Raw genomic sequence first — 72,089 nt, forward strand, 5'->3', positions numbered from 1 at the left:
GGCCGTGTACTCCAGGCTGTCGACAACTGGTCACCTCTTTCTAGGACATGGTCGAGTGCATGAGCAGGAATACTTAGTCACGGAGGCGACCGGCTGCCGTGATTCGAATACTTGAACGCGGCTTCTCCGGCCTGATAAAGTCGTATAAGACTACATAGTGATCGACAGATTGAAGAAAATATTCATTGCATTTATCGCAAACGCAAACGTAATCGCAAACGCATTTATTGCAATACGCAAACGTAATCGTAGACAGTATAGCTTGGCAGAAACCAACCAGGTGGCGCAACTGCCTACAAATTTCGCAAGGCTAGATCCGCCAGCAACTTACAACATCTTAAACCTTAACTGGCAAAAAAAAAACAAAAAACTACTTAAAGGCATTCAAAGGCCACTAAGCAGCACGTACTTATAATCTCCTGATTAATAATTATCAATATTCTAATACTTCTCCTGCAAAAAAAATAAACTTCACTGAATAAGTACGACTCGCTGTTTCGCGGCCCCAGGGTGCTTATTGTTCTCGAGCCCTTGTATTTGTTTTCTACAAAAAACGCATAAAAAACAATACCTTAACAGAGTAAATAAATATGCATGCATTACGCGTCATATACGTTGAAACAGACTTCCATTATACGGCAAGTTTTTTTGTTTTTTTTTTCGCAGTGTTTAATTGCACCCGCACATACCCCTCCAGTCGCATTGTGCTCTTTTTGGCATATTGATGTTCTTTCATGTTTACCGGCAGGGCGAAGCAAGACCAAAGCATGCAAAGCCGACTGCCGAGTTCGAAAGCCAGTGCCAGCAGAAACAAAATGAAGGACGTAACATGTACTTGAATGAAGTTCGTGGACCATAACCAATCGACCAAGAGTTAGCAATGAACCATATTCGAATGCTCCGGACGCTCTCTAACCAGGACACCCAAGCAAACAGATTCCTGAGAAATAACGTCTACACCCGCACGTAACGATGTTTTAGCTGAACCTCTTCTACGGACAAATGGCAACTTGCCGAGCGCGTCCGCACAATAAACTCAAGACCAAGCCGAAGGAGCACCGAGTTGAGTAGTGAAATGAACGAGCGTAGAATATGCAACAAACGCCTGCAAACACGTGCACGCCGAGCAGGGAGCCTCCATGTTACACAGATCGATAGATGAATTCAGCCAAATCGCCCAGCTTTCCATGCCGTTTAAGGGGAAAAAAACACATCAATACGCCCCTACAGTGCACAATGTGTATGGATGCTTCTATCATGGCTAAGAGAAGCATGCGGATGGGTGTCTTCCTAACGTACTGCAGTCGTATATGGTGGTGAAATACAAGTGTGTCGAAACATTGCACCAAACGTTACGCTCGTGCAATTTAATCAAATATATATATATATATATATATATATATATATATATATATATATATATATATATATATATATATATATATATATATATATATATATATATATATATATATATATATATATATATATATATATATATATGGGTCGAAGATATTTGACACTCGCTAAAAACAGTAGATCTACTACATGACAGCCTAACAGGGTCCAATTTAGAGGTATGATATATTCTGTAAGCCTTGACATTATCCTTTAAACATGCAGCTATGTAGGATAACACCAACGTGAGGATGTTGCACATCATTCAATGGGCAGCTCATGGCCAGGGGTGGATCCAGAGATCACTGCCATGTCTCGCAGGGGCAAGGCGAGATGCAGTCCGTTCCGCTACCCACTCTTCATCCGCCATCGGTTACTGTGCAGTGATGGGCAGCAACGCGGAAGGGGCTCTCTTGAAATGAAGGCAGAAGGGCAGACCACATTAACTGGCTTTGCTGCACGACGCTTTCCCCAGAAGGCAAGCAAGAAGCAGGAATCCGAAGATGACCCGTTGTGGACGAAGGGATCGTATAGCCACAGGTTTCCAAATGACATCCACCGGATGAAATGGAGGGTAAAAAAAAAAATGGCAGCATATCCACGGAGTGAATGATGGAAAGTGGGGCGAAGAATTCGTCCGTCCATTCGTTCTTGCTTCCGTCCGTCCATGCGCCCGTCGGTGTGACCGTCCATGCGTCCATCAGCCCGTCCGTGCGTCCGTCCCTGCGTTCGTCCATGCAGCCACCCCTGCGTCCGTTCATGCGTCCATCCATGCATCTGTCTATGTGTCCATTCGTCCTTCTATTCACACTCCAAGTACCACCATCTCGCATCTTTTCATCATATATTCCCCATATAGAAGCACCGCCATCCAGCGGACATTCCAAAGACTAAACGAGAGGTGGCACACGCACACTTTCTTACGGCTTGCGCTTCGGGTCCACTTCCCACCTTTAACCACCTCGAGTTCATGGTATATACAAGTTCATTGTATTCATGGCACTGCGGCTCAACGCTCGCTAAACCTTTCTAAAGCTAAGGAGGTTACACCCAGCGAGTATGACGTAGCAAACTTTTTCAGTCAGATAGTGCTCAATGTACATGCCAATGGCTGCTAATGGGAAATGAGAGGCGGAGAATTCGGCTTTTACTTTCTTACGGCTTGCGCTTCGTATCTACTTCCCATTTTTAACCACCTCGAGTTCATTCATGGTATATACAAGTTCATTGTATTCATGGCACTGCGGCTCAACGCTCGCTAAACCTTTCTAAAGCTAAGGAGGTTACACCCAGCGAGTATGACGTAGCAAACTTTTTCAGTCAGATAGTGCTCAATGTACAAGCCAATGGCTGCTAATGGGAAATAAGAGGCGGAGAATTCGGCTTTTACTTTCTTACGGCTTGCGCTTCGTATCTACTTCCTATTTTTAACCACCTCGAGTTCATTCATGGTATATACAAGTTCATTGTATTCATGGCACTGCGACTCAACGCTCGCTAAACATTTCTAAAGCTAAGGAGGTTACACCCAGCGAGTATAACGTAGCAACCCTTTCTTGTCAGATAGTGCTCAATGTACATGCCAATGGCTGCTAATGGTGATCGCAGCCTGCGCGTTAACTAAAAGCCGAATGCTCCTGTCTCTCATTCCCCATCAGCAGCCATTAACATGTACATTGAGCACTATTTTTTATTGTTCAACAACGCACAGAAGAAGTTTCTCACCGGCACCATCTTGGAGGTCAAAATGTGATACTTGTTACATACTACGGGGGACGAACGGGTGCCGCTATAAGACGCTTCGCCCCTAAAAGCTGTAAGCATACCAACTAATGCTTATGTGTTGTGCAAATACAAAAGGTACGCACATGGAGCGACGCATGATCACGGGTAATTACGCAATATTTCAGAGATAGCCGAATTTCTGCTTAGCTTAGGAACGGACGAAAAGGGGATTTTTTTTTTTTTCTGCAATCGATACAGCATCAGACATGATAGCTGTGGGTTGGAATTCTACGGACAGAAAGGGAGATTTTTCGTCCACCTTATTTCGGTTCAATTAAAGTCATGATTGCTAAGCACAACCGTTCAAGACAAACGACCCATGTGCTTTTCTTCGCTTGACTGATATATTTGGTTGCGTCTAACAAAGAAAGGGGCCACTATAAAAACAATTCCTTTTTTCATTCATAGAGGAAACCTCGCCCTGGTAGAGTTCACACCTTATGTTTTAACATAAGTCATCAGCCATCTCAAGCAATGGCCACGTGGCCCCCTCTCAAAAAGCTTCTCACCTGAATTCCGCCTGTTGTTGACCAGATAAAGTTATTTCACTCGCTCACTGGCCAACTTGCCTGCGTGTGGCGTTGGCTAACACTTCTATAGATACCAAACTAAGTCGACGAGGACACTCCCATCAAAGTTCGATTGGTATAGCATTGGGCGTGCACTTCGAAGGCAGTGGGGTCGGATCCCACAGATGAAATGGATGTTTTTTGTCCCTTTTAATTTATGTTACATGTCTACGCTACAGGTGGGCAAATAATGTCGGCTATGCTTTCTTTGGTCTAATTGTCTGTTCATTCATTTGGGAAGGTACACCTAACACGTTTGCGGGGTATACAGTAACTACTTTCAGCCTTTGGAAGCTTTCGCAATCTACACAATTATTTAATAGCATAAATTCACTTCCGCATCGGAGTCCGGGTCTCAACATGTGTCTCTCGGTGCACCAGTGTGCTCAGTTTCGACAACGTAGTGCAGTGGCTAAATTGCCAGTTAAATCTATTTTATTTGAGAAGTTTCATCCATGAAACACTACGTGCGATTATAGTGGCGAGCACAGTCTTGAAAATCTAATCTACTGACCAAAAATCACGGCATATCCGCGGCGTGAATAATGATTATTTAAGCGAAGCATCCATCCGTCCGTCTGGAAGCACGGATGGACGCACAGAAGCACGGATGGACAAACAGACGGATGCACGGACATACACAGATAGAGCACGGACGGACGCATGGTAGCTTCGCCCTACTCATCATCACTCACTCCGTGGATATGCTGTAAAAACCACTAATGTAATCTAGTTATATTAGAGAGTTTCAGTACTGCGTACGCAGCGTACGTGGCCGCGTTGCGTACGTAAGGACGCCACGTTCTGCGTAGTGCGCACACCGCAACGCGCACGTATCGCGTTACGTACGCAGCCGCTACGTACGCACGCATGAGATGCGTGCGTGCGTACGTAGCGCCGCTTTCGAACAAGTTCGCGACAGCTCGAGACTTCGTTTTGCAAAATGGCGGCATCGAAGGCAAGCACCGACCGGCTCTGTGGCTTAAAATATGGCCATAATCTGGCTATAACACTTGGATTGGCTCACATTGGCTGTCAACAACACGTGCTTCTATTTTGATATACTAGATGGCGCAACACGCTCGTTACGTACGCGGGTACTACGGCGTACTAAAAGCCGATTAGTGGCAAACGACGCCACGTAACGCAAGGCGCTTGCGTGATGCGTACGTAGTACCATTCCGCAGTACTAAAACTCTCTATTATTCCCAAGGACATATACGCATACCGCCATGAATGAGCAACTGATAAACGAGAGGTGGCTACATACTACTACTACAGTGAAGGGAACGACCCACGGCCCAAGGAGCTTCGCCCCTAAAATATGCATCAGCACGTGACGATCACATGTATGCTGCAGTGTAGTCGCTGGAAGTGGAAGCAGCGTGAAGTACTGAAATACTGCAGGAGTAAAATGAGGGTTTTCCGTGTGGGGAGACTGCATCCGTTAATGAATTGATGTACTTCAAAGCAAACTTCGGCGACGGCGTTGACGCTGTCCACGTGCGAAACCACATTGGCGCGTAGTGTGCGCACAGGTACCGCAGAGTGATGCAGATGACGCCGGTCAAGCCAATGACGTGGTCCACTGCATGACACGTGCCGTGGCTGGCTAATGACTGCACGCATTGGCACTTCCCTTTTTGAAGCAGGATACCTTCACAGTTAATGCACTCACGGACCTGGAAACTACGCGAAAATGAGGACGAGAGGCTGCTCTTTCACACGATAAATAATCCACTGTGGTCGGACAAACATGTCGGCCGTAAAGCATCAAGGAAGAATCGCTTTATTTACTGAACGCCTGGCTCGTATTAAGTTGGAACTGGTGCTGAAACTCGATATTACGGCTAAAATCATTTTAAACTGCACAAAACTTCGCGAAATGGTAGAATATTGGATGAAAATTTCAAGTGCCGCTTCTTAAATATCAATCTTTTGAAGATTTCTCAGCTTCTATAACAAACTTCACTGTCCAAAGTTTTTTATGCCAACTTGAAATGTGTAACTAGATTTTTGATAGATGTATACTTCGAAAAATATTGAAATCCAAAAAAAAAAAAATAGTGCCTACTCCTTCCGGGCCTTTTTTCACAATTTTGACGTAACTAATATTTTAGTGCGTAGCCCCCCTGCCCAGGCTATACTGCAGGCGGTGATGCTACTTCTATTCATTTGTGAAGGAAAGAAAACTGATGAACACTCACTGTAAATTGTTTTATCTAATCCACTCTCATCAGTATCTTCAAATATAATTTGCAGAATCACTAGAGAAACACAAACAGCATCCCCCCCGGATGGTTTAATTAAAAGCAAAATTACACTAAATTTTGACATTTTTCCTGATTGTTAATAGATTGATACAAGGGCTTTAACGTCCCAAAACCACCATGATTATGAAACGCCGTAGTGGAGGGCCCCGTAATTTTGACCGCCTGGGGTTCTTTAATGTGTACCCAAACCTGACCACACGGGCCAATATAATTTTTACTCAACAACATAGAAAAACCCCCATAAAGCTGAGTGCGGTGAGCAAAAACATTACACTGAAAAATTCACTTGGAAGTTTCAAGCAACTGCAACATCTGTGCAAGAACAATCGCAGCACTACAATTTATATCATTCAATAGATTTGTTCTTCACGAGAATGGCCATACCAAATATTTGACCATTGCTACCAATGTATTTGCAAAATCCATAGTGCACCAGAGTGATCAACACTGCCTTTACCATTTTCATAAGCCTGTACCAATTCCCTTCAAGCTAACAAAGTACAAAACTTGTCTAAAATGCGGCCTTCCCTAATAGTCAAAATAGACACAGAGGTCAAGTGTAAGAGGCACATGGCTTACTTAATAAACAAAAAATTGGTAGTTGTCCAGCAACAACACTCGGTTCACAAGCAGCCAAGGGTTGTACAACAGGTTCCAAGCTAATTTGTGTCAATTTGAGCGTTATTTGTGTCTAATTGTTTAAGTGGGCACCCTTTGCAACTTTTCATGTCAGATTTTAGGTTTCTGAAGGCTGTGGCACACAAATCAATTCCCCAACAAAGTGTCTTGGCAATTCGGGTGTTGTCAGGCAGTGGTTGAAGAGACTGGTGCTTCGCCCTTGTCGACAATACTGCTTGCCTTATATGAATGCATTACACTTTATAAGAGATAATTTTAGCACCACTATATCACCAGCTATCTTCAGTCAGAAACACTTCTCAAGAGACACTGGCTTGAAAAGGGTCACTTTAGCCGAACTCGGAATAAAGCAGAAGCCCAAAGAACGCGTTTATGATGTTCAGATCCATGAGGACAAATTCTGCGCCATTTTCTTAGGCTCCATTCACCAACATCCCAACAGTTCGAGCTTCCGCTGCTTCTACATAACGCGCTGCGATGCCAAGCACTCATGCCCACGACCGCATTTGCACTGTCCGACAATCTGGTAGCTGCAGTTTGGCCAAGGGGAACCAGGAGATTCTTTAGAATGCGCCGCACCAAGTGCAGCTGGTATTTTCGGCATCGCACCTGGGACCACATTCAGCCAGCGCACTATCAAAGTATTTGTTAATTTCACACACTTGCCGAGTGATTTGAACAACAGAATATCCGTACATGTGAGCGCAAAACTATGCGCGGCCGCATACGAGCGAAGTCGAAGATTACGCTTGTAACAACACCAGACATTGGCAAACAGCAACCGCAAGCGGGGAAAAAGAAAAAACAATGGCTACCTCCGAGGTTGCATTAACCAATGGGAGGTTCATGAAAAGGGGCTTGCCTTGCGCGCGCTCTGGTTAATGAACGCTGAGAAACTACCCCATGGAAAAGATGATAGCAGACTTTTTGTTGAAGCGACGCAGTTTTGAAACTTCACAAAATGGGCACAAAGAAAACAGCTGCAAAACAAGCTGAAGATCGGTTAGGGGATGCGTGCACGCTTCACGTGACAAGTTTAAACAAATTTTGTCTCGTTTGATGCGATTTGTGGCTCCCGTGGCGTCTAGAAACGATGTTTCCACCTAATTTCTCGGGCCAAACTGCCGATATTACGAGGGCACCTGCCTGGAGGTACGTATAAACAAACCTAAAATGCATTTTTATCAAAACTTTTTTTATCCCTATTGTACAATTACAGTCGAATCTCGTGAATTCAAACTTCCTGTCGATCTGAACTCGCGCTGTGATCCCATCAAAGCTATATGTATTCCAATTGGCGAAAACGCCCTGTAATTCTCACGTGCAAGCACTTGCGACAGTTGACTCGAACAAACTGCGCTCCGAAAATGCTCTCAGTACCACGCCCAATCCCAGGACGGCAACTCCAACACATTAACGCTGCGCGCAAAGAAGGAAAAAGAGAAAAGGCTGCCACAGACCGTTTGCTTTCCCTCAAAATGACAATCTTTGCACCTGTGTCACGCTTCTCCCTTTTCTGGCCCTGTCACGTAGAGACCCTTCTTTCAACACAGTGCGCGAAGAAAAAAAAAAAAAAAAAAAACTGCCCCGCAGTGTTGGTTCTCTCTCAAATGCTGATCTGCACCCCCCCCCCCCCCCCCCCCCCCGTGGAGACGCTCCTTTCTCATGTGCTGGCCACGCTCTGGCTGCGAGGCAGAGGGTAGCAGCAGAGACAGTCGTTGCCGCCGTCTTTAGAGAGTGTTGGCACTGGACTTCTCCTGCCAGGAGAACGCTGAAGTCGAAGTTAAATGCTTAGCAAACTGCATGCGAAATTGATTGATTCGCTGAAGACAAACGTGTGCAGACGTGCATCGCCAATTACGTCAATTAATGACGGATGTCCTGTGATTTGTGAATAAATTGAAGTCTTCTGAAGCTCCCCTCTTGTGTGTTAGCTCAAGGCACATGCGCCACTACAAGATGAGCCCTCCGTTCATTTAGCTTTCATTAATTCAAACTTCTTTGGATTCGAACAAATTTTCAGGCCTGTTCAAGTTCGAATTATCAAGATTTCACTGTATAAGAACCGCGTCCGCCTTGAACGAAAGATTTGAAATGCTTAGATCTCTTGACAAATTATGAAGTGTCAGTGAGCGTTTGCCAGACTTGTGAAAACAAGAAAGACATGAGATGCACTCAGAAAACACACATCGCTCGACTGTACAAAAGAGGCTGGGGAAGCATCAAGTCGGTTTATTGGCTCAGTGCTGGGCCTTGAGTTGAAGGCGCCGGTCACGTTCCTCGGCAACAGTCAGCTTGATGCCCTTGCCACGAGGCAGCGAGATGTAGGGCTTTGTGCTCTTTCCAATCACAAAGATGTAGTTCAACCTGCACGAACACAGTGCACCAGCTTTAATCACACTCACAAAAGCACAAAAGCTGACACTGCCCAGCCATCACTGTGACACCATGCTCAGTAAGACCAATCACAAGATCAGTGTATCACAAAAGTAATCATGTTCTCCTCATAGCATGGTATCCACACAGCTCCCCAAGCACAAAACCATAACTGACTAAAAAAATGAATCAGACGTTCCTACATACAAATCACATTTCAAAATAGAGTACTGAAGAAATGATGGTTTGTAAAACGTCTACTTTGTATTTGACAGACAAGTTTACCGAAATCAGAATGACTGTACAAGTTGAAATGAAAGATTTAACAGCAAAAACATCGCCACGTATTTCAAAAGTGAAACATGGCTCTGCACCAAGTTCAGTGCTGTAGAACGCATGTGCAGTTGCCAAACGTAACCTCTAAATGCAGTACCCTTGATAAAACTAAGCAAATGCAAAGAAATGGAGGCACTCCACAAACGTACCTGGTGGCAAACGAGTGGCCTTGGGAATCCTTGACGTGGACAATGTCGAACGAACCAGGGTGCCGCTCCCGAGAAGTGATGATACCCACACGACCCAAGTTGTGGCCACCAGTCACCATGCACATGTTGCCTGTAACACAAACCTCAGATTAACAATTTTTTCGAAAATCTCCCTCTAAGTGTTCATTGGTTTAATGTATAAATATTTCACGACTACATATTTCATTTCATTTATATCTCGGTAGCACTTCAAAATAACGAATAGCGACCTTAAAAGTTGCTTGTGGCTGTGCAAATGAGGCCCAGCTCCGTACCTGCAACTATCACCATCAAAACACTCCCGCATTTAGTCACATTGGCTCGAAATTGATGGGCAAGGGAGCAACTTTGGTTCGCGACATTTACAAATAACTCATTCTGGACAAGCCAGAAAACATCGCCGTGTTATTAAATATATCGTGGACGACACATGCACATTTGTCGCATGTCGGCGTCAGTACAGTTACCGAACTGATAAACGGCCTCGCGGCAGACGAGCACACGGCAACAACTTGCTACAGGACTAGAAGAAATTACACGTTCGTGCAAACAATCAGTCCTATTACATTCCTGGTGCTTATTAACTGACGGAAAGTATGTGTGCCATGATATTTTTTATCTCGGAACGGCGAAATATGGCTTTAACAGCATTATTCTTGAAGCACAGATTTTGACCACTTTCTTTTGCTTGGTCTGTAAAAGTGGACCTAGAACAGCTAGAGCTGCAATTGTTTTTGTACAATGTAGCTAAATGTGCACAAAAAACAATGCTGGAAGCCTGTTTTTATTGGACAGCTTCATTTTTTTTATTTTAATATAAAAATTTCTGTATTTAGTTACATGCAATGAACTGTGCTGTATCGCAATGCAATGAACTGTGCTTAATTGGAGAAGTACTCGTTCAATTTTTGATCAGCTTGCCGCGTTGCACTCCTTAGGCTTTCTAGCATTCATTTACATGTCAATGGCCATGTAATTCTATGTTTTCTTCATTTTCTCAAAATGGCAATTTTGCACACCCTGCATGAAAATTACTGCAATATATCGGAAACTATTCCAGATAGCAGAATATTTTTTTTGCAGCATGAAGCTATATGTTTGGAGCACACAACATAGGAAGCAGATTTTCATTTATCTTGATGCAAGTTTTTTAAACTAGCCTTTGTGTGACCACACAATGGCCACATTAAGAGCTGTGAAGTTTAGTGTACTGTAATGTAAAAAATAATGCCCCAATCAAAAAAGTGCTTCCTTATGTCTTACGCTTTCTACTGTCAATCCCTATGTCATTCATAAATTTTTGACGGGTGGTTGTTTTTCCATTGTGGTAAGAACAATATAAATTATCTTGATTATTTAATTAAGTAATGAAGCTACAGAAAAAATCACTACATTTTTAGAACCAGGCAAACAAACTAAGTAAGCATGCCAACTTTTGTCACATTTGGTTCATAAAATTAATGAGAGCCCTAACACCCATGTCCCCCCTTAAAAGCCGTGCAGAAAAGTTAGCTTTGTGAAAATATGCGGGGATTATTCAGAAAGACTTTACAACCTAAACTAGTTTTCGATTTTGAGTCGACATCTAATATTTTGATTTCAAATAAGTCTACCTAAAATCGTGTAAATGCGCAAAAACTACAAGATAACCTGTGTGCTTAAGGCACTCTGCACGAAAGCACCATTTATATCCTACATAAATATAATAGCAGCAGAACGCTATGTGCGCTCTGTACGAAAACAATTCTCCGATCTAAAAGTTATTAAGGTTCACCAATGAGATTAATGATACACTACGAATCTATAAATAACAAAGGCTACACACAAACGTACCGTATAAACCGGAATATAAGTCGAGCTTTTTTCAATAAAATAATAAGCTGAAGTCGCCCCTCGTCTTATATAGCGGTGTCTACCAAAAGTGTGATGCTGTCTGGCAACATATGGCTTGCATGTGCTTGTGAAGCCAGACGCGGCCATATCCGCATCCAAATCCAATTGCAGTCTGTTTTCTTTGTGTTCGCGATTTGCTTCTGATCTGTTCCGAGTTTTCGCTCCGCTTGACATTGCGCTGCATTTTTAGTGGTCTTTTTTTTTTTTTCGCTCACTGAAGATGTCTAGCGGTGCAAGGAGGCAGCACTCAGCTGCGTTTAAGCTAGATGTTAAGTTCGCAGAAGCAAACGGGAATATGGCGGCTCAGCGCCGCCATGGTCCTTCAATATTTTTCTGGTCATGAAACTCCCGCGTCACTCAATGGGAGAGCTTCATATACCGCCCGCACTTTCCGCGCCGCGGCGCTGGCGTAGCTAGACGGGGGACGAGGAAGCCGGCCCGGCCGGCTGCTCTGTTGGCCGCCATTAGCGGACTGTTGGCGCGGAGTTGTGGTGGTCGTGCTGATCGCCCCCCTTTTTAGCTTTTCGCGGTCGCATCGTGTTGACAGCGATGCCCAACACCTGCTGCGTGCCGGGCTGTCATTCTGGATACAAGGGCACCGTCGAAAAAGTTTCCCTGTTCTGTTTACCAGCCAACGCAGAACAACGCGTCAGGTGGAAACGTGCGATCCCGCGACAGGAGACTGCCGGATTTTCGTTCGAATCAAAGTACGCTCGCGTGTGTGAAAAACATTTCGACGCCAGTGACATTGTACGTGCGGACGTGTGCACTGTGAACGGAGACATCGTTTCGCTGCCCCGAGAACGACCGAGACTGGTGGAAGACGCCGTACCAAGGATTTTTGAAGGTTTGCCTTCCTACCTCTCGAAACCAAAGCAGCGTTCGCGTGCAACGAAGGGCCCACCTCTAAAAAGGCCGCGAGAGCTTTCTCCGGATTGTGATGCGACAGTCGCGAATGCAGACGTCTCCAGTGCAGCCGACAAAGAAATCGAAGGTAAGTCTGGCACAAAGTTTGCAAGTATCCTACCCGCTCACCACGCTAACAAAATTCGCTCACTACGCTAACCAAATTGGTTCCTTCCCTTATAAATATTGCCCTTTCTCACTCTTTGCAGATGTTGTGAGAACTGAGAATCGCAATGGCTACGCTGATGCAGAGTGTCAAACAGAGGTCACCGTTTGTTCAGCGTCGGAGCTACAGAGAGTGAAGGCCCAACTTCGCAGCGTGAAGCAACAGCTTCAGTCATGTCAGCGGAAACTCACAAAAGCGGAGGCGCACGCGAATAGAAAGAATGGAGTGTATGCAGATATTCACAAGCTTTCAGACCGCGAGAAGCTCATTATAGACCAGTGCATCATGAAAGCAAATATGAAGTCTGCGAAAGCAGCACGGTAAGATCCGGTTTGTAAAGTTTGTGTGTGTGTGCAATTTTATGTGAAGTGCGATGTTCGGTGCGCATTCGTTTGCTTTCTGGATATTGACAGAAACTACTAAGTGAAGCCGTGGGACAAAACGCAATATTTTGTTTTACTTTGATGGTGCTGTTTGCTTGAGCTGTAGCAGAATCGTGACCACAAAAATTGCATTTTATTTATTGCAGGTATAAAAAGGAATGGCTTTACGATTGTTTACTGCTGAAAATCAAATCCACAGCAGTTTATACATTTCTTCACGAGAATAATTTTCTGCCTCTACCACACCCTCGCACACTCTACTCCTATCTGAAAAATCTGAAGGCCGGCTTCGGATTTGATGAAAATTTATTTGACATCCTCAAAGACAAAGTGGAAAAGATTCCAAAGAGAGAACGGCGAGGTTTTTATCTTTTTTTTTCTTTTGCATTTGATTTTTCTGGACTCTAGGTAAAGAGCTGAAATATTTTTTTTTCTTTAGGTGTCCTCATGTTTGATGAGATGAGCGTGAGAAAGAGCCTTCACGTCAGGGAATCGGATATGGCACTGCTTGGAAAGGTGGACTTAGCAGAGCACACGAAGCCGACTGACCAAGTGAAAGATGGGGACCACGTGTTGGTGTTCCTTTTCCGACCATTCCTTGGTGGCTGGTCGCAGACTGTCGGAGCGTTTTGCACGTCCGGGGCTGCACCAGGATCCACTGTTGCCAAACTGATCCTGCAGTGCATTGTACTCCTATCGAATGCCGGCGTCATTGTGGAGGCAGTCACTTGCGATAACTCAACTTCGAACCGATCAGCACTGAACTCCTTGGGTAAATATTTGCAGTCATTATTTATTTTCAAGGTATTTAGTAAGTGATTTTAATAATAGAAATGCCTTTCTTTTAGGTGTCAGTGGTGATGTCACAAGAGTATCAACATCGTTTGAGCATCCATGTGACTCCTCCAAAGTCATTCAGGCTATAATTGACCCGCCGCACATCTTCAAGTGCATCAGGAATAACCTTTTGAAGGCCGGAAAGTTCCTGGTGCGTAAAACAGTTTAAGATAAGTCATCACAGTGCTCTGGCTAACTTTGTCTCACAGCCTTTTTATAAATGTAACAGTTGCCTGGTGACAAAGAAGTACAGCATTCCCACTTTGAAGCTCTGCTGGACTACGAGGAGCAGCAAGCTGGACTTCGGGCTGTGCCAAAGCTTACGAAAGCTCACATCAGCCCCAACGCTTTCCAAAAACTGAGTGTGAGACTTGCTGTCCAGGTAAGACATAACAGCTGCTCTAGCATGAGTCATTAATCAGTATGTGTAACAAAAAGTGGTGTTGCTTCATCAGAATACAACACTCTGCCATATAACTTCTCTAAAACATTTCAGCTCTTCAGTGAAAGCACTGCTTCAGCAATGGACTTCTATCGCAGTAGAGAAGAATGTGTGAAACTTCGTGGCTCCAAAGCAACTTCGGATTTTGCGAGGCGAATGAATAGTCTATTCGACTGCTTCAATTCTAAAAGGCCACAAGATGTGCAGTACAATGAAGCGGAACACATTTCTGTAAGCCCTAATATTTCAAACCTACTGTCACATCCTTTGAAGTTCCACTTAAATCAGATTGTTTTTCAGACGCTGAAGGAGAACATCGAATGGCTTGACAGGTGGCACACTTACAACCAGAGTTTACCAAAGCAAAAGCAACTCTTCTTTCTCAGCAAGCCAACATGCAATGCTTTGAGAATGACTTTGCACAGCACAGTGACGCTTGTTGAAAAGCTGCTGAATTGTGGCTTTCGCTATGTTTTAGTTGGCAACTTTGGACAAGACCACCTCGAGGTACATTTAAACGTTTTTGCTCGTTGAAGACGTTTTCTTCACACTTTTATATTTTTCAGAGATTTTTTGGCATCGCAAGACATGTCGCTGGAGCAGGGGGACAGCCAACTGTTCAGCAATTTTTGTTCATTTACCGGTTGCTCTCGGTGAACAACTTGATCCGTCCTCCACAGAGAGCCTCGGTTGAAGGGGATGGTCCGCGTCTCCTCTTGAAAATGCAGGATCTCTTTCAACATAAAGAGCCTACTGTTAATCAGGTAAACATTTGAATAGCACCCACCAATGCTGCTTGTAGGGTGTTTGTGCATCGTAAACGTGCTGAATGTCGTCTAGCTTTTTGATGCTAATGACATGCACGTCTGGTCGTATGATATAGAACAGACTTTTATTCTGCTTAAGTAAAGTGTGGGATTGGGCTAGTTGGTAATCCATATAAAACTTCTAGGCGCGTAAAACTTCAGACAACTAACATAAGAGACGAGGACGAGCGCAGACTTTCAACTGATTTATTACTACTACGACACACATATATATATTAGAAAGAAGATAAGATCACTTGCTTAAGCAAAAAAAAAAAAAAAAAAAAAATTTTTTTTTTTTTTTTTTTTTTTGCTTAAGCGCCTAGAAGTTTTATTCTGCATTTTTATATTTTACTTTACAAATTTCTCACTCTGGCCATTGTGATAACGCAAAATATGTTTCAGATTGATACCTTGGCAGTTCTTTTTGACGATATACTGCTGGAGCCTGCTGAATGCATGCAAGACATGATTCATCCCGAGTCAACGAGGGACTGTATTTTGGATTACCTTGGTGGGTATGTAGCAAAAAAGTTTGCTAAAATAAGCTGCAAGGACTGCCTCCAAACACTCAGAAGCAACTCCCGAGAGCCAACTGCATTGACTCAAATCAAGACAAGAGGATTTTTGCAAGTGCCATCGGAGAAATTACTGCGGCTCTTGCAAATTGTGGAAGAACATGTGGAAATGTGCACGGTGGACAAAATAGCCTGTGCCAGTGTTTACATGAACATTGTTGAGAACATCCTGCTGGACGACCGCACTTCTTCGGCCAGTGTTGGCTGTGGCTCACATTTCGTGAGCACTACGGCAGAAGTTGTGCACTTTTTTATTAAGTGCCGTCTGCATTTTTTTACGCGTGAGCAGAACAAACTGTTTCGTGCTGGCGGACGTCGTTTATCCTGCCCGGCCAAAGGAGGGAGGAAACCAGGGACATAAATTTTTTCAATGATTTTTGTTGTGTCATCCACTCCGTCTCCCAACTTTCATCCACAGTTTTGAAACGCAGATTTGAATAAACTATGTGCCTGTGCTCATGGCAGTTTCGAATTCTCGACGATTGCCGCGTAGCGTAGTTGCCAAATTCAAAATGTTACCCCCTGCTAGGTAAGTGGCACACAGATTTGCTTTCGTTAGGCAGAAATATCTCGCACATAAAAAGCTCAAGTTGGATTGAAAGAGATATCTAAGTGCATAAAGAAAATCTCTAGAAATATTCAAAAAGAGCAATGCAGTTTCATGTACAACTGATTCGTTTAAACTGAATAACTGGGTTGAAGGAAGATCCTGGTTGATTTCTATGTGCGCGTAGAAGGAACAGGGTGGCTAATTAGAACGCGGACTTAGAAGTCGTGGTCATTGGGAGAGTACATGGGAATGGATAAAAAAAAAGCCGCGTATATCAAAACTCGGCTGCGTTATCAAATCTGCATGCGTAAAAACAAAAGCTCTCGCTTCGAAATAGCACGTAGTGCCTATATCTAGCAGCTCACAACAGTTTCATCTCATTTTTTAATCTTTAAAATCAGGGGCGCTAATTATGACATCAAAGAAAAAAAAGAAAAGAGCACAACTTGAGCATCCCTCTCTGTCTTGTGGTGTCTCATTCTGAGCTTTTAATTTTTCAGCTATGTTTCACTAACGATATCCCTCAAGAGGTACTTCAAGGCTATTAATGTCAAGTCACCCTGATACACAGATTTGTTTATTGGCACGCGAACTTCTATTGGCTGCTTCGTGATGCCATATGGAATAAAGTGATAGTTATTCCGAAAATGAACGTTACGTGCAGCCAGAGCACGGCTGCTCCGCAATCTCTAGCGCAAAATATGTTAACCTTTCAGTCATCTAGAACCAGTCACAGTGTTCGGTTTAAGCCCCAAAAGCGGCTATGCAGGAATCGAGAAATTTAGGAACGCTACGAATGCGCGTCACTTGACAGACGAACTCAGTTAAAACATTGCCAGCAGTCAAAGACTTAGGCAATTTGACAACGCGCATCATGGACCACTTTGACAATACTAATAGCTGCTATGATTTGTTAGCGATAACACGGAGAAGGAAAATATCTGAAGAAGTGTATTTGATGGGAAACGCTTCCGCGAACGCGCTACAGCCCTGCCAAGCGCGGCCGATCGATGCCCTCCTGTTTACGGTGGCGCCTCTGGTGGCCACTTGTGTCCCTATATGAAACTTTCGCGGGAGTTTCATGACCAGAAAAAAGTATTGAAGGACCATGGCGCCGCTTTGGAGTATCAGAAAAAGCGTGCGCTATTGGAGGGCGCAGAAAGGGAAGCTGCAGATGTGCAATCCTCGAAAAATGTTTCGTGGACGAAGTGCCGTTCATCCGCAGCTGGAGGATAAGCTAGCGGACTTTGTGCGGGAAGTTCGTGCGCGCTCGCTGCCAGTGACCGTGGATAACATTCACAAGAAAGCCGTGGAACTCGCTCGGGAAGCTGGGCTCACGAGAGAAGAGTTTCGTGCACTGAACTCTTGGGTGCGTCGATTTATGCAACACAAAGGAGCAAAGGATTTTTTCTCCGGCGGCGCACATCTATCTGTCAAAAGTGGCCGGAGGAGTTCGAGGACAAGCTCATAAACTTTCAGCACTTTGTAAACCGGCTTCGGGAGCAGAACGACATGATGGGGCAGATTGGCAACGCCGATGAGACCCCCGTGTGGTTCGACATGCCTTCGTCGACCACGATCACGCAGCGCGGTGCCAAGGATGTGAAGCTGCTGTCCACTGGCAACGAGCATTCCCGCTTCACCGTCATGCTGGCATGCACGGCAGATGGTAGAAATTTAAGCTTCCGCCCTTCGTCATTTTCAAACGCAAGACAATGCCGAAGGAAGTGTTCCCGCCGATGTTGTCATTCGCGTCAACAAAAAGGGATACATGGGCGAGGCCATGATGCTCGAATGGATACGAGCGGTGTGGAACCGTCGGCCAGGTGCACTGCTGCGTCTTCGCTGCATGCTGGTGTTGGATGCGTTTCGTGGCCACTTGACCGACGCAGTGAAACACGTACTCTGCGACGGGAAAACGGACCTCGTCGTGATACCGGGTGGTATGACGTCCACCCTCGAGCCGCTCGACGTTGTACTAAACAAGCTGTTCAAGGACCGAGTGCGGCTGGAATACCAAGAGTAGATGTCCGGCGACAACCCCAAGACACCGACGGGCCACCTTTAGAGGCCTCCGCTTGCGACTGTTTGTGGCTGGCTGCTTTCGCCTGGCGCTCCTTGCCGGATTCCATGGTGGAAAATCCTTTCAAGAAATGTTGCATCAGCAACTCGCTGGATGGCACTGAAGACGACGCACTGTGGAAGGCGGCGAGCGACAAACTCTCGTCTTCAGAAGACAGTGTTGCTTCGTCGGACGAATAGGAGCAGTTTCGATGGTGATAGAGGGGAGCTCCGACGATCGGGATGCGGTGCGCCCAATTCACAAATAAATGGTTGTTTTCCCTTTTTTTCCGGTAACCTGAACTTGAGGGGTCGACCTATATTCCCACTAGACCTATAGTCCGGTTTATACGGTAGTAGCGATGTTTCTTTTATCATAGGCAAAACCAAACGCGGCATCCCTCTATTACATCAAGTGGGGAGGGTCTCACTGTTGGTGGGTTTCCCAGTCGAGGAAATTTTGGAACCACTGCCCTCTATTTCTTTATTGTGGTGTGGCCAGGGCTGTGTTTTAGAGAAAGCCATGGCCACACCCGTAAAAACAGGGGATGTTGTTGCGCATGCGCAATGAATGTTGGTTTCTCATGGTAATGCCCTACACCGAATATGAGCGATGTAGTGCGACCGTCGGAAGCCGTTGCTGTTGGTCCACTTATTGACCACGGCTCCCGTTTGAAAGGGTAACCATGGCTTCGATTGCGACCGTAGTGCATGAATTGCAAAGTCCGTAACAAACTGTGTAAACACACGTTTTCAACCAGGGCACTGCATGCAGAGTACCGTGTATATAGCTTGAAATAACACTTCTTACAAGTTTAAATTTGTTCTCGATTTAAAGCGTACCTTTAATCGAGCAAACATTAATTAGACCCAACAAAAAAGCCAAGGAAAGTAATGGGGATGTTATTTTGTATTTCTTATGATGAAAATGCCAGGTCAAGTAGACATGGAATTTTTGAATGCTTCCAATGCTCAGTCAACTGAGCTATAGCAGCAGTTTTCCCCCTCTAAAATTCCCCTTCTTTCTTTCCCTTGAAAAAGGACAGCTTAGAATAAACTGCATGCGACGTGGCACAAGAAACTTGGTAAACATGATTTGATGTGCTAATTTGAGAATGATCCCCATTTTCGATTATCCCTACCAGCTGAACTGGAGGACCAAACCATGAAATGCCAATTCATAAAACGGGTTTGTTCGCTGGCTGCACCACGAAAAGTAACAAGCACTACTGCACTGTGACCACAACAGAAAAACTCTGGAAGGAAAACTGCAAGACTTAAGCAATGGCACAGATAGGGGAGAAAGGGAAGAGAGAGAGCAAGCAATGTCACTAATATAAACAAGTAAACCAGTTTTCATTGCCTTGGGCATAGAGCAAGTTTTTCCAGTAAGAAATGCTTCAGCAAGGCTTAAGAGAAAATGGTTTACATTAAATGCATCAATATAGCAGTAAGGTAATAAAATGCTACAGGAAGCTCAGTATTCTACAAGAGCTTTCATGGTGCTGCACCATGACTTTGCTGTTGAACTGCACTAAATGAGACTATATCTGAAGTGTGTTATTCGTAGAAGAAAGGCACACAGAGTCTGTACAGGAAACTAAAAGAGAACACAAGCTTCTGCTCTTGCATCTTTGTCTACATGGTTTACTTCTTTCCATGAGTTCCAACAAGTTTATGCAACTTTCCACCTAGGGTGTGGCAGAATGCTTTTCCTGAGAGTAGTACCTATGCAATGGTTCCCTACATACGCATGAAAAGGCAAGGAGACTGACCGGAATCGAACTTGATGTAGTCGTCGATCTTGCCGGTGGCCAGGTCAACCTTGACTGTGTCATTGACCTTGATGAGGGGGTCGGGGTAGCGGATGGTGCGCGCGTCGTGTGTGGTGAGGAAGGGCACTCCCTTGGGGCCCACCTGCACCCGCTTGACGCGGCACAGCTTGTACTTGGCCTCCTCGGGTGTGATGCGGTGCAGGATGAAGCGGCCCTTCACATCATACAGCAGCCGGAAGAACTCTCCAGTCTTCTCGATCGTCACCACGTCTGCATAAAGGCCCACCGTCGAGTCTCCAAGCTGCCATTTCACCAGCAAGGCATCACAAGCTTGCTTGCACACAAAAACTTTTGCTACAAGACACCACACTTGTAAAACGCACTTCAGCACCACTCGAGCTGTGGGCATCCTAACAAGACAAGCTCTGCCTGGCCCTTTTTGCATTGCAGAGAGGGCAGACACTTTGAAAGAACATGCATAAAAGTTTATGTCGTTTCGCAGGGACACTGAAATATAACAGCCATATATGATCACCATAGACCGGATTAGAGGCAAATGCCTATTTTGTTTGTTTTTTGCATTTTTATCGTGAATTTTAACATATGAGCACGAATAAGAGGATAAGAACAGTTCTTATATTGTTTTTAAAATGAATATAAATGCCTGTTTTGGGGTTTGTGCCTAAATTTCTATATGTGCCTTTAAATACCTGTTTGCAAGACCGGTGCCTATATAAAAGCTATTTAACCTCAAATTTTGCTGTCAAGTACCGCTGAAGTACGGTAGTCATGTTACACGGCAAAATCTAGCTTCTGGAACACTGTGAGGTGCACCCTATACTCCATCTCATGAGTTACTTTCAGCACTGTCAAGTTTACAAAGTCTTTTAGCCAACATGAAGATCAATAACCCTCTACACATGTATTCATTTGCGTTGCCTCGTGTGCTCGCAATCTCTCTAACGTCTTCTCATTTGCGTAAGGAGCAGGAAGTGCTTCTATGCAGTGGCAAGACTATGAAGGACGAATGCGAATCCATAGTGTTATCAGGAGAAAGTTAAGTATAGATAAGAAAAATATCCATGTGGTTTTTGGTTAATTTGTCATTTACTTCCTAAATGACGCTTCCCTAGGTCATATGAGAAATTTTACTTAAGACAGTGGAAGTTTTTCGTCTTCGATGAAAAGCTTTGTATCACTAGAATTTTTATGTGATCTATTACAAGCTGCGAAAGCATGATGTGAGAAAGTGAGCTTAAAACTTTCACCACTCACTCGTCGTAGACTTGGCAAGCCCAATTTCTCCTCCGCCCCATATGGTATCGGGTCAACTCTGAGCTGAAGGATCACACGGCGCTAACGCATCAGAACGCCATGTGCACGTCGGCTACATTCGCATGACATGCCTATGCCAGGCCGTGCACGAAAGCAGTGTTCTGTCGTATCGAAGTGCTCTGTATTGAACTGCCTGTTTCTGCGAGATTGATCCCTCTAAGCATGCAAGTTTGGAGAGGCTGACATGGATCACGTATTGGTACCCTGATACACAGGATCGCACCGGCACTTAAAAGACGATGTGCCAAAAAACACGCCAAGCATTCTGAATGTTGGCATTGGCACGATGCGAGAACACCAACGCAAACGAAATTGAGACAGCTTAGGCTCGCATCTAGCTTAATATAAGGTTTAAAAAATAATGTGCATAGAATCTGTCTGGGTGTTTTATTATTTCTGTCAACCTTGATACTTCTATTCAGGCAATTGATTGCACAGATCACACACGTCATCTCGAATAGTTCTTGCAGTGTCACGTGCAACTTTGCCGTACGCAGGAACATTTCATCACCTCCACCATGTTGGGGTGCACGCCGTAAGATGAAGGTCAAGCGGTATTCAGTCTGGCATTTGACCTCCTTGTGGCGCATGTAGCACTGCAAATCCTGGCAGATCAAATTGTGAGCGATCAGTGCATGCACTACTTTTCTCTTTCCGGAATTCTGAAGCTTGCATAAGGGCCCTATAAGGTGTGCACAGATAGAAGAAAAATATGGCCTGCGCGGTTAGGCCAAGTTATTACTAGACAAAAAGATGCTTCTGGCTTATTGCGCTCTCGCTACTTGCACCTGTGTAGCCCTTCTCAGCCATGCCGAAAAGAGAGAAACCCAGAAGCATGTTTATTCATTGAATCACCATGCTGGACTATAGAAATGGAGAGACCATGTTCTGCAAACCCTGCGGGGAAAAAATGCATGTCTATGCTAAACTATTATGCCTTTGCGCTACCATAAACTAAAGCATTTTTGTTTGCTTTCCTGTCGTAGACACAGATCGCAGACATATTTCTTCGAAAATATGAATTTTGTGAAAGTTTTTAGTGCCTATGTTTACGATCTTGGGAGCCTAAAACAGTGTTTTGCCCGCCTATTTTTGGCCCCTAAGACAGTTTTTAGTGCTTTAAATCCGGCCTCTAATGATCACCAGTTACTTTCCTGGACTTCCAACAATCAAGCTGATAAAGATAATCATACAGTGTATGCATGCACATGTAATCATGGGAAAATGTGCAACAGCTCAAGAATAGCAGCCTCTTCCTGCTACTCTCCACACAACAATGTAATGACAAAGCATCTTACAGTACGGTTTAAGGGGAGACGCTCCTCGAAAGCACTTTTTTTTTGTTATTCAACTTAGAGCTTCAGAAATTGGACCACTGATGCAGTTTTTCCTCCTGATTCCAAATCTGTAATCAGTTTTTACATAAGTGCAATAGTTTGGGAGTTGTGTTTCAAGTAATGGTGAAACTTGATAAGTTTTCCGGGAACTTTCGCGCATACTAAATGTTCATGCAGAGAGTTGTTCAATGGCTCCTTTTGCTCCCTATTAGCCATAGAGTGCCGATATCTAGCTAGAAATTGTGCTCCAACTTTGAAACTATGAAAAAAACATCTGTGTAGCAAACTACCCTTTTTTTTCCACTCGACCACCATTAAATTTATTAATAGATATTTACAGCTGATAGGTTGTGCTGATTCAAGTAGATATCGGCACCCTACGCACTCTCCTCAATGTGTGTGCCAAATTTCGTCGTCGTATGACCATTCTAAGTGCCCGAAACACTTCCCGCAAAAAATGCAAATTGGCCAAAATTGCGAAATGAGAAAAACGCGTTTGAAAGTTTGAAAGTCTGTATTTACAAAAATGAAAAACGCAGTAGCACGAAACTTGTGCTGAACACATACACACATGTCCAGAGGGAATATCAGTTGTCTAAAACTCTCCAGCACCGTAGGTTTTCCCTTCCCGGCTGGTGCGGCAGGACTCTTCCACCCGGGCCCTCTTGGCTGCACTGCGACGGTGTGCCCTCGCCTCAGCGGTCTGACGCACATTCATCTTGTGCATGCGCATGCTGTCTCGGCGGTCGCTGAGGGTAACCAGGGCCTCCGAAGGAAGCACCCCAAGCTCTTCCAGCACCTTTTCAAAGCTCGCGTGGCCCCGGTTGAACCACAGGACTGCAATGGCTGTGGCTGTTTCCACAGCAGTCCGGGAAGCAAACCGGGTCTTTGGACACAGCAGCCATATTTTGCTGTTCAGGGACTCGGCCGCGTTCTGTGTCTTGCCGTGGAGGCACCGGGCAAGCAGCTTCGCATCTGTGAGACGCTTGTAGATTGGGAGGACTGCCAAACCCTGGGCCTTGGTCAGGAGGGGGGTGTGGCACGGTGCAGGCTGGCCCTGCGCCTCAGCACGTCGGTGCTTGCACCACGAGTCTGGGCCTGCAGGACAGAACTTGTGACTTCCAGCACCGTCTGTTGAGCACGAGTGCAAACATGAGGCCCATATGGCAGTGTACATCTTGTGGACATTTCCCCGATTGTTCACAATGGCCACCTGAAAGTAAGTTTGAAGCTTCTGGATGGTGGTCTCCTTCAGCTTCTCCCCTCGTGGAAGTGGCGTTGGCAGCTTCCGCAGGCCGGTGCCCAGACGTTTCGCCACGTGGTTGGTGCACTCCTCTTTTTCAATTGGAGTGTCAGGGTACACGTTGGCATCACAGACCCCGTTGTAGGCCTTGCTGTCTCCATCGCTTAGGAAGATGGTGAACCGCAGGGGTGTCTCATAGTCCACAGTCCTCTGCCAAATGCGCACTGCAGCTTCGGCCTCCATGGCATGCGAAGAACAGTCGCAATTCTTCTCACAAACGGGATGATGAAACGCCTGCCATGTTTCTTCATCGCCTCCCATGTCGTTATGCAAACTGCACGCCAGGCAGAAGTTGGAAAGCACTTCATAGTCCAGGCACAAACCAGTGTCCAAGGACACTACAGTTCCCACACCATTGTGGCTTTTGTGGCCTCTTTTTTGCCATGTGCCGTCAAACATGACTGGCACGTCACTGTTACCAGCCACCTCTTTGGTGACGCTGCGTGCCCTTTGCATGTTTTCACAGACAGCCTTCACTGCCGCACTGTGAATCTTTTTGCCGATAGCATGGAAGGTCTTATGGTGCATAGGGTTTGGCAATCCAACTACTGCACAAAATCGTGAAAGTTGCTCATGCCCGATACCGACGGCACGCGCTGCAAGCACCACTTTCAGGTTCACGGCAAAGGCGTCACGCGAACTCCCGCTGTCGTAGCTTCTGCTTGCACCGCGGCCGCCATCTGACGCGACCCGCTTCGACGAGTACGCGGACGAAAGGATGCTCTCCGAGCACTCCGCATTCTCGCAGTGTAGCTCCAGAAACGCCGAAAGGCCTTTCCGCTTTTTATTCGGTGCCCGAACTGCGAGTTTACTCTCGTGACAAACGGGGCATGCCGCGCCTGCGACGACGGCCGTCAATGCACCCAACTCGCACAGCACTACGCTTTCGGCACGATCGGCATTCGGCCTGACGTCGTTTTCGAATAACGCGATCTTTTTCTGCGATGCACTCACAAAATTCACTGCAGCGTTGATCTCGTCGTCGCAGTTGCCATGGTCGACGTTGCCGTGGTCGATGTTAGGCCTACCGGCCGCTGGCCCGTCGCGGACATTTTCGTTGGCGGTGGCTTTCTTGTACGTCCTCCGCCGCTTCCCTCTGAACTTGTTCTTACTTCTGTATTTCCGATGGTCGGCAACGGCCTTTTTCGGGCTTGCCATCGCACGAAAACAGCGAAAAATAACTCCGGAAAACAGTGAAGCGAACTACGGCAAGAAAACACGGGTGCTGTCAGCCAATGGCGGCCCTGCGTTAGTGGCGCGCGGTTTGAAACGGCGGGAAAAGACTGTTTTTGTTGCTTTTTTTTTAGATTTTTCGTGAACGTACGAGACTTCAAGAACCGGGATCGTGGAGAGTAAGGACAACTCTACACGAGCCAGCGGCCGCAATATGGCGGACAGCTCTCTTCGCGGCCCCGCGAGCACGCGAACAGCAGCCCGTTTTGTGTAAATTTCGTGATGCCGCGCGTCACTGCCGCTCACTCAGACGCGTTTTTCACTGACTTCTGATGCTTATTTCGCTGTGATATTTTCAGATGTCAAAATATAATGTATAAAGATGATAAAGCAACAAAAAACAGAAAAGGTGAAATTTGGAAAAAAAACGCGACTTTTCGACCCGCGTCTCCCCTTAACACAGTACGGTGTAACAACGAGGTGCCCCCCGGCCTCCCCTAGTGGGCCCTCATTTTGTGGACTCTCAAATTAGAACTTTTCAACAGTTTCCACCAAATATAAATAAATAGTAGGCAAAAATTTTGTTCAGCTTTGCCATTTGTTTTTATACGCACTTATATGTAAGCATTGGCAAGTTAAAAAATATTTCACTGTCAAGAAAAACTAGATTTGTACAAGTTCGAAATAGCAAGTTTGATAGTACAGAATTCAATAGTTGAAGGCAGTCTTTTGCTTAATTTATATTCCATTCATACTAGAATTGACATTCTTTTGCATATTTCCTGTCCTGCCTAACAATACCACAGGACAAATTTTCTCTTCAACAAAAGACTCCCTATCACACTTGTATCTGTAATGACGGCACTGCACCGCGAATGTGGGTTCGGCCATCACTGTCATCTTCATCAGAGACCGTGACGATAATGTTCACTGTTAATGAGGTGGGGAGTGCAAGACAATGTTATAAACAAAGATGCCGTGAAAAGACACCTTTCTAGCGCTCTCAGCATCGCTCTGTGGCACCATGTTCTGCTTGCAGCAATGACCTCCGATTTTGTCATGTTGGAGGAGTTCCCTCCGATGCAATGTTCCCACAGGCAGCGAATGAAGCAGGCATTAGAGGTGCCCCACTGATAGTGTACTCTGTGGGCATACATATAGTGTAGGCACATTGTTGGACCCAGACCGGCAGTGTAGAGCCATGCCAAGGCTTTGGATGGTGCCGGCCCGTGCAGAGAAGCTATTGTAGCGGTGTTCCATTTGGCCTCCACTGATTGGCTGGAGCTGACATGGCAACTTTCCGAGCAGCATAGCTAAAAACGGCCAATATAGAGCAGAAAATCGAACTCTGGCACATAAATTCGTCCGAAAAATCGGCCACGGAAATGCATTAGTGCAATGGGAACCTCGATGGTGCATTTGTGAAGTCTGAAAAATCCATAGGCAACTGTACATTGGTAAGACTGGCAATTTTGAGAAAGGAGTTTGATACGAATATGGCCCCACAAAACGACGCACAGCCTCAAATGCCCTCACTGAACACGTGGAATTTACAGACCACTAAATTGACTGATGAAGCAGCTGTGTTCTGGCCAAGAAAAGATGCTTGCATCATGCCTGCACCTAGAATCCCTGCACATACAGACAACTGCACATACTCTGACAGGAGTAATGGGACACTTGCTTGCCACATGTACTCTTAATTATGTAGTTTTGTACTTACATGTATTTAAATAAGCTGGGCTTTTCTAATGACTTATTGTGAATACGGCTCCTTTATCAGCTGCTGAAATGTCAGTTAACTGTGTTCCTTCGGTCGGTGTATCCTTTCACTTCACACTAAAAGCAACCTTTATGCCCTGCCTTTTTTCACACCTCTTCTATGAGTTTACTGTAGTTACAGCAAAAGAAGCGGCTTTTTTTAGCTTTAGTCCTTGGTGATGCTTATTTCTGTGATAGTCAGACCGCCGTCAGTTTCCATGAGCTGGATAGGTTGTCCAAAAGTACCCCCCGACCTCAGAAGGGTAAAAATTCCCTGACTTTTCCAGGCTGGTAGACACCCTGTACAGTGTCTCCCAGGCAAATAAGTTTGCAGGTGTAAAATATGCTTATCAATGAGTCATGCAGCTGTCATTAAACGACAGTAAAGCTCACTTCATGGGTCATGCAGGCATATGCCGTAGATGTGGCAGTTTTTTCAGGTGGAAAATAAACCAGCAGCAGGATCAACAGCTGAAAGATCTACTCTGAAGAACTCAACACTCACCCATGAAGCCAGCGGGGTAATTTGTGTCTGTGCGGACCTTGCCGTCCACCTTGATGAGGCGCTGCTTGACAATCTTCTTCACCTCAGCGCCCGTCAGAGCGTACTTGAGCCGATTCCTCAACATGATGATGAGCGGCAAGGACTCCCGCAACTTGTGGGGTCCGGTGCTGGGCCGGGGAGCCTGGGGATAGTACAGTGGGACATTTTAACATAAAGCTTCACGTTTCCGTCGGTCATTATACAGTTTTCACACGATGTCCCGTTCTCTGAGCCAGGTACTCTAAGATGGTAGCCACCATGACTAGGGCACCATCATTTAGTCCTAGAGTTCTTATGCACTCTCCCCACTTTCTTCTGTTCACCAGCCGTGCTGACGGTGAACACAACAGAATGCAAGGAATCACCAGCACTGCTTCGATGTCATTGTTTCTTGCTATGCATGGAGTACTAGTCTAGGCGGCATCTCAACGAACTGGCACCCTGAGATATTGGCTACTGTGAATTCAATGGAAACTATGTTACAGTTGAACCACTCCATAACGAAAGCACCAGGGCCGGGACTTTTTTATAGCTTTCATGGGAATTCTATAATGAAAACAGAAAATAAGCACACCATCACAGAAAAATCAACTTCTCTGCAATATCACTTTTTTCTGCCTTTCGCAGCTTTAAGCAATAACATTAGACTTCTACCAAAGCATCTAAAACTTGTGCTATTCAGTAACAGGCGGTTTATTTTCGAAAGGCTGAACAACACTGCACATAAGCAGCCAGAACTTGCGCTATTCAGTAAGAGGCGGTTTATTTTCGAAAGGCTGAACACTGCACATAAGCAGAGCATGGGAGATCTCACCAAGCACAAGGAGATGTGCGTCAGTAGCACGCACAATCTGGTTAAACAGTTGATAGAATATCCGTTGGCATGAAATAGCTTTTGAGGGTTTGCTCACTTGAAACATGCCGATCTAGCTACCAGAAGAGATGTTAGCAAAAGAAGAGAAAAAACCCATAAAATATGTTTTGTTGCTATCATCAAAATATAAAGTGCACCGTTGCTCGTTAAAAGAAACTTACGTGCCTGACGTGAATGAGTGGTAATGCAATTTTATAACTTGGTTCACAAAAAGCTCAAAGAGGTGAAAAAAGAATGTTGTGGATCCGTACATCAAACTCATAACTCCAGGAGTGCTTTTTAAATTCCTTGTTTAGAGGGGGCTAACTCATTGAATTCTAGAACGCACATCAGGGACACCCGATTTATTCACTGCTGTGAGACTTTCATTATCGATGGCTTTCATTATTGAGGGGCTGAACTGTAGTTCTAACAGAACATTTTCTGCTCTACTTGCCTACGCCTGTCTCACTACAGCATTTCACGCATTCCGGAAGCTTAACATAATTATTGGCTTTGTACAGAAGGGTCCACAGATAAAGGGGCCGAGAAATGTTTTTTCAAGCAACCGTGGAATGGATTCAGTAAAAGAGCTTACTGCCTCAAGAATTTTAAGAACCTATCCAGTACGAGCGGAGTTACAAAATTTGACGCACATCGCAATCGCATTCTCTCTTCCCTAACCCGGACGAAAGCACTGGAAGCTAAGCAGGGAGGGATGGCAGGGGCAAAGAAAATACATCACACCCGCCTTGTGGCATTGAGCACTTTTGTTTTTCTTCGAATATGTGGCTTTTCGAGTGTGATCACATGCGCACACGTGAACAAATCATGACCTCTCGCGGCAATCCCTGTAACCACCAAGCATGTCATGTTCAAATCGGCCAATGACTGATAGATGGCCTTCTAAGAGTGATTTTTGAGTGTCTTCTGTCATGAGAAGAGAAAGTAATGTTTAGCTTACTGATAATTTATTATGAATTCCAGGCTGCATGCTGTGCTGCAATATTTGGCGAGAGTGTTTTAGAAAGCCTCTACCACCGATCAGCAGTGTTTTAAGAAGTGTTGCAGGGCCCCTTTAAAGGGAACACCGAAGCGCAGGTTGCCTGCTCAGTGCCATCGCTGACCAGCTGCGGCAACAAGTTTCGCGCAGAGCAGCAAGCACTGTGGGCGACACTCGCTTGTCTTCAGCTACAGTTGTGGCCATCCTTCAGCTTCTTGCGAAGTCGGCTGTCCCCTCACTTTGAAATTTCTCTGCAGGCTGCAATGCCACGATCAGATGCAACGCTGCAGACGTAATACCCTTGTCAAAGGGACACCCGCAAACACTACTAGTACAACTCCGTCTATGTTGAGGGAGATGCGGTCCTTGTCACACGGCCACCCTTACAAAAACTAACATAAACAGAATTTCGCAAAGGAGGTTCGGTGATCCCTCTTTGCAGAGGTAGGAGGTACTCTCGCTCCCAGTAGTCGACAGGCCAGAAAAACATTTCGAGCACTAAATTGCCGCAGTGAAAGCAATAATACATTTGGGCAATATTAAACGCTTTTTTTTCATTGCAGTACTCAATCATAATGTGTGTTCCTTCACATATATATCTGGTTACACGGAGTGCCCGTGAAATGCACGTCTTGGAAGATCGGCATGAAATGCATGCGCTCTGCGTTGTGAGTGGCTCAATGAGGCGGAACACACGTAACAAGCCAAAATGAGCTTGTTTTTTGACAGACTTCGTCCCTGAATCCCCTAGAAACAAGTCAGCTAACTACAGTGGGCAAGGTGAATTTTCAGGTGCTCAGTTGGGACGTGACTCGACGCAACCGACGTGTGTAGAATGTTCCAAACAGCTAGTAAAAATTCAACATCAACTTTACGCTTGCTTCCTTTTCAATGCTTCAACACATCCATCTGCCGATTTGACAAGCAACGTTCGCAATGCTGCACGTCGCGAAAGAACTACTTACGAAGACTCCACCGAGCTTGTCCAGCATCCATGATTTCGGCGCGTTTAAACGCTTGAGGTGCTTCTTAGGTCCCCGCGCCTGCAGAGAAGTTCACATTCGTCAGTAACAGACACTGGCAATATGCGATCCAATGAGTGACCTAAAATAAGAACTGGCTACATGCGGACAACACAACACGGTTCACATACCAGCACATTAAGTGCAGTCGGCCTGACAGCGGCTCCAGATTTTAAGTAAAATTAAGCAAAATATAATAACAATAATACACCTAAAAGAAGGAGCCAGGTCTCTTTATAATTACAAATGCTAGTATTACGCTTTTGAAAAAAGATATGCTCGGATTTATCGAGATTGAAAAGATGCAGTACATACCATCCTAGAAGGCAGCCATGAAAAGGAGCTATCCCAACATGCACTGTATTCACAAGCTCGCGCATACGACAGCAAGAACTTCCGATTGGCTGATCGAAGTACAAGGTTTGTTAAACACACAGTAAACGTATAATTTTTAAACTAAAATGCACCCAATAAATGTTTTGTAATAATTTTGTTTGGTTTTTTCTAACGTTTAAATTTTCATTGAATTATACGTGAACATTTGACGCTATTTTCTGCGGTACTTTTTTGTTCTGCGCCATCTGCTGGCTCTTTTCGCTAGGCTTATCCTTTCTGTAAATTACACGTGTGAGGCGAAGTCCTTAGCTGCGCGTGTCCGTACAAAAACATGCCTCCCAAGGGTAAGAAACCGCCAGCAGCCGCTGCGGCAAAGGCCGAAAAGCCAGAGGAAAAGAAGAAGCCTGCCGCTGCAGCTGCCCCAGCCAAGAAGCCCGCCGGTGCCGCAGCGTCGGCAACGAAAGCCCCTGCCAAGCCGGTGGCCAAGTCCGGCGACAAAAAACCGGGCGCTGACAAGAAGCAGCAGGCAGCGAAAAAGAAGGATGCCGCAGGTCAGGCTAAGGCCCGTGCTAAGGCGATGGCTATGCGCAAGAAGGTTATCAAGGGAACGCACGGTACGCGTATGAAAAAGATCCGCACGTCCGTCAAGTTCCGCCGGCCCAAGACCCTCTGCCTGGATCGCAAGCCCAAGTACCCCCGCCGCAGTGTCCCAACCCGAACACGGCTGGACCAGTTCTCCATCATCAAGCACCCGCTGACGACCGAGTCGGCCATGAAGAAGATCGAGGACAACAACACGCTCGTGTTCATCGTCCACCTGCGTGCCAACAAGCACCAGATCAAGACGGCCGTCAAGAAGCTGTACGACATCGACGTCGCCAACGTGAACACACTCATCCGGCCGGACGGACAGAAGAAGGCGTACGTGAGGTTGGCGCCCGACTATGATGCGTTGGATGTGGCCAACAAAATCGGCATCATATAAACTGTTGGCGGTGGAATAAAGCGGCTGTTGACGGTAACCTTTCGTCTCTTCGTTCGCGCTGGTGCTGCAGTAGCACATCGTTAGCCACGCTCTTTGATGGTTCTTTGATGGTTTACGTAATGTGCGTAACCCCCACTTTTTTTTTTTTGCCTGATCGTTAAATGCTGAACGGATTACTTTTATGGCAGACAAACTGAACACGTGGTTCTCACGTGCTTCAGATGAATGCGGCACTTTTTCGACACGTTACCCAGAAAGGTATCACACTGTGCGTGAATGTTAACGCTATATGTTCAGGACCAGTCCGCTGTTCACATGTGCCTGCGTGGTCAGTTCATTATTACCTTTGTTTTTGTTCCCACAGATGCACCAGCTTCGTATGTAGTCTGTAGATAAGTGATTTAGGATGAACAGTATACTGCAGTGTCAGTTTGCATTGCCATTGAAAACTAGAGCGACATGGTGCTTTCACAGCCTGCTTCGCCAGTTTTTAGAACTTAGGTATTTGGCACAAACCGACATTCTGTTCATTTTACCTGCATTTAAAGAAGCATGTAAACAATCCCATATGTACAAGCGATATTGGCCACTTGCAGGGGCGTACAAACTCGTCATTGGAAAATTTACACTTGATATTTTTAATTTTGTCCACTTTAACAAGTTCATGGCTAGTATGTCGTGCCAGTAGGTCAATCATTGGTACCGAGAGCCAACAAGTGCTCACACAATTTCAGTGCTAGCCAAGAGCTAACTAACTACAGACAATGTATTTGCAAATTTTAATGCTAAGAAGTGCAATGATAAGCAATCTGCTTAGATAATTTTGAATATCTATGTATTGAATGCAGCAGGTGTAACATCGCTGAGTGCCAATTAATGTAAAAAGTACAACTTTCACTCGAATGGACACGTGCAGTTCTTCACATTTCTGCATTCACTTGGGCGTTCATTGGGTATAATGTCCGAGATACCCTTTGTATGCAAGACAGCTCTACTATGGCTTGTGTACACTTGCCTTCTCAATTCTCAGGTTGAAGAGTACCGTCAAGCACCCATGCCGTCAAGCACCGTAATGCTGAGCAAGCACCTCCCTTTTTTTTCCCCATGAGGTTTCCATTATGCGCCAATGACTGGGAGCAAGTGCCCACTCCGCTCCCATCGTTTTTACTGTTTCATTTGCTATTTTTGAAACAGTTATTGCTTCTGTACTCAGATTTCATTAGAACCACGGGTACGCATTTTTCACTCTTAGCAGCTTCTCCTCTGTCACCTTTAAGGTTGCTCCATGACGAAGCAAGGCCCCCTCCCAAATCTTCTGGATTATCTTTAACCTTAAGGAGGCGCTTGCCGAGAATTTTACGGTAGTTGGCACTTGCCGTCTTAACATCTGTTGCTAAGTTGGATCCGCATGTGATCAGAAGTAGTGATGTTGTATATTTACAAGAAATAGTTTTGCATCATTTCTATAGTATAAGCGGACGCATGCCCACACTAATGGCGAATTCCATTGAGAGAACAGAAATAGGGGCATCGTGCATTCACAGTGAGAAGTGGGGGCCACTGGAACGCAGCATGCTTCTGGAGACCTGTTGAGAGGAAGATGTGGGGAAAAATACCCATACAATGTGATCAAACGTTCAAGGCCTTGACTCTCTCTGTGGGGCAGCAGCAAGATACGCGTGAAATGCCAGTCGCATGTTTGCCATTGTCCTATTGCACAGTTACATAGCACATAGCGCAGCTATGTAGCACAACCCATCCAGCAAATATAGCTGCATGCACTACATAGGCTTTGTCGACATTACCCCAACAACCTGCACCAATGCGGCAAACAACAGAGGTGTCCGCTATGGTGGTGTCAAACTACGCATGGTCGCTACCATTGCCAACTAAAGCAAAAAAGCAAAATTAAAAACAAATACGAGGAATGCAACGTTTAAACGGTGATGTGGCTCTCTTTTCAGGCAAGAGCACAAACACTCCTGGCTCTACTCAGTGGGGCAGAAGTGCTCTCACTCCCCAAAGAGGTAGCCATGCCTTGCATGCAGGCACAGGAGGACAGATATTGCAACCACTTCGTTTAGTCATGTTGCCACCACTAATGCAGCCATAAGCGTGTGCAGAATTTCCCATTGGTGGGGGGGGGGGGAGGGGTTGCAAAGGTTTATCACAGCACCCGCCCTCCCTACTGAGCCTATGCATAGGGCAGATTTCATGCCTACCTCCACCCCCCTTCATAGGTATAGGTGCAGCCACGGTCAAGTACAGACCAGGTTTCAGGATACTGCCAGCATTCAAACAGGTGGCGTCGCCAACACCACCCTCTCACTAGAGGAGGAGAGAACCAGAGACAGACAGGTGCACATTCATCAGCATGTAGTATGAGAGGGAGTTCCAGGTCACAACTGGTGTGCATGCTCAGTCGAAGAATAGTCAAGACAAAAATGTTATGAGCAATGTTTTCAAGCAAAAATATAAGCAAGCCAGAGCACAGTTGTCTCTGTGTTCAATGTGCACAGAGCCTATCTGCACTTCAGCCCCATTAAAACACAGCCACCACCATGAGCATCAGAATGATTTTGTCTTGGTGGTGAAAACCTGTGTTATTACAGTGGGTTGTTGAGGGGAGGGGGCAAGTTCCCCTTTCGCACCCTCTGCCAACGCCTGTGGCCATCACAGCCATGATTGAAAACTTGAAAAGCCATTTGGGAACAGTAGCAGGCAACCCCCCTGGAGTACTGTTATAGCCTCTAAAGCCTGTCAGCCCATACACTTAGCTCAGTGGCAGGGAAACCATGGCAGACACATTAGGTAAAAATAAAGCTTTTGCAGAAGGACCAACAAAAACTTTATCTTGTATTTTCTGTTGCAATAAGTAGGCGACAACCCACAAATCAGATGGAAACCTCATTTGCTCGGTTTAAGTTTCAGAGTGTGCCAAGTGAGGCAGTACCCACAATGGTTTTCACGTAAATATGGTTGGCTTCTATGTAAACTGTGTGCCTTTGAGCACTGCGTTAACTATTTTCAATTTGCCCCACCGCGGTGGTCTAGTGGCTAAGGTACTCGGCTGCTGACCCGCAGGTCGCGGGTTCGATTTCCGGCTGCGGCGGTTGCATTTCTGATGGAGGCGGAAATGTTGTAGGCCCGTGTACTCAGATTTGGGTGCACGTTAAAGAACCCCAGGTGGTCAAAATTTCCGGAGCCCTCCACTACGGCGTCTCTATAATCAAATGGTGGTTTTGGGACGTTAAACCCCACAAATCAAATCAACTATTTTCAACCAAGACTCCCATTGATTGATATGTGGGGTTTAACATCCCAAAACCACCATATGATTATGAGAGACGCCACAGTGGAGGGCTCCGGAAATTTCGACCACCTGGGGTTCCTTTTGTGCACCCAAATATGAGCACACGGGCCTACAACATTTCCGCCTCCATCGGATATGCAACCGCCGCAGCCGGGATTCGAACCCGCGACCTGCGGGTCAGCAGCCGAGTACCTTAGCCACTAGACCACCGTGGCGGAGCACCAAGACTCCCAGAGTTCTGCTATAATCACCTCCGGGGGTATGGTAAATATGTGTGATCCATCAAAAATGCACTGCTGAGGCAAGAACATATTCCCGTACAAGTCCAAGATGCTCCCTGTTTGCGTTGAAAACATATTGGTGTAAATGCCGTGAAGTGGGGCGTTTCGCATGCAGTTGCATAATGCACACTTTAAGATTTACTTCAAGTATGTTCTAAACTATATTATCTGTTAAGAATTTGTAGATGATGCTTGTGGGTATACACAAATCTATCCCACAAGCTATCTCCCCTTCAAAATTTTGTATCAGTACTATAAAGATGCACAAAAGTGGAATGCTGCGAAGTAGTTACAATGTAGTTCCTATTACCGCACTTGCAATCTTGTTAAACCCTTTAACAAGGTGCTTGATTGGGCTGGTTGGTGCTGCATGGTAGACGAAGGAAGTGCTCAACAGCGCAAACGACAGGAGGGGATAGAAAAGACGAGAACAGTCGTTTGCGCTGTTAAGCACTTTGTAAAACCCAAGCGATTGCTTTGGTGCCGAGTGCTTTCACTACAACAGCAGCTGAATCTTGGACTGCATAATAGTCTTGTGAGTTGGTATTTCTTCCTTATGATATACCCCTAGTCCTTCTTATCAATAAAAACGGAAAAGAAGTGCAAAGCAAATGCTTGTTTGAGCTGCCGTCAGATTATAAATATACCAGAAATAGACCCGACGCCTGCAGCCTTCGTAGATGTAAGATCTCCGAGAGACGGGGAATGCTCTCCTCCCTGTTTAGTTCAAGCTGTAGCTAGGCACTCAATGATCAATTCAACAGCTCTGAAATCACAGGCATGTGCAGGGTGGTCAAATGGACGAACTGTCGTCACAGCCCCTTTACTCCATTGGACATTCAGAACAAAAGCTTTGTAAGGTATCCAAAAGCACAAATGAAGCAATGACGTGCCGACATGCCCCCGAAGTGAAAAGTATTTCGGTATTTGTATTCTAGAGCAAGTGTATCTTAGTATATTTAATCTGCCTTTTCCACGACAATGCGGCACATACGCCGTTCCCAAGCAAAACAGTCGCTAAACGCCTCCCGGTCTCTGAGGCCCTCATTCTAGCAATGCCAGTTCTCCCAGCCCCAACCAAACCATACCAAAACGCCAGAGGGCAACACAGGAAAATGGAAAAGGCGGATTCAGGCTTCCAAAGCATGTATTTCATTATCTGTATTCCAGAATAGCTTTCCGAGTATCTCGACCCCACCCTGGTTAGACTGTTCTAGTATACCACGCAATGCTATGCTCTGCTAGCGTACCTGGATAACCTAGTGGTTACGACGCTCGCCTTTGGTTCGTAGGGGTGTGGGTTCAAATCTCGATCGACGCAGAAATTTTTTTCATAAAAAAAAAACACTGTCTTTCTACACGTTTCTTGCCTATCAGTTATTGCATGGCACGCCGGACAAATAAGCACGTATGGTCTGGTAGCAATGCAGGCAATGAAGAAGAGGACAAAGAGCTTGTGCCGGTTGGTGATGGTTTTCTATCTATGACACACAGCAAACTTCAACCCTAACAGCTCTCCTGCAAAGTGGGAGCTTGGAACCTTGGTTGCATTGAGAACAAAGTTGCAGGATGACGAAAATTGCAGCTTTTACACAGCTCTTACGCAAAAAATTAAGTACAGGATTCATCAAGAAAATTGACGTATAATGAGTTAACAGATACCGGATGAGAATTTTGAACATGCAATAACAACATTGACAAGAATGCGAAGACAGAAATTGTGAGTGCTGTTTTTTGGGGCTCAAGAGTGTCACCACCTATGCACCATCTTGCCGAATTTCACGTTTTGCTAAACAGATAGCTGTGTGTGGTTTTCTTTATACTTGCCATAGCTCAGCATTCGGATAATTTGGGCATTTTTTCCTGTCCCGTGAAATCCGTATTAATGAAGTTTTACTGTATATGCATACATGCAAACCCGTGCATGGGACTGCATAAAGGGCGGTCATGCAAGCAACGTGCATTCGCACTTAAACTGCCGTTTCCTTGAAAACTCTTCCGTATGAAGATTCAACCGTTCATGAATCACAATGTTGATTGAATGATCGATATGTGGGGTTTAACGTCCCAAAACCACCATATGATTATGAGAGATGCCGTAGTAGAGGGCTCCGGAAATTTCGACCACTTGGGGTTCTTTAACATGCGCCCAAATCTGAGCACATGGGCCTACATTTCTGCCTCCATCAAAATGCAGCCGTCGCAGCTGGGATTCAATCCCGCGACCTGCGGGTCAGCAGCCGAGTACCTTAGCCACTAGACCACTGCAGCGGGGTGCATCACAATGTTACGTGCTTTGCAGGGACGATTGCGACGAGCGACCTATGCAGCTGTGATCTTTGGAATGTGCAAGCCTAGTGCAGTCCTTTAGAAAATTGTATCCAACACCTAGAGGCACTTTTAACCTTGAAATACACAATCAGACGATTGATATGTGAGGTTTAACGTCCCAAAACCACCATATGATTATGAGAGACGCCGTAGTGGAGGGCTCCGGAAATTTCGACCACCTGGGGTTCTTTAACGTGCACGCAAATCTGAGCACACGGGCCTACAACATTTCCGCCTCCATCAGAAATGCAGCCGCAGCAGCCGGGATTCGAACCCGCGACCTGCGGGTCAGCAGCCGAGTACCTTAGCCACTAGACCACCATGGCGGGGCCACAATCAGACAACACTGCATTGTTTTTTCGAAACACCTGTATCACAGGCACACATTTAATTTCTTTTCCAGAAATCCTCGTGCTTTGCTAATCTTTCGATTGTGCGATACTTAAATAGTGTGCGTGGGGCTGAAAGTACGCTGCTACATTTTGTGTAGTCGATCCCTGACTGCAGCGCTCAATATCCTTACATATTTTTTTTTTGTATGATGGCTAGAATTAACGAAAAGTAACAGAAGACTGAAGATAAGGCCTGCATCAGCTTTGTACTTCTATGCTTCCCGACTAAATGCATTAGCCTTCTGTTGACTCATTCACAACTTCCACAGGGCCCGAGTCTTCTGAAAAAGAGAGAAAGAGGCAAAGGATATGAGCTGAAGCTAAATGTCATCCAAAATGGGCAAATCCACACGTCAATAGCTGGGCACATGTTTCTAATGAACTGCTTTTGTGCACATGTTTGGCTACCACAATACTTTGTGGTTGGAATCACTGGCCAACTGAACATGTTGACATATGCAAAACCACTAAAAGCCACTAATGACAACTATATGCAAAAATGCCTGCAACCAATTGCAGTGCCTAACTGAAGCAGTCACCCGAGAGTGTCGTTTTGGAAATGCGCTCAGTTTGTGAAAATTTCATGAAACCCAGATTATTCAATACAAAACATGTTCACAGTTCAGAGAATCTTGCACACAACACGTTAGCACTACTATATCACAGTTGTACATGCCGACACCACACCGAATGATGAGTGGCAAGGCATTTTACAAAAGTTGTTCATGTCAAAGAGAGAAATTGAGAACACCACCCTTGTTTGTTCAAATGGTCATCCTTCACTAATTATTTTCCCAACTAGAAACAAGTTTGCAATTTCTGTACACTTGGCGGTTAATGCCCCGTCTCAAGACACGGTTGATGTGTATCAATGGCTCTATGTTTCTGGTTGTGTAGCGACATTGGCAATCTGTCATTTGGGCCCATGCTGATTCCTGCTAGCTTCAATTCCTTCACATTCTGCTGCCTGGGTTTGTTGTGCGTAAGCTTTAGATGCGTATACCTGAGTAATTATTGGGCAGTCTGGTGAATAAATTTCAAATGAATTTTCACATTAATGAACTATTCTAAGGTTGGCACTCTGTTCAACAAAGTAAAGCTCAACTGTAGCCCCTGGGGTTGCCTTGAAGCGTTGTGCACAAATTTATTTGATGCGACAGCTTGCCTTAAAATAAAAAAAATATTGCAAAATACTATTTCACAGCACTCCGGTGACAGCACGGGAGAATGTGTCTTTGGCATGACACAAGCAATTCGAAGTGCAACGCAGTGTCTATTTACACTGCTGCAGTCTTTTACAAGTTAGTACACAGCCCCTCTCCCTCCCCCCTTTTCTTTAAAATTTTGGCCAACTGAAGGGTGTACATTAATGAAACTGCTTCTCTGCCCATTGAAAGGCCTAACTACAGATGTACCTGCGCCAGCGTCGACCCCAAGTGCCTTGACCTTCGCGCTGAGCTCGTTTCTTTCGAGCTGCAGTGCACGGCAGAGCTTCTCCAGGGTTATGACCCGCTGTTGGGCAGCCACCAGTTCCTTGTCTCGGCCGTGTTTCTGTTCACGTCAAAATGACAAGTGCGCATGTAATGAAAAACGGCTCTCTTGTTTTTGGTACTGTGACTTCTACATCCAAACCTACTATAAATTACAGCAGACTCTGCAAGCACAGATCTGTTCAACAAAACTGCTGCTTCAATGGAACAGATGCTTCCGATACGATTGGTTTCATGCTTCGACTCTGCACCCCTGTTCATTTCTCAGTGAGCGGAACTTTTGTTAAATGAAGCTTATTTTCTTGGCCCCTTCAGGTGCTGTTAAATGAGAGTCCACTGTATAAGACTTATAAACAATAACTGCTTTGAAAATATTTATGAAGGCAACAACAGGTGTAACACATGAATTTGAGGCTATGTACCAGTGCTTCCTAAATTTTTCTTTGATAGTAGTATGTTGAGGAATATGTGGTTTTACAATGGGGCAATACAGCTTTTCATGGCAAAAGTCAGATAGTAAGCAGCTGTAGCTTTGAAAGAGTACTGGCATCAATTTTAATTTTCGCTGCTTGCTCAAAATAAAAACACGAGTGTCAAGAACACTTAAAGGAGTGTCATAATGCTAGGCATGCACCACTGCTTCCATCAAAAGCACTTTCAATTACAGTATCGAGAGAGCAGTTTCGCAGTGACGTATATTCACAGTCTGACATCACGAGGTGGCAGTCACGGAGTTTCCTAAAATTAACTAGAGGGGACTCTGGCGCTGCGATCATTCAGCGACCATAGGAATAACGGGTAGTACACAGATAATTGCCTAGTCTTTGTGCTTGCAGGCATCGAACGCAATTGTGGCTTTCTTTATTGCTGTATATTGGTTTTGTTTCAAATAAAACAATGGACCGTTATAAACTTAACGACCCAATTTCAATTGGCGAGCCTAAGTGAAGTGCAACTGCTGAACATTTGCTGATTTTTGTTTCGTGAGAAAACAGCTCCAAGCCATGCAAAGTCAAGTGAAGCTGAAAGTACGAAAATTAGACAAGTCCATGTACTACCCATCATTCCCACGCTCGCAGAAGCGCCGTGTGTTGCAGCTACCATAGACACTAGCACCAGAGTTCCCTCTAGTGTATTTATAGGAAACTCCATGGTGACAGCAACTTGTATCGTACTAGCAAAGCTCTGTTATTTGCTGTCACTTTCACGTGGTTCATGGAAACAGCGACGAGAAAATTGTCGTTTAGCTACTTCTACAGCCCTTCTGCGATTTAGACTGCATGTCTAAGTAAGAGTTCACAGAGTTTGCAAACCCATTGCACTGTATTGACTTGTCGTGATATTTCCAATTGCAGCGGGGCCAGCTTAAAGATACTAGACGATGAAAACTTTAAAATAAACGTAGGATACTTAATGTGTGCCGTCTGGCTCTGATGTGGGCAGAGCATTGATATTGCACACCATGGAAACAAAAAGAATGTTCCTTTTAGAGTATCAAAATCATGTCACAGCCTGTGCTTCTCTTAAGTGGCCGCGATGTTATGAGCGTGTATCTGCTCGCTGATTTGATAACTTCATCAAACATGAACACAGAGGTACAATTCTTGTTGCAAGAGGTTATCAACACTAATCAGAAGAAATTTTTTTTGTGTTAGATGCCATGACCAACCGGTGGGTCACGGCATTCCTGGAAGGAATGTAGAGTCACTCCGCACATAAAATGAGACACCAAGAAAACTTGCCACAGCGATTGTGGCAAAGAACTCCAATACTATAAGAAAAAAATGTGCTCAGAAGTCAACCCTTAAACAAAGGCGACTAACAGGCAAGACCGTCGAGCCACAAGATGGATTTACATGCAAATAGCTGTCTTTTGCACAACAAAAAAGCGGAAAGATTTTAGACTGTAGGCTCACTTCTGCCGTGATGTCTGCAAGCGCCTTATTGCTTGCTTCCCAACGCGACTTCCACTGTGCAGTTTCCTTCTCCAACTTCTTGATCTTTTTGGACATCTGCAAGAAACAAATGGACGAAAAAATTTTGGGCAGCTAATTAACGATGAGAAGGGTCTAAGGCATGGGGATACAATCTCCCCAATGCTATTTACCGCGTGCTTACAGGCGGTTTTCAGAGGCCTAGAATTGGAACAGTTAGGGATAAGAGTTAATGAAGAGCGCCTTAGTAACCTGCACTTCACCGATTACATTGCACTGCTCAGTGACTCGGGGGACGAATTCCAACTCATGATTACAGAGTTAGACAAAGAGAACAAGAAGGTAGGTCTTAAAATTAATCTGCAGAAAACAAACGTCACCTGCAACAACCTCGGGAGAAAACAGCACTTCGAGATAGGTAATAAGACACTTGAAGTTGTAAAAGACTAGTATGTCGACTTAAGACAGGTAATAACCGCGAAGCCGAACCACTAGATTGAAGTAACTAGGAGAATAAGAATGGGGTGGAGCACATATGGCAAGCACTCTCTAATCATGATTGGTAGATAGCCACTATCCCTCAAGAGAAAGGTATATAACAGCTGCATCTTGCCGGTACTTAGCTATGAAGCAGAAACCTGGAGACTTACAAAAAGGGTTCAGCTTAAATTGAGGATGACACATCGAGCAATGGAAAGGAAAATGGTAGGAGTAACCTTAAGAGACAAGAAGAGAGCAGAGTAGATCAGAGAACAAACCGGTGTTTAGGATATCATAGTTGAATTCAAGAAGAGGAAATGGACATGGGCCAGACATGTAGCGCGTAGCCAGGGTAACCGCTGGTCATTAAGGGTAACAGACTGGATTCTCAGAAAAGGCTAGCGAGTTAGCGGGAGACAGAAAGTTAGGTGGGCAGATGATAATAGGATGTTTGTGGGTATAGTGGCAGCAGGAAGCACAGGACCGAGTTGACTGCCGGAACAAGGGCAAGGCTTTTGTTTTGCAGTGGACGTAGTCAGGCTGATGATGATGATGAATTAACGATGGTGTGGTGGCACCCTCTCTCAGCCTCGTGGTGAAGCTTGGCAGCTATTTCGCTTAGAACTGTGTGACCATGCCACAGCTGTATAAATGCCCTGAAAAATGCCTCGGCTCGGGGCATTGCTATGCTCCACCATGGATATCACTCCAGGATAGTTCTTTCTATACGATCACGAAGCTAAGTGTCACAGCTGAATCGCAATACAGTGAAACCTTTATATAGCGAAATATTTAATGTTTTATAATGTGATCGGCACAGAACGCCACGTAACTTTAACCTCTGTACATATTAAGTTTCACTGCTGCCGCAGATAAATACCGAGCAAATATATGGTAACATCTGCTGATATCAGAGAATACATGATTTCGCTGCACTCAATATTTGGAAACTTTTTCAAATCAAGTTTCATGCAGTAGAGCAGCAGTTGAGGGGGTCCCAAATCCAAATGCTTGCCTCTAAAACAAGGGAAGAGCATATATGTGAGTACCCTAGCGCACCGCAATTTCCAGACCACAGTGCCGGAGAAACCGAAACCAACGCACTGAGTGCTCAAGTTTTGGCGCATGCGGCACATTAATTTGGTTTCTTTGGCAAGGCGGTCTGGACATTCAACGATGGATCTCTGGATCCACGCGTAACATTTTCAATTTTTAAAAATTATGTTTGCCATAATTTGTGATGTAGAACAACTTCACCATATACACAACCTCCCTGAAATTGATAATAAAAATGTTAATTCAATCATCTTCATCAAGTAATCATTCCAAAGTGGTCTAGTTAGTGCAGAATCTTTCCGCTTTGACCTAGAAATTGGCTGCAGAGACAAGAAGTGCCTACCTATTATAGTTTTTAAGGAAAAATCTCTGTTGCTTAAAAAAAACACCCTATATATGACATATCATAATGAAAAATGGACCTCCTTGTGCTGTCCTAACGAACCTGCACAATAATTTTTTACAATTTAAACAAAGCCTGTGTACATACCTTTTTTTTTTTGCTCCAAGTGATTGGTTGATTGATATGTGGGGTTTAACGTCGCAAAACCCTCATATGATTATGAGAGACAGTGCAGTAGAGGAGTCTGGAAATTTTGACCACCTGGGGATCTTTAACGTGCACCCAAATTTGAGCACACGGTCCTACAACATTTCCACCTCCATTGGAAATGCAGCCGCCGCAGCCCGGATTCGATACCACGACCTGTGGATCAGCAGCCGAGTACCTTAGCCACTAAACCACCGCGGCGGGGCTTGCTCAAAGGCAAGTGAAAACAAGTTTGAATAGTAGCATAATTTGACTTTCAGTAGAATGCAAACGACAGCATGTAAAATATGTTAATTTTTAAAATTTGCTATTCTTGAAGCATATAAGCTGGTATCACAAGCTGTTAAACATAAAAAATGAATTTATGTGAGGGTAATATCCTCATTTAACAGTAAAATAGGACTGCAGCAATGCGGATTTCCCCTTGTTACTAGTTTTCATGCCTTAGCACCGCCTAACTGCAGTAAGCTTACTTTTCAAGGATAGTTACATGCGAATATACACCTGGAAAGGTGCCGTCACGGCTTAGCATCACTCAACTGCAGTGAAACCACTTTTACAAGATGTCACATGCAGGCTAATATGCCTTTATTGGTTCGTTTCGAATAATTCAAAATTTTTAATAAGTTAAATTTGAAGCAAACTTGAATAGTGCATCATTCTTTTGAATAGAGTAGAACCTCATTGATACGTTTTGAAAAAAAAGTACGGAAGGTAAACGTACCATCCGAGAAAACGTACAATTCTAATGCAGCAAAAATTGAGGCTGGCAAGTGCATATAGACGTGTAAGGGCAAAAAAATTTATTACTAAAAACAGTAATTTCCAGCTGCTGCCTCAACCTTGGACAACAAAAGCTCCTCCTATGCACATTGTCGACCTTTGTCCGCATGTTCATTGTTTTTCGTGCGAAACACGTGTAGTAATGCTTCCAGTCCAGAAGGGGCTTTGGCGAAGTTGGTCGGCACCCGGTTTCGTGTTCGATGCTGTGTTCCAGTACGTTGTTCTCCACCTCCTTCACTGCGTCGCCCCACACCACCTCCATGACAATCTCAATCGTATTTCACGGAAACGTATTAAGCGGAACGTATCAACACATAGCGCTACGGGGGCGTTTAGAGTTCTCGCGATTTCAAGCGCAGGAGCCGGGACATCCTATTAAGCAGGAACGTATCATTGAGATTCTACTGTAATTGTTTTTGACAATTACATCACCAGAAGCACCACTGCTTTTGAGCGCTATGTGTTACAGTAGTTTCTGAAGTTATATTCTTTTTTTTTCCAGTTTGCATGAGAAAAATTACAGGTAGTTGGTCAAATTTTCATGACAGTTTAGCCCTCCTATTCACAAAGACTAGTGAATTACTATGATTGAGAAGGAAATAAAAAGCCTCAGTCATATGACTCATACATAGCTATTTTTTGCACTAGTAGGACTTGCTCAGTGATCTGTGGCCGTCCAGTGATGTTAAATGTTTGCGAGCTGTGGCACACATGGCTTCTCATAACTAATAAACATCGAACATAAATGGCACACCTTAACACAGTCACCATAATAGGGAATCAAGCGTACCGTGCTGTGCTCGATGCCAGCAAGTGGTACAGATGCAATAAGAATTACAAGCTACAGCCTCTGAGGCAGCGTTACCTTCTCCATGTCTTGCTTGAAAGTGCGGAACAGCTGATTGCTCTGCACCAAGGCCCCCTGGAACTCCTCGTACTTGCTGGCGTGAGACGACAGCTCCTCCCGCAAGTGTGACTCTCGCGCTGCCAGCTCCTCCTGCTGCCTCTGGGAGTCGCTCACCTGCTTCAGCACCTGCTCGCCGCAAGAGAAAAAAAAGAGTTCTACAAATGAGTCTTGTCCGTCGAGTTACTACCTCCAAAATATGCCATCGACAAAAGCTTTTATTGTAGAGAGGTTCGACTGCATTTGGTTTATCATACATGCCTAAGCTCTACGGTAAGAAACACTGATGGAAAAGGTGTCCGAGTTTAACAGACGCTATTGATCCTCTTGCGTAGGAAAGCACGGAGGGGTTGAGAAGAGCACAGGACAGCACTGACTTACTTTGAACCATTCATTCACAAGTCTAGCCAACCAATCTCTCAATATTAGTTAAACCTCTTTTGTATTAATAACAACTGTTGAAGTTTTACATCCCAGAACAATAATATTGATACAAGCCATCATTAACATCAAGGAATGGACCCTAAAGGCGATGAAGATGACGACTGAACAAACAGCTCGTGTTGTTGTTGCCACTCTGCCATCTTGGTTCAAGGACACTGTGTATTTTGTGTACAATCTGTAAATATATTTCTACCCTCTGCCTACTCTCAACCCTTGACATTTTGGTGGTGGTGCGGTGTAAAAAGACAGTATAACGGAGCTACACAACGGCCGACACTTGGTTTCTTCCACGATGGCACAAGAAGGTCCGGCTCCAGCTCCCGCAGCGGCCACCGTAACGACGACAGCTGTATTGCCCCAGCTGAAAGACCCTGGCACGTTCTGCTGGATTGACAATGTCGACATTGAAGAATGGTTGCCGCTGTACGAGCAAACAAGCAGGAATTATCGCTGGGACGAAACGCTCATGCTGGCGAACATCCTATTTTACCTGAAGAGGACAGACAGCCTAAGAGTGGTTTGAGAACCACGAAGTGGAAATTGGCAGCTGGGATGCGCGCAAAGAAAACATGCATGCACTGTTCGGCAAATCGACTGGCAGGAAGACAGCGGCCAAGAAGGAGCTGGCATATCTCGCTCAAACTTTATCGGAGTCGTACCTGTCTTACATACAGGACGTGCTCGCCCTTAGCCACAAAGCAGACGACGGCATGGAGGAGTCCGAGAAAGTAGCGCACATACTAAAAAGCATATCCGATGGCGCATTCCATTTGCTAATTTGCAAGGACTGTGACACAATAGATGCCATTATACGAGAGTGCCAGCGTTTTGAGGCCGCCAAAAGCAGACGTATTTCGCATCAGTTCGCTTGACTTTCCAACACCGTAGCAACATGGTCGTGCGAAGACATGCTTGTACCACAGGCACCACTGACTGCAGAGCACGCCATGAAGATCATCCGTCGAGAATTTGAAGCTATGTCTCCCACTTCAACTTTCTCTTGTGCCTGTGAGTCCAGTTCTTAAATGGTGCCTTTAGTGCATGCCATCGTTCGGCAAGAGCGTTCGAACGTTGGCCTGGAATATGTGTGCACAGCCGCCCCCTCCCGACCGACCGTCGTCCGCAAGTTTTCTACGCCCAAGGCTAGAAGCTCCCAGCGCGCTCTCGCAATCTCGCTGAGTGGAGGACTGCTGATGACCGACCCATTTGCTTTAACTGCCACCGTATCGGTCACGTGGCCCGCTATTGCAATCGCAGGTGGTATTGGCGTCAGCCTTCCTATGGCTACAACCGTCGCACAGAGGCAGATGATGGCCACTTCGGAACTCGCCACTTCGGAACTCGCCACGAGTCACCTTGGCCAGCCGGTGGTGACAGTTCATCGATGGTGCATTGTCGATCACCATCCCCTCCCGGCCACCAGTCCCGCTCAGCGCTGTCTCGTCGCCCATCGTTGCGCTCACCCCAATTTCGCCATCCTCCTTCACCGACTGCACACCTGGATCGGAAAAACTAGACGATGCAGCTCCCAGAAGTGATGCTGCATCGACGATTCGCTAGCCAAATCCTCTTACTATGCCGACACGACGCAACCTCATAGACGTTAAAGTAGACGATGCACTTGTTGTTGCCCTTGTAGACACAAGGTTCCACATTTCGATAAAGAACTCGGAGCTTCGCCGCCTCCTTAAAAAGGTTTTAAGCCCACTGCTGCTCATCCAAGTCGCCGACGGTGGAACTTTTACAGGGCTTGGAATGGGCTCCGCACGTGTTAGTGTTGCTGACCGCTCCACAACTGTGCTTCTCGCCGTGCTCAAGAAGTGCTCTCATGAACTCGTCCTAGGCATGGACTTACTTGCCATGCACTCTGCCTTATTTGACTATATAATAGGCTTGCTTCAGCTTGGCCTACCTTATTGCGATGACACTCCAACTACACCTCAACCACGTTTGTGTTCTGTCGAGTACCTTCGCCTAGCGCCCCAAGCCGTTACCTAAGTAAACATGAGACCATGAGGTCTTTTTCTCCAGTACCCGACGGCGATTATGTGCTGGCACTGATTTCGGACGTGTTATACTCTGTTGACCATTACGAATAATGTGACGTCGCTACCGATGCTGAACTTCAGCTGGTGCACTCAAGTTGTTCCGGATGGCATGACTCTAGCCATCGTCTCTTCCATCAGTGAACATTCTGTTTCTGCATTCATTGCAGACACTCCTTCGCCCGCTACTGCATCCTCTTCGCAAAGCTCCACTGATGCTGACTTTGACGACACGATCGATCGCGCTAGACCTCGTTGCAGTTCAGGCAGCCGATCTCCGGCATATCTTGGCATCCTTCAGGGACATCTTCGACTTTGGTGACAGCCCTTTAGGTCAGAAATCAGTTGTTACTCACAGGATCAACACTGGAGACGCCAACCCAATCCGACAACGTCCTTATCGCATGTCACATACAGAGCAACAAGTCATCCAGCGTGAAGTTGATAAAATGCTCTCAAAAGACGTCATTGAACCATCTTGCAGTCCATGGGCCTCACCAGTCGTTCTAGTAAAAAAAAAGGATGGCAGCTGGCACTTCTGTGTCAACTACCGTCACTTAAACAAGGTCACGCGCAAAGACGTCTACCCACTGCCACGGATTGACAATGCCCTCGACTGCCTGCACGGGTCTGCCTACTTCTCCTCAATCGACCTGTGTTCAGAATACTGGCAGATTTCCGTCGACGAATTAGACCATGAAAAGACTGCATTTGTTACACCGGATATACTTTTCCAGTTTAAGGGGGCAGACTGCTCTTTGGGACCAAAAAGTGACAAAAAAGTTCATTTTTTAAAATTGACATATTTGGTTTCTGCAAGTATTTTTCTATCTCTTTGCAAATTTTCACGCACTAGGAAGTAGTAATTTTTTTGTAATGTCATTTTAACTGTCCAGATTCTTGGTGCTGTTAACATGCAGAACCTGCAAAAAAATGGGGAACCGACTTTGAGGCTTCTTTATAATTTGCCAGCACCTTTGTCTAAAGCTCTACTACCAATTTATGAGCACCTTTATGAGGATTGCAAAACATGCGCACCATCATTGTTGCTTTTTGAAGAAACTGTGTGTTTTCAGTTTTTTCCATTTTTCTCAAAAAAGTAAATTTGTGACTATTCAGTTTTGAGGCCTCAATATCTCTGCAGCTAGGGCAGGTACAACAATAATTATCCTTGCAGTGGAAACCTGTATGTGTGTAGAATGCAAGTATGAAAGCAGAATTTAGAGCACATGCCCTTTTAATTAATTACTAATCAGAATTGTAACACAATTCCAACTGCTTTTGAAAATGTATAGTTCATTTTGCTGCAAAATAACCAATAAAGGCCTAAAAACAAAAACCTCTTCCATACTTTCACTCTATAGTCATTAGTCTATGTTGGCGTATCCTAAATATCACTTTTAATTAAGCACTTTTTTTTCTATGGTGGCCTTAAACAATAGGGGGTGAACTTAAGTTATCTCAGCAACAAAGTGAGTTACAGGAAAACTAATTAAATATTTGAAATCAGCAGAAAAAACTGCATAACCCTTTGCAGTTTTATCAAGATCACTGAAGAAATAAACAAAAAATGTCTAAGACCAGTCTGCCCCCTTAAGGCAATGGCCTTTGGCTTATGCAATGCTTTCGCTACATTTGAGAGAATGATGGACTCCCTGCTACGGGGTCACAAATGGTCAACGTGCCTCTGTTATCTCAATGACGTCATTGTATTCGCGCCGTCATTTGAAAGTCACCTTAGCCACCTGTCAGCTGTTCTGCAAGTTTTCAGAAAGGCAGGCTTACAGCTAAAATCCTCCAAATGCCGTTTCGGCCGCCAAACAATCGCTGTGCTAGGCCATCTTGTCGGTGCTCAAGGCGTGCAACCCGATCCCGAAGAAATTTGCGTCGTCAAAGATTTCCCCACACCACGTTCCACGAAAGATGTACAGAGCTTTGTCGGCCTCTGTTCCTATTTCCAGCGTTTCGTCCACAACTTCGTCGACATTGCCCATCCCTTGACACAGCTACTGAATAAGGATACGCCATTTTCTTGGGGTCCCCAGCAAGCCAATTTGTTTTGCCGACTTACTGCGTTGCTCACTTCCCCACCCATTTTGGGTCATTTCGATCCTTCAGCACCGACTGAAGTTCGCACCGACGCTAGCGGACACGGTATTAGCGCTGTCATGGCTCAACGGCAAGAGGATCGAAATCATGTATGGTCAACTGCCGATTTTTCGGACATGCCAGATAAAACGGACATCTTCGCGGTACCGCCACGAGCCCCATAGAATCAATGTATAAGGAAGTCTGAAATTTCGGACGCTCGAACCCCCCAAAGTCCATTTTTCCCGACTTTTTGACGCGACGGAAGGTCGGAAACCACCACTGACCTCCAATGGAAACCACTACAACTGCGTCACACGTGATTACTATCGCATAAATGAGCGTACTGGTCTACTGTGGCAGCATCTGTTGCTTAGACTCGGTGATCGTTAGCAGAGAAACACACACGGCCTCCGAGATTCCTAACACTGGCCGTGTTTATCGTGAAAGGGTGCTTTGCTGATAATCGAAACTATCCACCCGGAAATTTTTTGGCGCCAATAATGTTCCTTTCACGAATTTCATCATTTCGAACTAGAACTAACCGTCACACACCGATTTGGTCTGGCCACGCTGGCTATCTTGAATGTTTACCAGCGCTACCTCCGGAGTACACGAGGCACCGTCGCCTGCCATCGCGCCATTTTGTTTACGCAGCCAACATGGTGTTTGGCTAGCCTAGTGCGTGGTTGTGCGATCGTGTGAAGTGTGCTCTGCAACGCTAAGCCTAGGTGCTTCGACGTTCGTCAGCAAACTCCTTAGTTCACATCGTGAGGATTTCGCTTGCCTGCGATGGCCCCCACTTCGATGCAGACGACTCCGATGTCGAAAATGAAGAACCAATGCCTGCGCCACCTACGACCACCGAATTGATGCGAGTATTGATGACGCTGTCATTGGTGTACAGTGATGACATGACCCTTGCTCAGATCGAAGCGAATGTGATCACATGCAAGCGGAACGCCGTTCAAACAAGGAACAACAAGTTTTTCAAGCCACTGCAGCTCGAACACCAGCAGCCTTGACAGCACCCGCTGTCGCCTGCATGCTTTTTTTTTAACGGCTCTTTTCAGAGCCACCCCACTGATGCTTTGGCAAAGTTTTGGAAGTCTGGTACTTCGACCTTGACCCTCTTGATCCGAGAAGTATCAATGAAATGGTGGGTTTTTTGCTTGCATTGAGAAATATTAGCAAAATGGTGCATTTTTTTTTGCTCGCATTGAAAATTATCAGTACAATAATGCGTTTTTTTGCTTGCATTCATTTTTTTGGACTGCCGAATGTTCGGATGGTTTTTGCTCCCTAGTCACCCCACTGATGCTTTGGCAAAGTTTTGGAAGTCTGGTACTTCGACCTTGACCCTCTTGATCCGAGAAGTATCAATGAAATGGTGGGTTTTTTGCTTGCATTGAGAAATATTAGCAAAATGGTGCATTTTTTTTTGCTCGCATTGAAAATTATCAGTACAATAATGCGTTTTTTTGCTTGCATTCATTTTTTTGGACTGCCGAATGTTCGGATGGTTTTTGCTCCCTAGAGGGTCCGAAAAATCGGCAGCTGACTGTAATCGCCTATGCAAGTCGCCTCCTCTTCCCATCCGAGTGCAAGTTTTCCATCACTGAGCGCGACTGCCTCGCTCTTATATGGCCAGTTGGAAAATTCCAACCATACTTGTTTGGCCACCACTTTTCGGTCATCACGGATCACCACGCCTTGTGCTGGTTGTCCTCCCTCAATGATCCATCTGGACGCCGTGGTCGTTCGGCTTTAAAGCTACAGGAATATAGCTTTGACGTGACCTACAGGTCTGGCCGAAGGCACCAGAATGCCGACTGTCTAATATCGCCATCCCGTCGATCCCCATGGCCTGTCAGCGCACAATTCTGATGCTTGTATCTTCGCTATTTCTGATTTCATGGACATACGTAGAGAATAACTCAGTGATGCCAATTTGCAGTCCCACATACGCCGTCTAGCTTCAGACACCTCGGATCCTTCCCTTCGCTTGTTCACGCTTCATGACGGAATTCTGTATTGGCGCGACACAAGCACCAAAAGCCCAGAACTTCTTCTGGTAGTTCCTGCAAAGCTCCGTTCTACTGTGCTCGAACAACTTCATGATGCCCCAACTGCTGGACATCTCGAAGCAGCCCGCACGTATCACCGCGTACGGCATCGATTCTTCTGGCCTGGCCTTTACCGCTCTGTGCGCCGATACGTTGCATCTTGCGAGTCCTGCCAGTGCCGCAAGCATCCTTCATTAGCACCATCTGGCCCACTTCAGCCTATCGACATTCCAACAGACCCGTGCTACCGCATCGGCATCAATCTCATTGGACCATTTTCAACGTCTCTGAGTGGGAGTAAGCGGGTAGTGGTGGCTACAGACTACGCGACACGGTTTGCCATCACGCGAGCGCTACCATCAAGCTGTGCTACTAATGTCACGGACTTTCTCCTTCATAAGTTTATTCTCCACTATGGAGTGCAGCGTCAGCTGCTGACTGACCGTGGTTCTTCATTTCTCTCTAAGGTCATGGATGACATTCTTCGCTCGTGTTCCACACGTCATAAACTCACCACTGCCTACCACCTGCAAACAAATAGACTCACTGAGCGCCTCAATCGCACACTGATGACAATCCATGTATCCATGATGCTATCCATGTATGTCTTGGCAGATCATCGTGATTGGGATGCCACTTTGCCTTACGTGACGTTTGCCTACAACTCGTCATGACACGACGCCGCTGGCTTGTCTCCCTTCTTTCTCTTGTACGGCCGTCACTCCACTGTGCCTTTTGACACTCTTCTGCCGCTGCATACTAACACTCCTACCAAGTACACAGCGATGCAACTACTCGGGCTCGAGTGGCCCGCCAGATTGCCCGGGATCGCCTTTTTGCTTCGCAGCTCTCACAAAAGGATCGCTACGACAGCTGTCACAGAGCTGCTCCACCGCGGTGGTCTAGTGGCTAAGGTACTCTGCTGCTGACTCACACGTCGCAGGATCGAATCCCGGCTGCAGTGGCTGCATTTTCGATGGAGGCGGAAATGTTGTAGGCTCGTGTGCTCAGATTTAGGTGCACGTTAAAGAACCTCAATTGGTCGAAATTTCCGGAGCCCTCCACTACGGCGTCTCTCATAATCATATGGTGGTTTTAGAACGTTAAACCCCTCATATCAATCAATCTATCAGCTGTCACAGAGCTGTCTCTTACTCCCCAGGATCAATGGTCTTGCTCTGGACTTCCTCCCGTCACGTTGGTCTGTCCTCATGTTCCTCACTCGCTACAACGGGCCTTACAAAGTCTTGCGCCAACTGACCGAGGTCTCTCTTGAGATCGCCCCCTTGGACACTCCATCCTCATTGTCTCTGCCGTCCACTGATATTGTACACGTTTCCCGCTTTAAGCCGTTCCTCTCTGCGCAGGACCGCACGCTTTCTTAAGCGCCGAGATGGCGCTTTCACCAGCAGCGGCTATATGATACAAGCCATCATTAACATCAAGGAGTGGACCATAAAGGCGACGAAGATGACGACTGAACAAAAGCTCGTGTTGTTGTTGCCACTCCGCCATCTTGGTTCAAGGACGCTGTGTACTCCGTGTACAATCTGTAAATATATTTCTACCCTCTGCCTACTCTCACCCCGTGACAATATGACTATAAGAGACGCCACAGCGGTGAACTCCAGAGATTTCAGCCCCCTAGGGTTTCTTAACATGCACCTAAATTTGAGCACACACGCCTTTTGAATTTCGCCTGTATTGAAATGCATTCACCGTGGCCGAGGCTTAATTCCACCACTTCTGAGCCAGCGGTCGAGCACCATAACCACTAGACACCTGCAGCAGTCATAAATAGCCCTTTTGGCTTTTCTTTGTACATGTGCACTCTTTGTAGACAACAATAAAGACCTATAAGTGCTCCAGATTCCCTTGATGTGGAAGAGTGCTAAAGCTAAAGCTGGGTTAGTTCTATGTCTGCAAAGCTGCGCAACAGTTTCTCACAATTTGTTTCTCAGCAAGGAACGCCTGCCTCTCGGCTTGCAACTGTGCTTGGGCCCTGGCCAAGTGTGTCGTGGCTACCTGCACCTGCAACTCCTTCTGCTGAAGAACGGCATCGATGTTCTGCAAGAAAAAGGCGGGCGAGTGTTAGAAATACAGTGGCTGGACGAGGGCAGGTTCAAATGAAAAGCCACAAAAAAGCCTCCCATGCTGACGAAACAAAGTATGTGTCGTTGATAACCTCCTTACCAACTTTGGTCAAGGGGTTGCTCCAGGATCTTTTTAACACAAACAGGATGTCATGTACTCAGCAATGATTATGGCCTATCTAGTCCTGTGTTTCTAAGCTCATGCTCGACTGTCGATGACAACTATGAATATGAACACATGGGCGGCAAAAGCTTCTTCTAACTGCTTCTGATTGAGCTGCAATAATCTTTCTCGCAGTCAGCCTGATATAAAGGGATGTTGATGCAATACACTAAAGCCTCGGTATAACGTATCCAAATATAATTAAATATTAGTTATAATAAAGTAAATGAATGATAACCTTGCAATAGCTATAATAGGCATATACAACGAATATTTGGATATAACGCGCTTATTTTGATGTAAGATGCAACTTCGTTATAAAGAAGTTTAAGTGTAAATCAGTATAGCCTGAAAGGTTACTGATAACTGTATCACCATTAACTGTGCATCATTATCGGTTTATTACAGTAAGCTAAATGGGGGTGGGTATACAGTGAATTTGGATCCTAAAATTAAATACCGTAATTACTCGAATCTAACGCGCACCTTTTTTACGGTTAAGCGAGTTCATAAATTGCATGCGCGTTAGAATCGAGTACGAACAAAAAAATTATGGTCAATCTATTGCTATCGGCAAATCCAAAATGGCCGCCCCCTACGTGCGTCGGCATGGCGCGTCGGCCATTTCTGCCTATGTGTTTCCCATGTGCGGCACTTCGTACGTGTGCTGAGGAGTTCGTCATCTAGTAGTGCATTAGCATCGACGGCGTGGAAGGGCTGACTCCGAAAACTCGAGTGCACCGCGATGCCGCTTTTAAAAGAAAAGTCATCGCGTGTGCAGAAACGGACGGAAATCGGGCCGCATCGTGGTCGTTCGGAGTTCTCGAAACGTGCGTGCGGGACCGGCGGAAACAAAAGCAGAAGATTGTCGACAGCAAAGCTTCACGCAAAGGCTTCAGTGGACCACAGCAGGGTCGGTTTCCGCAAATTAAACAGCTGCTCGGCGAGTATGTGCTTGAGCAGCGAGCGGCACAGCGGCCCGTGACGACAGAACTGCTGCAAGTGTGGGCTATGCAATTAGTCTTAGAAAAAGGTCTAATGCAGAGCCAATTTAAAGCGAGCAGGTGCTGGCTAACTAACTTTATGAAGAGGAAAGGCTTTTCCCTCCGAAAGGGAACATGCATATGCGAAAAGTTTTGCGGAGGAGTACGATGAAAATCTTCAGTTTTCAGAGGTTCGTCTTAAACTTGCGGCGCAACAACGGCTACCTGCTTGGGCAAATCGGGAATGCCGATCAGACGCCTCTTTACTTCGACATGCTTGGCACCACAACCGTCGAGAAGGGGGCGAAGCAAGTTCGCGTGCTGACATCGGTCCACGGTAAAACTACAGTGACTGCAATGCTCTGTTACACGTCAGATGGGCACAAGCTTCGCCCGTACCTCATATTTAAATGGAAGACGCTCACGAAAGGAGTCGTTTTTCCGAGTGGTGTGATCGTGCGGGCCAGCGAGAAAAATGGGTGCGCGTTGCCATCGATGTCTTACTTTTTTTTTTTTTCACTGTGGAAATCGGGTGCGCGTTACAATCGAGGGCGCGGTAGAATCGAGTAAATACGGTAGATCAATGCCAGTATGAGGTGTCATGCATTTCAATGTTGTTGTTTTTTTCATGTTTGAACCACACTGGCTTAGCAAAACTTTCTGAAAGTTGTCATGTCGAGTCTCTGACATCTCTAGAACACAAGATAACTCATTTTGCAGATAAAAAATAATTTAAATACCGTTAGAATCTATGCTGTCATGAAACTTTGCATGGGAACTTCAGAGCAGTGGCACCACTTTCCTTTCCTCACAGCGAGAGTGGTGCCTTCGTGTAAATGAAGGCTGGCTTAGCGGAATTACTTTTGATGTCCCCTCTAGGCCACGAACAAGAATATAAAACTCGAGCGCCACTTGCCTTTTCCCAGAGGTCGTAGTGGTCGATGACGCCCTTCAGCCTCTGTGCCAGCTGGAAGTTCTCCTCGCGCAGCTGCACACTGCGTGCCTGGTTCTCCTCCAGCACAGCCGTGATGTCCATCAGGGTCGTCTGGAACTTGGTGGCCACTTCTCGGCGCTTCTCCTCCTCGTCCCGAATGCGCATCATACACTCGTCCTGCAGGCACATTTGCAAGGACCGACTTTACGCCTCCCTTTCTCGCCCCCTCCGCTCCCCCCTTTTCCCCCTTGCGCACGTCTATGACCAAGTACCAATTTTCATTTCTTTCCGTGCACCATCACCGCTGAAGAAGGAATAAATAAAGCGCCACAGCAAATATTGCCTAAAGTGCCCACCACGAAGCTATTTCTTTATTTTTGCCAATGCCCAGAAATAATTGGCATTCTCACACGACCGTCTGATGACATATGATGGCAACACCAAAGAGCATTTCAAAACTACAGCAGACCCCAAGATACGCAGCCAACGCGACTGGCATAGCGACGCAATGGACATAATTGGCTGTTCGCGATAAATATGTACCGTGATCTGCTGTTTTGCGAAAGGTGACATAATTTTTATTAAACTCGGTACAGTCAGAGGGATCCGATTGTCTACTAACGAGTTGCGTGCAGCGCTTCCCCTACTTCCCCTTGCCGAGCTACTAGCGCCTGCTCCGCTTCGGACCGCACACAGATGCGGTGAGAAGCCTGTTGAGTTAATGTGGAATGCGATGATGTGAGCTTCCTGCAAGCGATGTTCTAGCAGCCCTGGTAGCGGGAGAGGCGCGTTTAGGCTGTCGCCTCATAAAAGCCTGCGCTACGCATCCTGTCTCAGTGCCCGCTATCCATAGTGCTCGTTTCCGCAACAACGAGCTGCTTTCGTTTCTGCAAACAAGTGCAAGCTGAATACGATTCCACACGATTGACATGGCAGTGATCAGCGCTTCAGCGCTCTCGGGTAGTCGCCGGCTATTAAAAGAGTGCAGTAGGCTTTACGGGGCACTACACCACACACATAGGTTTTTTTGTCGGCAATAAGTCATACTGGCGTACTTTTTGGTAGTCACTACATCGCCTTCGTTCTTTGCCAATGGTAACGAGAAAAGGCAATGCCACAAACGTGCGGATGCCGGAAGAATTGATCAGCCAATTTCGTGCTTATGCAGCGGTGCAAGTGTACGCCGATGCAGCAGTGCAAGTGTACGCCGATGCAGCAGTGCAAGTGTACAAGATGGCGATCACCATGTAATATCTGCTCATGATGCATGCTGTCAACATTACTTTCGGTTCCAAAACCATATTGTGGCACGGCAATGGCGCAAACTATACAAAAGAGACCCTTTTGGAGCAGTACGGAGCAATAATTTCCAGTTGGCGCAACTGGCACAGGTCTCCCACCACTGCAAGTGCAAAACAGTAGGCTTGTGCAAATATTCGAGTATTCGAATTTGCTTCAATTTGGATTTCAATTATCAAATATTTTTGAAGTATTCGCAATGAACAAATAAATGCATGTAACTGCCTGTAGAGGTAATTTCACTGCAATGTAGGCATACTAAACCGTGAAAGTGCCTATTTGGGAAAAAACCGCTTTGCCGCGAAGCTTCCCTTTAAATTTGAAGGGGTCCTGCAACACTTACTGGGCATGATCAGAAAATGCTGCTGGTCAGTAGTCGAGGCTACCGAGAACACGCGAGGCAAATATTATAGCGCAGCACGCGGCCTGTAATTCACAATAAATTTTTAAAGCTAAAAATTGCTTTCTTCGTTCGGCAAACGACACTACAAGCTCAAAAATCACTTGCAACAGTCGAGAAGGAATATACGGCTCTGGTCACAGCCAATGGCTGATTTGAGCATTGCGCACTCGTCATTACCAGGGACGCCACGGGAGGCCGCCGCTAGTTCACGAGTACATGCGCGATCGCACAGAAAAGCCGTGTATTCGAAGAAAAAAAAAAGATGCTCAAGGTCACGAGATGCATGTGACGTATTTTCTTTTGCCGTGCCATTCCTCCCTGCTTAGCTTCCAGCTATTTCATCAAGACGAGAAGAGAAAATGCAATTACAGCGTGTGACAAATTTTTGGAACTCCACTCGTACTGGACTGATTCTGAAAACATTGCGGTGCTAAATTAGTGAGGCAACAAGCATGTTTACTGGCTCCATGGCTGCTTGAAAAAGTGTTGCAGGGCCCCTTTTAAAAAAACATGTTACTCTCAATACAATTCTTCATTTTACTAAGCTTGTTATGATGGCTTTTATGCACCAAGTATAATAAATTATAAAACGTTAAGTATCTAACAAGTTATCACTTGCATCCTACTGAAACTACTACTCAAGGTTGTTTCGACTTCCTTTGAACGAAAAAAAAATGGCATTTGCATACAGCCCCTATTTACATTCAAAAGAAATATTGTGCAGGTTAGTTGGGTCATGATAAGTATTCCCCCTTTTTTATATATATCATACATACCATTCGAATTCGATTCAAAATCATTCGATCAAAATCACTATTCGCTTCAAACTCGCTTCGAACCAAAAATTCACTATTCGCACAAGCCTACAAAACAGTGATGGAGATGCTTGTCAGAAGGTAAGCCCACCTTGACTGCCCGGGCTTGCTTCTGTAGTTCGCGGCAAAGGCTTTCCAGCTTGCTCTTCGCAAGCATTGCTCGGTTACAGTCAGACTGCAGCTGCTCCTTCTCCCTCGACAGCTGCCGCACCTGCACACATGCACACACATTTTTAACCCCTGGGCTGTTTCAGACAAGCTACCTAAACTTGTCTCTGACATGCCATCCTCAAAAAAAAGTTCTGTCGACCTCAAAAGTTTGCGGGATTCGAAGCGTGTGGCGGAGGGAAAAAAGACTGAATTGCTCAATACTCACCGACACATGGCGTTGTGTTGAGGCTATTGCCCGTCTTCAGGGCCACATGAAAAACCATATGGCACTTAACAGGGTGGTCCCCTTGTATGCATAGTCCTTCCGATTGTAACCTATGAATTTAGTAGGCTGGGGCGAATATTCCGGCACTTGAAATATTCGAACGAATGTTAATGTATTCATATTCGTTTCGATTCGATTTTAAATTATAGAAAATTTCAAAGTATTAGAAATGAACAAACAGGTGTACAGTACACATAAATTGAAACAGGGCAATTCAGGGTAAAGTAATGCACATACTTTCATTTCCACTGTCATCAGCTCTGACCATATAGCACAATTTAGAATCGAATATGCAGATCAGAGCAAACATTACTTTTAGAGATTAAATGACCTGCTTTTCTCAAGAAATTGCTTTATATTCGTTGTTATCCGAAAAAAAAATTGATGGCTCATTTGAATCCATCAGTACTGTACTACTTGCAAGTACAGTGCTCACAGAGCATCCCTAAATTGTTGTTTCAGTTTGCAAGCACTGTATGTGTTTCAGAAGCCAAGCTTGCCTAACACATAGAAAACATCGACCAATTGACCTTGAGGGCTCCTCTCCCGCTGTCCTACACAAAATCGCAGACAGTACCTAGTTGATAGTTTTTGTCGCACTTATGGCAATATCACTCGGCAATACGTCTCTGCCATTGTATATTGATTTTTATCTGTGCATAATGATGTGCATCGACAACAATAATACAATGTTTGGTATTTCATGCATTAATAGAAACTTATTTTATCTTTTGGTCACAAACATTCAACACTGCACATGCACTTTTACTTTTCTGTGTTTCCTTATTCAAGTTTTCAATCTACATCATCACTTCCATTAATGATGACAGTGCCTATGAGCGAACTGTTATTTTGAGTGGGAAGACCCCATCCGACGTTAATGCCTTTTACCCTCTCTTTCCTTGATTGATTGACATGTGTGGTTCAACGTCCCAAAACCACCATATGATTATTAGAGACGCCGTAGTGAAGGGCTCTAGAAATTTCGACCACTTGGGGTTCTTTAACGTGCATTGAAATCTGAGCGCATGGGCCAACAGCATTTTCACCTCCATTGAGAATGAAGCCGCTGCAGCCGGGATTCGATCCCGCGACCTGCAGGTCAGCAGCCCGCAGGTCGCGGGCTGCTGATATGTTGATCATCATCCTCTCTTTCCTAAGTGTAACTTCGTACAGTCACCTAAATCTTTAACTGCCGCTTGCAAACGGCCATCTTTTCTGGGCATCTTTGCTGTATGACTGAATTAAGTTCCAAAAAGGGTGAGGGCAAGTGCATGCCTACACATCACGTGCCCAGAATGCAATCTTTGATAACTTCGTTTCATCAAGCGGAACTGACACACGGAGAAGTCGCTGCTGCGCAGGATAGTTTATTGAAGATATAGGCAGCTTAAATATGTATCAACTCAATTCAACTGACCTGCCGCTCGGCCTTCTGCACAGCTGCCTGCAACTGCCAGGTGCCTTCCTGGAAGCCCAGGTAGTGCTGGAGCAAAGCACCCAGCTTCTCCTCGGCTGTCTCGTGAGGCTCCAGGATCTTTAGTACATTCTCTGCAACCGCAATAGTCGGACCCACAGCCCCTTGCTCTCACAAATGGTCACTGAGAACACACACTGCACCAGCTTAGGCTGGTATGGAATCCAACCTGGTTTTCAAAATTCATCGAACGGGGCACGTTGCTGAGGCAATGTTTTTGAAACATGATACAAAAGGAGGCAGTTGCTATTTTGATGAAAGTATATCCACTATTTGGAACGTTGGCTCAAGTAGCATTACCTGTTGGACAATTTTTCATCTCTTCAGGCCACCATCATTCCCTGAACTTGTGGAAGCCTCAACATTAACGTACCACAACACATTTCGTGACCGTGAATGGTCATGCTTCAAGGCTGCTACTAGTTCTAACCAATGTGCTCTTAAAATAATGTTCTTGGTACTTGTAGACAATCAACATATTCATGATACATCTCATCAATAATCCAAAGAGATGTAAATAGCTGATCACTCATAGATGAGTATGTTAGTGTACGCAAGGATGACGCATCACAGGCACGAAAGCAGTCTAAATGTTTGTTCAGAAAGAATAGGTAAGCGTTGTGAATCCTGGGCTGTGAATTTTCATTCTTACAAAAACACCAAACAAAACAGGTTTGACTGACATGAAGCATTTTGAACAACATTTTCGAGTATGTTGCTGTCACATGTGCATGAACAGCTAACCACACGCACATTACCAAAATAAAAAAAAAAAATCCAGCCATCTCTATTTTGCGAAACTGTCGAAATAGCCAAGGTGACTGCCTCTCCTTCAACGGGTTTTCGTACTTCCACGTTTTTCAAATCTTCCTTTCGTTGGCGCTTAGCTTTGGCCTGTCATATGCAAACCTTGCAGTTGGCACGGCAACGACATGCCCGTGTCTGCTTTCGCTGACGCTCACATCTGTCGGCTTCATCGCTGAGAGCAGTCTTGGCCATCATGAAACACGCCCTCCAAGAAAACAATGCCCATGATTATAGTACTCCCCCCCTCCACCAAGACACTCACTGATCTACTTCTCACAAAACGGCTGGATTCCTCAGCTGATCTCTCTTAACGTGCCTTCCATCTGTTCGCTCTTTCCACAAGGCCTCGCTCGACCCCTTCCTAGTGCGCCTCTCATTGGTTCAATCATCAAGCTCCACCCTCACCACTCACAGCATGGCGATGCCCTCTACTTTTTACAGAGCCTCACTCTAGCTGTACTGCAATGCCACATGATCGGCGCTATGCCACTGGACATGCCATAGGACAGGAAAAGTTCGACTAAGAATGAGTTAACCTGACAGGTTAGAACCCGATTCGAAGCCAATGATACGTATGTATACCTGTTGGCAAAAGTATACAGGACGTGTACTCGACACTGCAAATGCAATGCTCTGTTAATAAACAATGCTTCTGGTCTTGCAGTAAAACTGTATAGGCCCCAATCATAGGTGTGTGCAGGGTTCCCCTTTTGGAGGTGTTGGGGGAGGAATATCATTGCAGCCCTCTCACTGCCTGCATTGGTCCAGTCCAAAAGACAATGTTCTTCACAAGCGATGCGATACTTCATACAATAACCTGCCTTTGGTTGCTGGTTTTCTGGGAGTAAACATGGAAGGTAAACAGTTTTTGGATTGCAGCAACAGGGGCCTTCGATGACAATGACGGGACAGGTCCGACAGAGTGAAAGTAAGGGGGAGACTTTGAAACTCTCTTCGGTGAGTGGAGTGCTAGGGGTGGTGGCTCCCTTCCCATGCATACACACGTCTATGGTTTCAATAACTACTATACAGGCTGGAACACTCAAACGGAGGCTGTTTTGCCAGACAAAGAGGGGGCTACAACTTTCGTGAAAACTTTGTACCCCGTAAATTTTCGTAGCACGGTGCACTTTCTAGGACGAGTCCTTTTGTTGACCACTGAAAGAGTATACACAAGCAGCACTGGCTTACCAACAGCACGCTCTCCTTTTCGTTTTGAAGCAGCCGTGCTGTTGGCCTCCTGAGCACCAAGCTTGCGAAGTGGTGATCGTCTCATGCCGCCACAGCATGAGGTCCTTGACTGGTTCTAAAAATAACAGCGACACCAACATCGAACGTTACCACAGTTTCTGCACCACAAGGATGCGCTTGCAATGTGTCAAACAAACCAAGCGCTATAGTACTACATCTTTAGCCGGTGCTGATGCGGGTTTTGTTTTTGGGGACATGGTTGCAGAAGTGTGAGGTATTTAAGAATTGAAACAAGCACAAGCCACCCTTCCAGCTAAAGCAATGGATTATCGGTGGGCGAAATTCAGTGCTGTCTGACATTTTCTGCTCATACTTAATGCACCTAATGTTAATCGCCTACTTAACTCTTCCATTGAGTATTAGCAGTGCAAGCCCACATCAGCTGTTGTCATTAGGATCGTGCGAATAGTGAATTTTAGGTTCGAATCGAATTCGAAGTGAATAGTGGTTTTGGTCGAATAAGTTTGAACCGAATTCGATTAGTATATATGACATATAAACAAAAATGGGCATATTTATCATGACCTAACTAACCTGCACATTAGATATATTTTTTAATCGAAATAAGGCCTCTGTGCTAATGCCCTTTTTTTTTGTTCAAAGGAAGTCAAAACGACTTTGAGTAGTAGCAGGATTTGACTGTCAGTAGGATGCAAATGATAACGTGTATAGTACGTAATGTTTTAAAATATATTATACTTATTGCATATAAACTAGCATAAGAAGCTTTTATGCTTAGACTGATGCATAAATTTGAGGGTTATATGTTCAGTTAAAGGGGCCCTGCAACACTTTTTCGAGTAGCCATGAAATGGATTCACTAAATGAACTTATTGCTTCATCAATTCACTGCCCCAAAAATTTTTAGAATCCATTCAACACAAGAAGAATTGCAAAGATTTGTTACACACTGTGATTGCATTGTCTCTTCTCTCGTCCTGATGAAAGCACCGGAAGCTAAGCAGGAAAAGATGGCACCGGGAAGAAAAATACGTCACGAACTCCTCGTGACATTGAGCACTTTTTCTTTTACCTTCGAAACACGCAGCTTTTTAGTGCAATAACACACGTACACATGAACAAGTCACAGCGGCTTCAGTAACGAGCGAGCGCCCCATGCTCAATAAAGCCAATGATTGATACAATAGCTATGACGAGTTAGTTTCGAGCTTGTGGCGTCATTTGTCGAGAGAAGAGGGCAATTTTTAGCTGACTTTGAGAATTTATTGTAAATTGCAGGCCGTGTGCTGCTTAGGCTCACATGATTAGGCTCACATGTTCTCGGTAGCCTCGATTGCCGATCGGCAGCATTTTCTGACCATGCTCAATTACTGTTGCAGAGCCCCCTTTAAACTTGATGTGGGCTTCGCAGCAAAACTGATTTTCCTTGGATAGGTGCTTTCATGGCTTAGCACCCCTACACTCCAGTGAAACTACCTTTACATGGGGGTGATGTGGATTAATAAATACCTATTCATTCATTGCGAATACTTCGAAATTTCCAATAATTTGAATTCAAATCGAAGCAAATTCGAGTACTCCACTACTAGTTCAAATATTTTTATTTTATTTTTTATTTTATTAGAATACCCCCAGGGCCCGTAGGGCATTACAGAGGGGGTGGGTACAACATATATAACACACAAGAAAAAAAGACAAAATAAAAAAACAAGTATCAGATGCGCAAATCAGGAAGGCAACATAAGTCAACTAAAAATGTATAAGAATTCAAGCACATACAAGACAAAGATAGATAATGGAAACTGCGTATAATTACAAGCATTGCTGAGAAATTGCAGTCTTGAATAACAAAGGGTCTGTTATTGATACAACGGAAGAGGGAAGGTGGTTCCAATCGGCTGCTGTTTTCGGTAAGAAGGCTGCTGAAAAGAATTTGGTGCGGCAAAACGGAATGGCAACCTTATGCTGATGATCAATGCGCGATGAGTGGTATGATGGTTGTGAAATGAGGTCTCGCTTCATTGATGGATTGTGAAAAAATATCTTATGAAAAAAATGCAGTCGCGCCAGTTTCCTCCGGACAGTTAAATTGGGTAGGTCAAGGTTAGATTTCATTTCTGATATGCTAGCAGTACGGGAATAATTAGAACAAATGAACCGAACTGAGCGGTTCTGAACAGATTCTAACGCGTTAATTAAATTTTGCTGCACGGGATCCCATATAGCGGACGCGTACTCAAGCTTTGGGCGAATTAGTGATCGGTATAATAGAATTTTGAGGGACAGCGGAGCGCGAGAAAAGTTGCGGCGTAAGTATCCTAGCGTTCGGTTAGCGTTATTACAGATGTAGGTAACATGCGTGTGCCAAGATAGATTGTTGGTAATGTAAACGCCGAGGTACTTATATGAAGAGACATGCTGGAGGGGAACGGCGTTAATTCTGTAGGTACAGGGGGGAGAAATAGATCGCCGGGTTATTGACATGCATTTAGATTTGTTAGAGTTGAGAGTCATAAGCCATTTATTGCACCAGGTTGAGACAGTTTCAAGGTCTGACTGTAGAAATTGGTTATCATATTCATTGTTTATTTCGCGGTAAATTACACAATCATCTGCAAATAACCTTATAGCGGAGTTAATGCTGTCTGGGAGATCATTAATATATATAAGAAAGAGTAAAGGGCCTAATACGGAACCTTGGGGTACGCCGGATGTTACTTTAGAAAAAGGTGAGTTATAGCCATTAGTTGTTACAAACTGAGTGCGATTAGTCAGAAAGCATTCAATCCATTTAAGAATGTTCGGGTCAATGTTTAAGGCACTAATTTTCAGGAGGAGTAATTGGTGAGGTACTTTATCGAAAGCTTTTTGAAAGTCAAGAAAAATGCAATGCACAAGTGAGCCGCGATCTAAAGCCGATCCTATGTCATTAGTAAAATAAAGAAGTTGGGTTTCACATGAGTAACTTTTTCGGAATCCGTGCTTCAAGCATTCGAACATTCGCACAAGCCTAGTTGTCATGCATAATTAGTCTTGTTATTATAAAGTGCTCTTTACAGACTAAAGAAAAAAAAGCCTGTGATAGGATACCACTGTTGTAGTTTTGACGCATGTTTCCTCAAAGCAGCAGATATTACAGAGCAAGATATCTAACTGCTTATTTGACCAACTTAGATTCATAAGTTTGCTTTTTAATTTATTACTGCGGAACTCTCATTATGTAACTTTCAGGGGGCCACACAAAACAGTCATGTAATCTGGGCGTCGTATAGTTGAAAAACTAAGAATGTAGTGACGCTCAGCCTTGCACCCCTTCCCCCTTTGAAAAAAAAAGGGGGGGGTTACAGACTGGCTATGTGAGGCCGCAGTACAACTCGGTACTTTTCAAAGTAAGGAAATTCACTGAAAATAGCGAGCGCCCCCTTGCGTGCTTTCTAATACCACTGTAAGCTGGATTTCCAGCAGCAATATTTTCTAAACAGAACTTTGTTTCCAGACTACTTTTCTAGCTACAAGCACAATCATCCCTCCACATTCCAGTGAAGGAGCGGAAGCACCACAACGGCTTTCCGCAGCAGGACTGTCACCCCTCAAGTATGTTCCCCTCCATGCAACGAGAAAATGGAAGAAACGAAATAAAGGAAAGGCAGGGGTTGATGGTAAATAGAAAAAATACAGTAAAAGCTCGTTAATTTGACACCCATTAATTCGGATAATTCGGACGGCTCTATTGGTCCAGGCCAAAGTGCATGTTAATCTATGGGACCAAACCTTCGTTATTTCATCGGAATTCGGCTCCACACCGCTTAATTCGGACAAATGCTGACGGCTGCCGCTACACAAAAGTGTGATAAAGCAGCGCTGGCACCACTGGAGTGAAACCGAAACCTGAGTGGCATCGCCATCATCATCAACTAGTGAGGGTGATCGCAGCGTCACCGAACGTCGGCGTCTTCTTTCTTCTCCACTCAGCGCCTCCGACGCCATTTTCCCTTGTGTTGTCGGAACCATCTCTTCTTGCGGAGTTCTCTTTTTCTTCCATTGTGACCGTATTTGCATGCCACCACCATCGTGCGCTACAGTGATGGAAACGCCGAAAAGTGGCAGAACTACGACGCGAAGAACTTGGCGACCAAAGTGGAAATTTTGGAAGCACTGAAGAACGGCGAATCGCGACAGCAGGTTATGACCAAGTACAACGTGAAGCGGAGCACAATGGGAAGGTACGTGAAAAATGAACAACAGATTCGACAAGCCTTCGAAAGCGAGAAGTTTTATGCCTCTAGAAAGCGGTTGCGAACCGCAGCTCATCCCTAGCTCGAAGAAGCTTTGTTCATCGCACCTCACGGGAAGTCTCGAAGGCGCTGTTAATATTAGAGGATGCTTGCCTGAACACTCCCGACAGCTTGCGTGCTGTTGGCCATTTGGAACAGTTAAGAAAAATTGTGATGTCAGCCGGAATCTGCGCAAAAACGCAGACGACAATTACAAAATACTTCAACAAATAAAGGCATGCTTCTGCAGCTTGATTTTAAATGTTGTTTTCCCTGTTCATTCGTTAATTCGGCATTAGGTTAATTCGGGCAGTTTTTCCGGTCCCGTGAAATCCGAATTAACGAGCTTTTACTGTAGTTGCCCGGCTAGTTCGTGATCGAGGTTATCTGGTTGATAAGAAACTTGCCCACCATTTAGCAAACTGTCCATTACATCACTTTTAAACATGACAGTGATACACCTGTTGAATATGTGAACGAATCTTTTATCTGAAACTTAAAAAAAACAAACAAGTCCACATCACATCTCATTTCAATAAATCATGTCTGAAAATTGCCTGCCCGTAAAAATGAAAACAGAACCACATTGGGCTCCCATCAACAGCCTACAATCAGAGTGGTCACATATAAGGTTACAGCCACCACAATATGGCAATGAAGCATATTATGCAGCAGGTTCACTTAGGATGATTTCTCGCGCGACTGAAATTCACGTGGCTCGTATTTGTTCATTGTGAATTGCGACTCGTCATTTGCCCCCTCAATACTGAACACTTTTGTGAAGAAACAATTATTTTACACGTTGAAGACAGCAGCAGCATGTCTTTTTTGAGTGTGCAAGGCATGCAAATGTGAACTGCATATAGAAAGTGAGATCTTCGGCTGCTTGTTGGCCAGAAAAGCTTCCACGAGCTGAAAATGAAAAAATTGGGAACCTCGAAGACCAGCTTAATCTACTCCATGATGATGATGATGATATATGGTGTTTTTTGGCGCAAGGGCCATTTGATGGCCAAAGAGCGCCAGTTCATGGGACAACGAATGTGGACAATGATTGTGATTAGCGGCTGTATAAGGGCCATAAAATTCCTCGCGGTAAGGCGGGTAAAAACATACAGGTAATAAAATCATGATCATGCCGTGAAATGTGTGTGTGGTGTGAATAGATGACAAAAGTTGGTGATAATGTAAAACGATGGTGGACATGTATGGCATTAGCACAAGTACCTCACTGGATCATACCCTTGCATCCAAGGGCCGTGAGGCAAGTGCTTTCCTGTGTAGCCACCGCAGCAAAAACCTCCCTGGAGAGGTCATGCTACGGGATGCCCGGGTGTATGATATGAAAATTATGAAGTTCTTTTAAAAACGCTAACAATGATTTATGACTAAAAAGCGGTTCCCTACCGACGAACATTGTAGGGTGTAAAGGTATATGTTGTCGGTAGGGTAATGGAAAATGTTGTTTTCTTAGAGTTTCTAAGTGTTTGCACTGGATTAGTATGTGAAGGACTGTTAATGTTTCACCACATTTGTCACACAATGGTGGATCGTCTCCAGACAAAAGATAGGTGTGTGTCGCGTATGTGTGTCCTATCCTGAGTCTCGTTAGTATTATATCTGTATGACGCGATTTCGATACGGGAAGCCAATGACCAAGGTGTGGCTTAATAACGTGTAGTTTGTTTTGTGTGTGTGTATCCCACTTGCTCTGCCAGTATACCCTGAGGCTTCGTTTGAGAGACGGCTTAAGATCAAGGGCCGGGATTGATATGGGTGTAGGGGCAGTGCTTTTGTGGACGGATGCAGCGAGTTGATCCGCCCTCACGTTGCCTTGAATCTCACGGTGCCCTGGCACCCAGCACACAACAACATGTTGTTTGAGTGTGTAGAGTGTGCACAAAATGGAGTAAAGTGAGACAAGGACCGGGTTTTTTTGTTTTTTAAGACTGTGCAGAGCCGTTACCACACTGAGGGAGTCCGTGTAAATTACTGCTTTTGGTATTTGTAATTGTTTGATGTGTTTAGCTGCCACAAGTATAGCGTAAGCTTCTGCTGTGAAGATACTTGTGCCTGGATGTAGAGGGCCAGCATCCGAAAAGGATGGGCCGACAGCAGAATAGGACACAGAGGAGTTGGATTTGGAGGCATCTGTAAAGAACTCAGGACGTGTGTATTTGTGTTGAAGTTCCAGAAAGTATGTTCGGATATGGGCAATAGGCGCATGTTTTGTAACTTCTAGAAAGGACACATCACAGTCTATAATCTGCCATTGCCACGGTGGTGGATATGCAACAGGAGCCATTAGGCTGTGTTCAAGTGAGACTCCAGTTTCCTCAGCTAGACTTTTCAGGCGAACTGAGAAGGGCTGCCTCATCGAAGGCCTGTTTTGAAACAGAATTGAGCTCGACAAATCATTAAGAGTAGAGTATGAGGGGTGCTTCTTATCCGCTTTCACCTTAAGGAAATATACAAAAGACATGTAAGTTCTCTGCAGATGAAGCGACCACTCATTTGACTCAACATAAAGGCTTTCTATGGGGCTGGTGCGAAAAGCACCCGTAGAAAGGCGGATGCCCAAATGGTGCACGGGGTCCAGCATCTTCAAAGCACTTTGAGTTGCAGACTGACAAACAACGGCCCCATAATCTAAGCGGGTGCGAACGAGGCTTCGATACAGATTCATGAGGCATTGCCTGTCACTACCCCAAGTAGTACGTGACAACACTTTTATAACATTCATGGCTTTTAAACATTTTGTTTTTATATACTTTATGTGTGGCACCAAGGTCAACTTGTTGTCCAAGATTAAGCCTAAGAATTTATGTTCGGCTTTGACGGACAGACGTTGCCCGTTCAGTCGAATGTCAGGTTCCGAGTGCATGCCTCTCTTTCGAGAGAACAAGACACACATGCTTTTTTGTGGGTTAAGTCGAAATCCGTTTTCATCTGCCCATTTGGAGACCTTGTTTAAACCCAGCTGAACCTGTCGCTCACACATTGCCAAGTTGCATGCCTTGAAGCCAAGCTGGACGTCGTCGACATATGTACAATAGAACATATTGCGGGGGATGGACAAGTGCAAGGAATTCATTTTGATGAGAAAAAGTGTGCAGCTAAGTACACCACCTTGTGGCACGCCTGTTTCCTGGACAAATATTTGGGAAAGAACCGTGCCCACTCGGACACGGAATGTCCGGTTTGACAGGTAACTTTCAATTATTTGAAACATTCTTCCGCGCACGCCAAGGTGAGACAGGTCTCTTATAATTCCAAAACGCCATGTTGTATCATAAGCCTTTTCGATATCGAGGAACACAGAGAGAAAATATTGTTTATGGACGAAGGCGTCTCTTATCTGTGCCTCGATACGAACGAGGTGGTCTGTGGTGGATCTACTTTCTCGAAACCCGCACTGAAATGGGTCGAGCAAATTGTTTGTTTCAAGAATATGTAGAAGTCGGCAGTTTATCATTTTTTCGAATACTTTGCACAAGCAGCTTGTAAGTGCAATAGGCCTATAACTTGAAGCTAAAGAAGGGTCCTTGCCCTCTTTCAAAATGGGAATAATAATAGCCTCTTTCCAGGAGGTAGGGATAGTGCCAGAAAACCAGATAGCATTGTATAAACAAAGTAAGGTTTTTCGTGTTTCGGCTGGTAGGTTTTTTAACATTTCATACACCACACGGTCAGAACCTGGGGCAGAAGTACTGCAGGAGTTTAGAGATGTCCGGAGCTCAGCTAGACTGAAAGCTTGGTTATATGCCTCGTATCTAGTGGATTTATGTTCTAGTTTCTGCTTTTCTATTCTTGTTCTGTATTTTTGGAAAGTGTCAGTATAGTGGGACGAGCTGGACACCCGTTCAAAGTGTGCACCGAGGAAGTTTGCCTGATCTTCCAAGGTATCACCCTGAGTGTTTACGAGTGGAAGTGTGTGTACTTGTTTTCCTGCTATCCTACCGACCATGTTCCAGACTTTAGCCCCCTGTGTGTATGAATTAATCCCTGACAAAAACTTCTGCCAGCTTCCTCTTCTGGCCTGCCGACGCGTTCTCCTGCCTTGAGACTTTATTTTCTTAAAGCTCTCAAGGTTTTCCGCTGTCGGCAAGTTGCGCAGCAACCTCCATGCCCGGTTCTGTTCCTTTCGCGCATTACGACACTCTGTGTTCCACCATGGGACGTGTCGCTTGCCGGGCTGTCCAGATGTTTGTGGGATGCATTTGGCTGCTGTGTTAATAAGAAGAGCTGTGAAGTACTGCACAGCTTCATCTATGCTTAGCCCACATATGTCAGTCCAAGATAAGTGAGCTTTGTTATGAAACTGTTCCCAGTCGGCTTTGTGTATAAGCCATTTGGGAACTCGTGGAGGATATTCGTATGATGTTTGTGTACTCAAAACGACAGGAAAATGGTCGCTTCCGTAGGGATTATTTAGAACTTTCCATTGGAGTAATGGTACAGGTGAAGGAGATGCGATGCTGAGATCTATGGAAGAGTAGGTTTTGTTGGCAAGGTTATAATATGTTGCCTCTTTCCTATTCAACAGACAGGCGCCGGAGGAAAAAAGGAACTGTTCAATGAGACGACCTCGTGCGTCGCAGCGAGAATCACCCCATAGACTGCTATGAGCATTCAGGTCACCAAGGACCAGATAAGGTTCGGGTAGTTGGTCTATTAAGGACTCGAATTCTCGTTTTCCGAGACGGTGGTGTGGGGGTATGTACAGAGAGCAGATGGTGACGAGCTTGTTGAAAAGAACTGCTCGAACAGCCACTGCCCCTAGTGTTGTTTGCAGTGGTAAATGTGTGCATGCTACTTTTTGATTAACAATAATGGCTACACCGCCGGATGATGCCGCAGCATCATCTCTGTCCTTTCGGAAGAGAACATACCGACGCAAAAAATTCGTGTTTTTAGATTTTAAATGAGTTTCCTGTACACACAGCACTTTCGGCGAATGTTTGCAAAAGAGCTCTTGAACATCATCGAGGTTTCTAAGGAGTCCTCTGACGTTCCAATGTATTATTTGTGTTGCCATATTGGAGGTAACGTAGTGCTGTGTGTAAAGAACAATGGGTGTGTCTGCTTCTTAAGCTAAGCGTTAAGACTCAAAGAACAGGGCCGTCGCCGGGCCCCGTTATTGGCTTTTTATTTCTTTTGGCGCGCTCCAGGGAGCTACGCCGATCTTTCTGCACCAGGGGTGCCGTGGTGTCCATTGCCTCCTCAGAGGCACTGCGTGCCCGCATTTGCGAGCTGATGTTCTGGGCTTGGGACCTCGCCTGGTGAGACGAGGCCTTCATATCGGCCGACCCTGGGGTCTCCTTCACCTCGGGGGGCGAAACCTTCGGTCCTCTTGGGCTAGAGGTCGAAGGAACCTCCTTTGGTGCTGGGATACCCTGGCCGCTGCAAGAGCTTGCAGTGGC

General features: G+C 45.3%; 3 protein-coding genes across 5 annotated transcripts in view; 1 reads left to right on the top strand and 2 right to left on the bottom strand.

Annotated features, from left to right (window-relative positions):
• Positions 1-8,881: 8,881 nt before the first annotated feature.
• Positions 8,882-30,667, bottom strand: RpS4 (ribosomal protein S4). Its single transcript, XM_037425389.2, has 6 exons — positions 30,608-30,667; positions 30,236-30,313; positions 27,376-27,556; positions 19,962-20,231; positions 9,526-9,655; positions 8,882-9,031 (listed from the first exon to the last, which is right to left on the bottom strand). Exons 1-6 carry the CDS (start codon positions 30,608-30,610, stop codon positions 8,905-8,907), a joined length of 789 nt encoding a protein of 262 aa, XP_037281286.1. The 5' UTR covers positions 30,611-30,667; the 3' UTR covers positions 8,882-8,904.
• A 195-nt stretch (positions 30,668-30,862) lies between these two features.
• On the top strand, positions 30,863-31,650 carry RpL23A (ribosomal protein L23A). Its single transcript, XM_037425388.2, has one exon. The coding sequence runs from the start codon at positions 30,960-30,962 to the stop codon at positions 31,611-31,613; it is 654 nt and encodes a 217-aa protein (XP_037281285.1). The 5' UTR covers positions 30,863-30,959; the 3' UTR covers positions 31,614-31,650.
• A 6,239-nt stretch (positions 31,651-37,889) lies between these two features.
• Positions 37,890-72,089, bottom strand: part of LOC119173831 (alpha-taxilin) — a 124,351-nt gene continuing 90,151 nt past the window's right edge. For all 3 annotated transcript variants that reach the window (XM_075895599.1, XM_075895597.1, XM_075895598.1), the window contains exons 4-12: positions 62,372-62,486; positions 60,317-60,447; positions 58,552-58,671; positions 55,926-56,120; positions 53,718-53,837; positions 45,089-45,256; positions 41,337-41,432; positions 39,346-39,481; positions 37,890-38,211 (exon numbers count right to left, since the gene is read on the bottom strand). In XM_075895599.1, the coding sequence (XP_075751714.1) occupies positions 38,165-38,211; positions 39,346-39,481; positions 41,337-41,432; positions 45,089-45,256; positions 53,718-53,837; positions 55,926-56,120; positions 58,552-58,671; positions 60,317-60,447; positions 62,372-62,486 (1,128 nt within the window). In that variant the 3' untranslated portion in view covers positions 37,890-38,164. The remainder of the gene's footprint in view (positions 38,212-39,345; positions 39,482-41,336; positions 41,433-45,088; positions 45,257-53,717; positions 53,838-55,925; positions 56,121-58,551; positions 58,672-60,316; positions 60,448-62,371; positions 62,487-72,089) is intronic.

The sequence above is a fragment of the Rhipicephalus microplus genome, chromosome 5, assembly GCF_043290135.1.
Source record: "Rhipicephalus microplus isolate Deutch F79 chromosome 5, USDA_Rmic, whole genome shotgun sequence".
Taxonomy (NCBI): domain Eukaryota; kingdom Metazoa; phylum Arthropoda; class Arachnida; order Ixodida; family Ixodidae; genus Rhipicephalus; species Rhipicephalus microplus.

What these genes read in the sequence shown, in the direction of transcription:
- RpS4 (XM_037425389.2), bottom strand. An exon ending in ACAAGCTCGGTGGAGTCTTC is followed by an intron (nt 27,557 to 30,235) that starts GTAAGTAGTTCT and finishes TACTATCCCCAG; the next exon opens with GCTCCCCGGCCCAGCACCGG. An exon ending in TTACCCCGCTGGCTTCATGG is followed by an intron (nt 20,232 to 27,375) that starts GTGAGTGTTGAG and finishes GCCTTTATGCAG; the next exon opens with ACGTGGTGACGATCGAGAAG.
- RpL23A (XM_037425388.2), top strand. Translation starts at nt 30,960, where the DNA reads ATGCCTCCCAAGGGTAAGAAACCGCCAGCAGCCGCTGCGGCAAAGGCC.